This window comes from Gallinula chloropus (assembly GCF_964237585.1).
Source record: "Gallinula chloropus genome assembly, chromosome: 2".
Lineage (NCBI taxonomy): Eukaryota > Metazoa > Chordata > Aves > Gruiformes > Rallidae > Gallinula > Gallinula chloropus.
Genome location: NC_140086.1, coordinates 122,863,331 through 122,935,419, shown reverse-complemented (window position 1 = coordinate 122,935,419; position 72,089 = coordinate 122,863,331). Strand labels below are relative to the sequence as shown.

Below are 72,089 nucleotides of genomic sequence, written 5' to 3'. Positions count from 1 at the left end.
CTTCTTCACTTGAAAAAAACATTGTCCAGCCCTGACACTTGTCCAGATGAAAACCTGATATATGCCTTCATAATTGAAAAAAAAAAATAATTAAAAGAATGGAGTTTTATTGATATTTGGATCCTTTAGACAACTAGACTGATAGAAATTTTCTGTAAAGACTTGTATGACCCAGTAACTAAAATAATCCTTAAGACTTCCTCCAGAAAGCGGCTTGTAAATGGACTACTGATTGAGAAATCCTCCAAACTACTGCATTTTGGGAATTTTAGTTGCAGGCCACATCTGTTTTTCTAAATAGGATTTCTAAATCTTTTACTTTTTAACAGCTGTTGATGACATAAATACTAATTGCACCACTGAACAATAGTTGTCTCTATTGAACCGCTGGGTAGATAATGGAAATAGACTGCAGATACAAGAATGAGCATCTTCAAGTTCTGTTCTGCTAAGCATCTCAATTCAAAAGGTTTATCCTTTACTGATGCTAATGTACTCTTTTTATTATAATAAGTGAGCATTACTTCACAATTACTTCAAAAGCAGTAATTATGTTTTAGAAACAATGCCTGATTCCTACTTAGATCTGTTTACCTTTGTCTGGAGCCATTTTCATTAAGGAAATGGCATTGTCAGCCTGCTGGCAGACCTCTCAAATAAAATAAGGCTCATTTCTGCTACTATCAACTTCCATTTCACTTCCAGGTGCTTCACCCTCTCCAGCAGCACGTTGTGGAAATCCTTCAAGGAAAAAAGGTAGAATGTAATTAACAGCAACATTTTAAGGTCAGCAAACAATATCTAGCACATTGGGCTCTTTCTCTTTTCCAATCAGAAAAACAAGTGTGCTCTATAGAATTTTCAAATGTAAATACAGGGTAAGAAAAGGTACTTACCCAGAACTCAGAATCATGGACTCATAGAAGGGTTTGGGTCAGAAGGATCCTTTAAAGATCATCTAGTTCAATCCCTTGCCATGGACAGGGACATCTTTCAAATGGGAAAAGCCTTTTAGGGGTTGAGAATGGAAACCGCAGTCACACTATGTATATTTACATTTGTATATGTATGCTATGCATGCATAGCCACCCCTTGGAAGATTCAGTAATTTTCTTGTTTCCTCAGCTCAAAAATCACTGGCTCTGTCTGCATAGCTTTTACAGTGCTGAAAGCCTGATATTTTATTTATTTAACTTATTCTTGAGTTACACTGAAAAGTTGGGATTTGCTTCCCTTCTGTCGAATACGTTGCTGTGAGAACACACTTCATTATCCAGTGTAAAGATCCCTTTTGGAGATATGAGATGATACCAGAAAGAGTCACGCTCTCTTAGACTTCAAGATGAAAAATTATGAGCAAATTAGATAATTAGAGCCTGTGTTTTAGTTCATTATGTCACAGAAAGCCAAATCAGCATTTTAGTTTCTCGTTATTTCCCTCCCCACCCCCCACCCCCCCCTTTCTGTTGCCCTGCTCATTCTTTGCTCCTACAAACATCTACTTACCTCCTTCCAAACAAACCAAAAAGCCTCCAAGTCTCCACAAACTTGGGGGGTGGTAGAGGGGAGAAGAAGGATGGGGGGAGGGCTTTACTGAATGATACGGAACAAGTGCTCAACACAGTATTGTTTTCATGATGCTGTACAATTATCTTCATCCTAACACCCCACAAACTTTCCACTCTTTTTTACCCCAGGAGTTAGACATGTCCCTGTGTACAATAGGCACCAACACCTTTACGTGCCCCCTTGCAAACAGCTCCCTGTAAAATCACCTGGTCGATTAATAATTCAGTTAGACTAAGCTTTCCAGTTTTTCCAGCCAGGCAGCAGCTGGTCTAACCAAAATACTACTTTTCCCTATAAGCCTTGCCTCACTCATGGGGAACACATTTTGCATTTGGCCAAGTAGCAATTAGTGGTTTCTAGCACTGCTGATAAGGTCTTTCAGCCATTCGTCAGCCATTTCCTTGACACAAATACACAGACTATGATCAAATGAACTGTGTGTGATTGCTTTCTTCTGGGCTATCCCAAGCCAGTCCTACTTACTCTTTCCCCTCCCATAGTATATTTCTCAAGAAAAAATAATTTCTCATTACTATTTTCTTACTTCTGGCATTAATGGTACTGACAAGCTGTTACCTAATCGTGTTCATTTCTAGATTACTCACATATTAAAACATTTCTATTTGTTACTCTCTTAGCTAATCTGCAAGCTGCCTCCTCTGTGTTACTTGGCACTTTTGTAATGAATCTTCCCAAGCAGTGATAGCTCAAGCAACTCTACCACGAGGAGATTAATGGTTTTCTCTATGGAGATGATGCTATGTTGTGTCTGGGTTAGTTTATTGTGGGTAGGTGTATTCATACAGCAAGAGCCTTACAGTGACCAGAGTCAGTGGAGAATTAAAAGTAATTCTCCACATCAAACAACCTTGACTCAGGTTCGACCTCACTTTACTAAGTCACATGGGTAGTTACATCATACAGTGACATCATACACAAGGAAATGGAGCTGTGATTCTGGAGGCATTCCACACTTTTCAGGGTTCAAATCTGATGCTACCTGCTGTTATCCAACATGGGCTGCTAGAGGTCTAAGTAAAGTATTTTTAAGTCAGAGAGTTGCTTTTCCCATCCAAGCAAGAAATGGGAATCATCCTATGTCGTGTGTGTTAGCTGCTTTGGTTGCTTCCATGATCAAAGTCTTCAAATAAATGGAATTACAACATTTCTGTTGTGAAATAAATTGGTAATACACTCCTTGGTAGAAAATTATTTAAAGATTTCTGCTAATTTCAGTAACAGGAGAAACTTAAATGGCTTTGTCAGGTCAAATGATTAGGCCCACTGTGTTTGGTTTTGTCAGCTCATTTTTGGTGATGCCATGGATCACGTAGGGAATGACCAGTGCAGAAGGGCCACCATGCATGGGTGATTCACAGCAAGCTTTTGTTGATGCAGGCAGTGGGGTATCCTCCAGAAACTCTGGACAGATCCCCTACCCATGACTTGAGCTGCCTCATGCCCTGTGCCAACAGCAACGATGTTCTCAAAAACCATCAGCGTAGCTCAGCTTGGACAGGATTGTACATGATCCATATGCCATCATCATCAAAGCAAGAGGTTGGTGCAAAACTGTGATGGTGGATGCAAGAAGGTGCAGACTGCAAGGACAGAGGGGAAAAAAGGAAAATAAACCGAGCTTTTTTCTGGATTTTTTTTCTTTTCATGGCTTTTCTGGCAGTGAAACGCTTCAGCGGAGTCGCATCTGAACCAGCACCAGCACGGTGAAAGGGAAGCAGCATGAATTACTTTAATGTGAGACAACATGGCTCATTAAGGTAAAAGGCATATGCTCTAAGTCATCATAGCTACACTAATTGTATCGCTGTCTTCTTGATGTACAGATTTAGTCTAAAACATTTTCAGTTATTCAGCAGATTAGTGTAAATAAGTAAGCAAAACATGAATAAACACTTTGATCTCTTTATGGGATAATTCCAGAGAAGATAATATATACTGGGGTTATTATATAGGTCAGATACAGTTGTCTCTTCTGCTACAGACACAATTTATTATTAATACTTTGATTAATCCTGGTCTAAGGTCAGAAAAAATCCAGAACTCCAAAAGTGATATCCTAATCCCATGGCACTGTTAGAAAAATGCATATGCCAATTAGAAACATTGATATTGTTAGTAGCAAAACAATAACATGTATAATGGCAGTATATATGATGAGCAAAGAGTGAAACCGAATCCAGTGCAATGTGTATTAGCACTTCACTTTTCTGAGCTCCTCCACTCTTCATCCACCTCATTTATGAAGCCCCTTGCTTCCTCCATTACACAGCAGTGCTAAAACACACACAGCCAGAAGGAAGCAAACACAAAATTCCCAGTACCTTCAGCTCAAAGCATGCCTCCAGCACTCCCCACACACATGCATGCAGAAAGGTACACACACGTGTACGTGTGCATGCACAGCCCCCCTCCCCACACACTCATACACTACCTGCCATGGCTGAATCAAGACTTCGGTAAGTAAATGGCAAAAGACTTGTATTATTATTCTCCTCCTTACCCCCAGTACCTGTTGAACAGGATGTTAATGATCTTTTTTTTTTCTTTATAGCATTTACAAAATACTTTTGTAATTTATTTTTATTTTTAAAGATTAAGAATTTATGTGGCTGCCTGCTAATTATTGCCCATTCTTCCTGCTAATCAACTGCCTCCAAGTAGAATGGTATTATAATGAGACAAAAATGTCTCTGATCCATGCAGTGGATGTCGACAATGGTGACACCTGGTGTGACAGGATGCCACCCACCTGTGGGTAACACAGAGTATCCTAGTGTAGAGCTGCTGTTGTAATTCCCTCCACAACTATGGCATGCACAGATGGGCATTAAGCTGCACCAGGGCAGGTTCAGATTAGATGTTAGGAAAAAATTTTTCACTGAAAGAGTTGTCAGGGTCTGGAACAGGCTGCCCAGGGAGGTGGTTGAGTCACCATCCCTGGATGTGTTTAAAAAAAGGGTAGATGAGGTACTTGGGGATATGGTTTAGCATAGGACAGGAACGGTTGGACTTGATGATCTTCAAAGGTCTTTTCCAACCTTGTGGTTCTGTGATTCTGTGATCTGAGAGCTTAATACTAACCATATAAGGAACACGTGCAGAAACCTGGATGCTGGTGGAGGATAGCTTAACACACTCAAGGACAGGAACATCAGCAGCAGTGTTCTGTCTGCACACTGGCATCATATGAGGAAAAAAACCCCTCAGTCCTGCTGTTCTAGCTTTTCTCTCAAAAACAGTTAGGTAGGACAGGTATGAGAGCATCCTGCTTCATGGCTGCATGTCAGGAAGCTTCCCCACTCCATCTGCACCTTCTGACCCATGTTCTTTCACCCCTTTACATGATACAAACCACATCGTGTGGTCATTCCTACATCCTCCCCAGATCTCCCGTCACATTTCCAGAGGTACCTCACCCAGCAGCTGGAAGCCTGTGGGAAGCAGTTTGTTTTTCCACAGCCTTTCATCCTGCCACAACGTGTTCCCTAGGTGTTAGAGTGAAATAGCCTAAGGGGCACAGATTGCCACAGTGGGAAGGTCTCCAGCGACATTCTGGTGGCACTGGCTTCTTGCGGTACCCGGTGCCAGATTTGCATGACCTTCGCGGCGGGTGTAGACCAGCAATCACAACAACTGTCACTTGGTGGAGCCAGACTACTCTGCATACGGAAGGTGCCTCACGGGTGGCCTCTGAAAAGCGCTCTTCCAAGCCAGGATTTGTTAACAGCGCACTGGAAAAATAAAGTTGGGACTCAGAGGGGCTTGTATCTTTTGGGAAACAAGGATTCTTTACAGTTTAGGAGAAGTAAAGGTCTTGTCAGCCGAGGGAACAGCTATTGCCTTTCGTTGGCATAGAAGTGCTCCAGAAATGCTTGTGGTAGTTAATGTGATAATGTGTGAGACCAGCAAAAGGCTGTCACTTTCTGGCCCTGCAGTTTCAAGAAGGTCAGACTGCTGATGCTAAACCATGCACATGATGATGTGGTTTTTAAATGCAGCTGCCATTTTTGTTGGTTTCCATTTTTCTCTTAAAACAAATGAGAAAGGGCCCAATGTATTTACAGCGTAAAACAAAACATTCCCCATTCTAGGAGGGAAACACCACAGGGTGCCAAACCATAAACACCTTCTCTATACTGTGCTGAGATTAGCAGCTCTTTCCTCACAGCTTGTTTCTCTCTGTTCCTGTCCATATGCATGGGATACTTTAATTAAGGAAGTGTTAATAGTAGAAGCTCCTCTGGCTTCTGATTCTGTGTTATAGTTACTGTGACTGCTGTAACAGCACTCAGGGGACTCACCTTGCTCCACGCCCGCCATCTTGAACTTCAGTGATCAGGAGTTGTTACTGAGAGGAGGACGTGCGCTCTCGGCCATGTTTGTGTCTTCTCATCACACAGGGGCTGGTTTGGGGGTTTTTTTGGATTGAATTGCTGCAAACCAGTGAGACAGTGTCTCTTAATGCTAGAAGATGGAGTAGGGGGCGGGCAGAAAGTCAAGCATTGGTCCTGCAGAACTGGAGCACCCGGACGAAGGCCCTGTGAAGGCCCTGGCTGGGTGGGAATGTACGTTTTTCAACCAGCGAGTTGGTGGTTTTGCTCCCGCTCATGTTTGGCTGGAGCTGGGGACAAAGTTGGGATTTGTGCCCAGGATGGGAGGAAGAGCCCCAAGATTGACCATGGAGATCACAGGGAGGCTCACGGAGTTGCAGTTCAGGCTGGAGAGGTCTCCTATTTGCCCTGGGTCAGTTTGGGCTCCCCCATATTTTTTGGGATGGTGTTTGTATTTTGGTGGCAATTTCAGACTTATGTTTGGTAAAGGAGGAGTTGATGAACTGTTTCTGTGTGACCCCATGGAGCTGAGCATACCAGGAACCCTAAACTGTCTGTATCTCCCCTAGGTGCAGCAGTGGGATGGTGTCAGCGGTGTCAGGCTGTGCAGCGTGTTGAGCTCGGGCTTCAAACGGGCTCATCAAAGGGCAGAAGAGCCCAGAAATAGTTTTGTGCCTCAGCTTTCAATCTGACTTTGAAAGTTTCCAAAACCAAAGAATAAATGGAGTGTGACAGCCGCTCCCTTCCCCAATCCCCCTGCTGCTCCTGCCCACACCAGTCATCTTGACCCTAGGCTTTGGGCCAAGAGCAAATCTTGCTGGCCCCAGGGGTAGATGAGGGTGCTCCTCCCAGTCAGTGCAATGCAGATCGTTGCCTCCAGGCTGTGCACGACTTTCGCAGGAGCCTCTGCTCCTGAAAACCAGAGCCCTCACCCCAACCCCATGATCAGCCTCATGCTGAGCAGCAAGGTAGACACTCGGTCTGAGGCTGAAAGCAGAGTTCGCTGTGGCCCACCAGAAACAACAGCCCTCAACTTAGCCCAGAGGGACGTCCAGAGAGGAGACAGAAAAGACCGTGGCTGCAACAGGTATCTGAGATCTGGTCTCATCTCTGGAGGGACTGTCTGGTACTTAGAAGAAAGTAAATGGTCATTTTCTGGACTTCATAGCATGGCTTCACCATCCCATTTCAAACTTCAGAGGCCATAAAAAGCCTAGCATTCAATGGAGTTCCTCAGCCTGGGAAGGTGTAAACACTTATACTAGGGGTTTTGTGTAGTCACAGAATTTCAGACTTCCCACCCTGAAGGGCAAAACAGAATTTTTTAGCTGGACCTTGTGTGCTTTTTTCTGAACATCTATCATTCTTACTGCCCTCAAGTCAATATTTAGAGGTTTTCAGTCAGTGAATCCTCTTTAAACTGATTCAGGATTTCTGTGGTGCAGAAGTTTCCTGTTTTTCACTTTAAGCTCTCCAGTACTTTTTGCGCCTGGTTTGAGCAAAGCTCTTCTACTCTAACTGCAACCTCCCTACCAAAACCTGGGAAATCAAACAACTGCACAGAGGAGGCAAAAGGCTAAATCTAAGTGGGCAGTTTCTAAATCCATTTCATCACCTTGGCTGGCAAGCTCCTTGTCCTGGGGTTTGCTGTAGTTCAGATTAGCTGGACTGTAATTCTTGCTGTGACTTCTGCAGTTACAGAAAAGCCATTTGGGAAACAAGGCAGTGGAAAGAAAAGCTTTCACTTGCTCTGACTCTGATAGTTATCTTATCAGGAAGGTCAGAGATCCTTTCTAGCAGCATGTGCTGTACGTCCCTATTCTCCTGCACAGGCTTGGGGTCGCTGGAGCTTGGAGCTCCTCGACAGTTTCTGGCGTTGTGCAAAGGGGCCGGATGCTAAGGACCTAGAGAGGCAGTCTGGCTCGGGAGGTAATTAGCCAGCTTCAGGTGATCCTGTGGCTGTATTTCCAAAACCAGTCTTTGGGTTGTTCCAGCTGAAGGTGTTTGTTTCCCAGTTATCATGCTCATGCTACAGTCCCAGATTAAACTGCGGTGTATCTGCAGAAGAATGCCTGGGTTGCTGAATCAAGAAAGTTGCTGGAAAGAGCAATTCTTTTACAAAACATCTGATTTGGTTGGAAGCCCAGCTTGCTCTCTAACCCACTTTGCAACATAAGCTTCCAACCAGCCCAAAGCACAGCCACAAATGAAGATCCAAAGGATGTGTGACATGGAGGAGTGAAGGCTGAAAGGTCAGTGCAGACAAATGTTCCTCTTACTGATCAACCTCTCTGCTTAAAAATACACTGGCCAGGGGGAGAGCTTCATCTGCAGCAGACACCAAGCATCAAGAACTGACAGCATCACTTGGCTTTGCAGAAGTCTAACACCTTGACTGAGGAAGTCAAACATCTCCTAAGCCTCTCCGGAAACTCAGAAAAAGGAAAATCTTACTTATTCCTTGATGAAAAATGAAAATATGACTGGGATCAGCCTCCTGCAGCTGTGGAGGGACGCCAGTGCAGCAGCACAGATTGTGAAAGGGATTCATAAACCTGGCTTATCAGCCCGGCCTCTTGCCCTGTCCCAAACACCTCCCTTGATTACCAGGTACCTTCCCACAGCAAAAAAAGAAATGGACATTGTGAGCTTTGTTCTGAAGTTTAAAGACTGTCAGCTCCCCCAGATCAGGAAAAGTCATGTGTGTGGGGGGGAAAAAAAAGCATGTAGGTGCATTCAGCTGTCTGCAGCCAAGGCTAGAGGCAAATCAGATCACATCAGCACAGCTAGAAAGGTGGCAAGGTATAATTAACACTGGATGATTACTTAATTTCATTTTTAAAACTTCAAGTAAAGACGAAATTAAGACGACTCCCACACCTCGCGCCCCGAGTGGTCTCTGTGTGCCCTTTCCGCTCTGAGCTCAGGCCCCTGCCAAGCCCCCCCCCGGGTCCCAGTGTGGGAGCACGTCTCTGGCAGTGCCAGGCTCCCTGGGCTACATGCCCGTGGCTGCTGGAGGTGTGTGGTGACCTCCCCACGGATATTCCCAGCCTGACACATTCCTGTGCCCTTGGTGCAGGGCAGCCCGGGATGGGACGTTGTCCTTGGCTCCCCACATGAAGAGTCAGCCCCAGAAAAGCTTTGGTTTAAGGGGCAATCAGCACCTGTTTTTCAGCATACGTTTTTGGGGATACAGCCTGGAAATGGGGCAGCACAGTTTGGGGTCTTAGCCCTGTGCTGAGTGTTATGTTGTGCAACACACCGTCTGTGGGGAGCTCTTCTTCTGGCCAGGACAGCTTCTCCTGGAGACTCCCATTTCTCCTTTGGGTCCTGGCAACAGTATTCGCAGCTTGCAAACTCTGTTGACAAGACACTTCTGAGGAGCACAGACAAGTGAATGCTGGGTTTTTATAACAACCACGTGCCCATTTTAATACTACAGGCTCCTGACAAATAATACTTTGCTCCTGAGTTTGGCTTCAGGCAGCAAATCAGTTGTTGCTGTCATATTTCCTCCGGGTAGACTTTTGTGACTGTCTCTCCAGCTCTTCAGCTCTTGGTGAGTAGGAAGCCTGTTGTGGTGCCCCTCATCCCATCTCTGGTATCAGCAGGACTTCCAGGGAATTCTCATGCCTCTGCAGTACATTGAAATGCATGACTGATGTTAGGACTTCCCTTCACAGGGCATTTATGGGAGCTGAGGGCCTGTTTGTCCTCCCACATGGCAAAGGGGTACAGGAAGGGCAGGGTGTGTTGGGCAGAGGAAAGCATTCCTCTGAGAGGTGCAGGCTGCCATGTCTCCTGCAAAGTGTCAGACAGAGCCTGGCACTGCCACATGCACCAGCTTGGTGGGCTCTTCAGGGCTACCTGGGTGCTTCTGGTCAGAAGGTCTCTCACTGTGCTGTGGAATGGGCACTGACCCAGCAGTGGCAGAGAAACCCTCCCCTCCTTACATGATTTAAATCTACACGAGAGCAGCGTTCAGTGCTGAGATGACTGGCACATGATAGATAAAGCAGCCACTGACGGGATAGAAAAGCACCTTGTTCACTTTCTAGGCAGTCATGAGGACGGACTTCCCCACTGAGGGGCCTGGCTGTGCCAGGGCAGAGCCTACTCACTTGCTCAGTTCTACAGGGGGGCCTCAGGGCCAGACCCAGGAGTGTGGACACAGAGCAAAGAGCTTACTTTAGGAGGAAGGAGAGGCCAGCAGCCTTGGTGGGTCCTCAGGGACTCAAGCCCAAACGATCCTTCTTGCCTCACCACTGAGGCTTGTTAGTCCAGTACTGAGACCTAAGTCAGACCGACTGAGGTCAGCTTGAAGTGCTTAACCACAAATTGTAGCTCTCAGCACCCTGGCAAAGCCCATTGCTCCTTCTGCTCAGTCTCTTCTGAAACATTTGAGGCACCAGCTACTCCTCCCCTCTCAGCTATCTAGAAAGAGGGTGTCTTTAAATTTTGTCACTCTTAGAAACTCTCTTGGAGCTGGTGGCCCATTCCCTCTTCCTGTTCCTCCAGCATCAGGAGCTTGGACCCCTCTGTTCAGCCCCTCCTGCTGCAGCTTGGGATCTCAGCCTTCATGCCCAGCTGGGAATTACTTAGCCAGTGTCCATTTCCACTTTTAATTGTTTCATTTCCATTTTAAACATTCCTTCCATCAGGCAGTGAAGCTTTCTGTCTCTGTAATTATTCCAGCAAAGACAGCTCCTTACCCTTTTTGCTCCTAGCTCTGAGCAGGGACATGTTGGAGACCTTGCAGCTAAATATAATACATACTTTTTTCCCTTCAAATACCACTTTTGTTTGGGTTTTGCAAAACTGCTTTTATGTCTCACAACTAGAGAATACCTGAGACGCTGCTTAAAGCTACCCCAGCCCCACTCAGCCTCTTCCAAATCCCAGCCCCAGCAGCCAATGACTCCGTCCTGCTTTTGCTTTTGATTTGCTGATGCCTTTTTCTACTTTTTTTTCATACTCTGTTTTCCAAACAGGATCCAGTACAGATTGTCATGTTTTCCCTGTAGAAAGCTACCCTGGTTTTTCACAGCAAGGGCCTGAACTTGTACTGCTTTTCCCAGTTTGTGATTTTCCAAGGTGCCACAAGGTCAGGATGATGTAGGAGCTGTTTTTCCCTCCCTTTGGGACCTCTGACTCAGGGCTCCCACAAATCTTTTTCTTCCCTGACCTCAGAAGTCTCAAAACTCTCATAAATGATTCAAAAGGGGGGTTCCCTCACGTTGCTGGCTTGTTTTTTTTTTTTCTCCCTTCTTCAACTCTGCTCCTTGGCCCCAGCAAACGGTGATCTGTTCCCTGGCACATCTTCTGTGCCTGCCAAGGCCACCTGAGTCAGTGCCTGCAGGGTCAGGAGTGCCTGCACAGGCACGAGAGAGGAGAGAGACGCTCTGTGATGCAGCCTTCCCCACCTCACAAACTGTCAATGAGTAGCCCTGTACAACAAACACAGCAGGGGGGCTTCACCTCTTAAATGAACAAGCTTGGTGTGGGATGCTGTTGGGAATAGGGCACAGCACACGTGACCACGGCTGTACGGCGCAGGCGGCTGTTGAACGTCACCCATAAGTTCACACCCAGGAGGCACGAGGCCCCTCACAGCACACTGAGGACACGCTGCAGCTGCCAGGGGGAGGGTGTAACTGACCATCTTTTATGTCCTTCTCTGTGAGGATAGACACACAGTGAAGCAAAGAGCTGTAGCTGCCAGGATGCTGCTCCTCTCCATGGCTCTCGGTGCTACTTTTGGGAGTCCTGCACAGACTCTGCCACTCCAAACACCGCAGCTTGAAAACGCCGCAGCCAGCGCGCTGGGGGCTGTGGGAAGGGAATTATTTCTTCACATCCAGTAAGCAAGTGGTTTCACAGTGGATCAGTTTCTCGCTCCAGAGCTGGTCCTGGAGGGCCTGAGCAGCCCACATCACTGCTAATTCAATGCCACCCCACTGGAGGCTCCAGCAAGGCTTCTTCCCCCAGGTGCCCACGCTGGGAAGGGACTGAACTTCGGGAGAGCAGGAAATCTGTGCTCTCCCTGAGGCTTTTTGGAGAGCATGGATTTCACCCTCTCCCTGAGGCTCTTCTGATGGAGCTCCTGCCACTGTAGGTGGGCCCTACACCTGTTGCCAGTGGGAACCAACCCTCAAGGTATCGGCACAGTGCTCCCCTGGGACACTAAGGCTGGTGTGGGGAAGGCCAGCATACCAGGCAGAGGTTGATCAGGGAGCTCAGCATCTGTGTGAAGGCTCCCAGTGCCTCAGGTGGAAGGGGACTGGGAAGAGGAGCTGGCACTCAGCTGGTAAATGCCTGTGGAAACCACCATGAAGCAAGAGCCTTAAATAGGTTTCCCATCTGGGGCAGGCTGAGAAACGATTCTGGCTCCAGGCTCAAGGTCTTGCCTTGCTTCCTGAGGGGAATGAAAAATTGGAGGGGAATCAAATCTGAACATCTGAACAAGGAGACTTTCTCCAACAGGTAGGAGACGGAGGTATGGGAAGCGTGAGGAGATGAGAAGCCTGTCACACCATCCCTGTCTAGACAGGGATCGGAGAAGGGAAGAAAGGGAGTTGCCATAAAAATGTAATTGAGACATAAATCAAGTCAGTTGACTGGAGGGAATTAGTTTGGCTGATATGAACAGCAGCGAAGTGAAAACCTTTGGCTGGGTGCCCAAGGGAGGGGAGGGGAGGAGGCAAGGGATGAGGTAGGTGATGAAAGGGATGCAGGAGGTTAGAGGGGTGAACAGGTTAGAGCCCATACAGCATGAAGCTCTGGCTCCTACTTTTTCCCACCTCAGCAGCTTGGAAGTGCTGGACACAGCTGAGAAAAGAGCCTGCAACAAAGAGAAGGAGACACCAGGACCACTTGTCAGTTATAAGCTTTTTCTTTTTTAGAATTCAAGCTTACACAGTTATCTATGCCCACTATATTCATAATTACATTTTAATATCTGCATACAAAAGCTATGTAAAAATTATTTTCTTCCCCCAAATATACAAATTTTCTCTTTAGATAGTTTAAAACATTTGTGATCACAGATTTTTTTTTTTTAATATATTTTAGGCTGAAAAAATATTACCAATCTAGCATAACTCTTAACACTGTTTGCAAAAAAATACATCATCCAAGGTACTTTGCTCTTTACCGCAGGGTGTAATGTTTGCCTTACCCTCAGGGCACGAAACTGATATAAAAAAATAAAAATAAACCAAATAAGCAAAACCCACAAACCTTACAGGCAAAGTAAGAAGTCCTCCCAACCAACTTCACAGAAACAAATAAACAAGGGAAACCACCCTTCTCTTAAGAAAAAAAAAAAAGAGGAAAAAAAGACTAATTTGATGTATTTATGAGCAAACTAAACCTGAAGAGTGCTAAGGAAGTAGGAAAAGAGAAAAAAGAATTACAGTATGTCAGCTAGTTCATGCCCTGATCCTATCTTTTACCAACATTAAATGTGTAATTAAATAAAGTGTCTTTTAATGTTTTACATTGTGCTCAGTAATTTACATAAATTTAATCTACACCCGGGTGCTGATGTAGATTTACATTTGATTGTCTTGTGCATAAACAAGGTTAGCTTTGAAAGAAGGTAAACTGTGCCATGGACAGTCACAAACAACTTATTACCTGCACAATATTGCTTTTTTGAAGGCGACATCAGTCAATGTGGATACACACACACAGGATGCATACTCTTAGCGTTTGCTAACATCTATACGACACGCTAGAACTTAGTGATAAGGCCAAACCTTTTTTTTTTTTTGAGGTTTTTTTTTGTTTGTTTGTTTTTAATTTTAAAGCAAAAATATACCATAGTAAAAAAATGTGCTCACCACCTTTTTTTTTTTGTTTGTTTTTGAGCCTTTTTAAGTGGAAAATAAATCTCTATCACACGCTAGAATAAAGTTCTCTCTATAAAATTCAAATGCGGATCACTTCATTGCTGTATCAAAAGGAAACGCCTGGCAATCATTTCCAGATGATCACGGTAACAAGACACACCAAGAGGTCCTGTTTGCCTCTTCCTTTGCGAGAAGACAGACGCTGAACACTTCCCGTTGCTCTCACAGCAGAGGGGAACACCTTCCTTGCCTGTGGATTTTGTTTCTGTCAGTGAAAAAGGTTTAGCCTTAGGAATGCTGGCTACATCTCAAGACTGATTTTTATAATCTATGATTCATGCAGCAAGAAGTCAATATGACACATACAGGTTAGAGTTCCATAGCATAAAAATACATCACTAGCAACGACATGCTCCGCTTGTGATCAACAGCCCTGTCTTGGCAGATTTCGGATGTAAATGGTCTCTCTGGAGAGTGTTTTCCTCTTTCCCATGCCTGCCTCTGAAGAAGCAAGCAGTCTGCTCAAGGATGGTTTTGGACCTCGGAGGTCTAACTCTAACGCCTACATTTTGGCAGAACGTAAACAGACATCGTTACCGTGTGTGTACCTATGAATGTCATCATGAATATCAGAACTCAGACTACAGGTGAAGTGAGTCTCTAAATGCACAGCCTGGGGCAAAACCCTGAACCGTGACACTCGGGTTTGACAGGAAGAACCTTGGATGTCAGACCCACACGCAGACCACAGAGCGAACGTGAGAGTTACGTGGCACCATCGGACGCGCTGCCAAGTGCACGTGCGCTACCTCATCCCGAAGGCCAGGGGCTGCAAAGGGTGCTGACTGCAGTACTGATGCCTGACACTCAGGTGGGTCAGCCCAGTGGCTCAGTCCCACAAAGGCTTGAGACCACCATGGATACCGAAGAGCAAGTACGTCCTTTGCAGGACTAAGGTCGGTACCCACTGGCAGGAGCCCGCGAAGGCGTCCCTCCTGTGTTCCAGCTTTGCTCTCACGGTCACAGAATTCAGGAGTCCTACTGAGGGAGTCAATGAAGTCACACAGAGTAAGTCTGGTAGGAGATCAGAGGCCATTAGATGTCAGTGCATCAAACCTGTCAAACTAAGGGCTCGGTCTTAGTTTTCAATTGAGGAAAACTACTAATCCCCCCCTGTTAATCACTGCCAGGCTCCAACTTATCCAAGAAGCTAGAAGAGCGTGTTGACATACGTCCTTTCTCCTGAAAGCACTACTGAACCTGTCAAAGCTAACTGCCTGATCTTTTTAGCACTTGAGTCCATCTGCAGTCACCTAAGGAAGGAGACCTGATTCTTCTGAACCCTCGTCAACTGCAACTCCAAATTACATCAGCGTTTGGGAAGCCAGGCTGGGGTTGCCTCCACGCAGCTTAGTGCCTGGATTCAGACATCCATTTTTGCTGGCTGCGCTGGAAAACCTTGCAACCTGCCACTGCAGCCCTGGGGGGACAAACTGCTGTACCAGCGATGATACTTACAGCAGATCAGAGCATTAAGTCTCTCAGCGCTGCCTCAAGCCACAGCTCTGCCCAGGGAGCCCCAGGTTCTTTCACCTCTTGCTGCTTCCCCAAGCCAATCCAGTAACTTTTTTTTTTTTTCTTTTTTAACCTCTGATCTTTATTTATTCTTTGATTAACACAGCCCTGACAACCCCAAGTGCTCAAAAGACAGCTATGAGGTCCCGGTAGGTATGAGCTAAGCCACTGTCGGGTAGTAGCTCCCCACCTAAATAATTAACACTTAGGCTACTGGTTTTCTTTACAGCCCAAACGGTAAGAATTGTTGACCTTAATGACAGACTGAAACTCTGAAGCAGCAGCAGCAGAACTCCAGGAACTGAAGGTCTGAAAAATACGGGGAGCATCATGGACCTTGTAGTGAGATCACTGTGAATGTTACTGCAAGAAATGTGGATGGCTTTTCTCATCTGCAGCACACTCAAAAGCTTGTACACAGCTCAAGCTCACATTTAGCAACCAGGTGAGATACTTGTGCTGGCTTCAGGAGGAACTCCATGCCCAGATCCATAGTGGAACAGAACTCCCAAAGACATGGGCATTTCTTTTCTCTTGCAAGCCACTGTGGGTAGAGATGCAAGTAATAGGTTTGCTGGGGTTCTTTTTCTTTTGCTTTCCCTATATGCTGTCAGTTCCCTACCAAGCCACTGCTGAACCAGGTATCTAGCTACACTTTACTGACTATGGATGATCATCACATTGTCTGGCCTCTCCTCTAAAAAGCAAGGAATTTTCTAACTCCCTCTCCCCAAGACATGGTGCTCTACAAGGAATCTGGATACAGACTGATGCTGTTAACACATAAACTTTGAGATGGAGCAAACACACCCCACAAGGGATGGTCTTCAACAAACATTTAAGAACAGATTTCCAACGGTCTGTCTCCCTAAAAACCCCTAAACACCCACCCTATTGTGGTTTACATTCCCACAACATTACGGGTGCAACCCCCTAAGTGGTAACATCAGCGCTAACAACTCATCACAGGTGCATCAAAAAACAGGGAGTACAAGATTCCACAACCCTGAAAACACAGCCAATAAGACTCCAAATGTTTTATCAATGACGTAGGGAAAGAGGGGTGAAAATAATTTCACCCCTGGCGCACACATACTGTGTTCTGCCTACAAGAGAAGTTTTCCTGAGTATCGTGTTTTCATGAGGGGATAAACACATAACATGTGGGTTTAGATATGGGCCACGAGCTTTGAAAGTCAACACATCCACCCTAACAATGCCCACTGACTTGCCAGGCAAATGTATCAATAAATAGCAGAGAAAGAAACTGGTACAAATGGATGCACGACACAGAAGAACGCGGGGTATGAGGAAATGTGAAATAGGTGAATGAAGCCTCTGGTTCCCAGGAAGAACAGAAGGATGCTTTTGATGTATCATACAAACTCAGAGTAACAGTTTAATATCAAGTTTATAAAACCCAGGGACAGCACCCCTGAATGGAGATGGATGACAGAAAGGAACCTATAATGCCCTCATCACCGACCTCCAAACATTCCAGCATGGTGAGTGCGGGCTTGCAGGTTTTGGCAGCAGGACATCCTGTCATTGCTCAGTTTGGTTCCTGCTAGTGCAGTTAGAGGAAATAAATTAAAGGAATCAAGAGAGAATCCAGCCAAATGAAACATGTACAGAGACCAAAGTGGGAGAACCCAGCTGTTCCACAGAGAGAAACGCAGACGTGTGCACAGGAGACAGCGAGAGGAATACAGAGACATGTTTAAGACACCTGCTGAAGATTTGTTGTTATATATATATAAAATTATATATATATGTGCATATAAACTTTATATATATATATATATATGTATATATATATAAAACAAAAGATAAGTGCCAAGCAACACTATTTGCATTACTGGGATAAAGCTGTACAGTCTTGAGTGTTGTGAATAACACAGTCGGCTTCTGTCCCATCTGAAGGGGACTCTGTCGTTTCACTCTCCTTGTCCTCCCTCTGTGACCGCTCACATCCCTGAATAGCTGTGAGGAAAGCCCCCTATCCTGACAGAGAGCCTTCCCCTGCAGCGTGATCAATTTCCCCTGCCCCTCGGGAAAAGCAGACCTCTCCACGCTCAGGAAAAGCACCTCAGAGGATCTAATTCCCTTCCTTACTCCAAACAGATCCTCCAGTGAAGCTACCTGGAGTTCAGATGCAGTAAGAACAGAAGGATCTTACTTTCTGATACACATGGGAAAAAAAAAAACCAACAAGGAGTCAGTCCCTTAACACTGCATTATTTTAAGTACTTGATTTAGGGGGCACAGTTAAACTCTATCTGCTGCACCAATCCTCAGATACGAGGGGATTGTGGTGATGATGATGGAGATCCTGGATCACAATGGTGATTGTTACGATAGAAACGACCACGAAGACCAGAAATTTCACCTCACAAATGGGTCACTTGTGCCCTGCAAAATGAGGTAACACCAGCCAGAATCGCCAGGGTGAAATTAAAAGTGGCTCTTTGAACTTGGAGGCCAATTTGTTTTCTGCCGCTTCAGTTTCTCTCCCCTGTTTCCCAAGCAGTGATGTGTGTGAGCTGGTGACCACGCAAGTGCTGGTGAATGGGAGTGGTCTGGTTGTATTTTCACTGTTAAGCTGTCAAAGCATTCACACCAAAGGACCGAAGAACAAACTGCAATAGTCACAAGTACCCGCATTAAAGGGATGTTTTCATCCATGTGTATACAGCTGCCCCCCACCCCCAGCAACCCCAAATGAAGAAAACCCAAAGGAAAACCCAACCCTGCCTCAAGAAACAGAAGAGAACGACAGGAGAACGGAACAGAGGTGAGAAGAGCCGGGACACAGGATGAAATGACAGCCAGTAGTGCGACGGGGGCGTGCGGAGAACCGCTCCAGTCTCTCTAATCCTCAAACACTTCCAGGAACAACGGGGGGAAGAGTTCTGTGGGGCACTCCACCTTCATGTGCAGGAAGCGGCTGGCATGGCAGGCGCCGATCATTCGCAGGTCTGTCACTTTCATCAGCAGTTTTGGCCAAAAGTGTGCAACATGGTGTTTTCTGTAGTTAATGTAGTGTTCGAACGCCAGCAGGAAGCCCTCCTGACACTTCTCTATCCTCTCCACGCAGACAAGGCCCGGGCGATCTGTACGTGCAAAGATGCAGAATGACGGTTATTACTGACCTGTCTCCCGATCGCAGATGGGGAAAAACAGGACAATTCCATCCTTAGGAAGGAAAGGATGGAGACCAAGGCCATCTGGCTCTGCCACAAACAACTTCTTTGACCCTGGACACCTCACTTATCAGTACTGTCCCTGTTAAAACAAAGAGATCTTCCTTCCTTCCTTTCTTCATCCCCTGCTTTGCCCATTTAGGATACAGTTGTTTCTTTACAGTGACCAGAGCAACTGGAAGCTAAGGCTTCTACCTATACCTTTCTGTTAAGAAAACTAATAAAGAACAACAAAAAATGTCCTTGTCAGTTATCTAAATTACAGTTCTTTCCTATCTGTTTCTCTACAGTCTAAGCAATGCTTCCATCAAGCTTTTATGGAGCATCAAGGAACAATAAAGGCCAAAAGTTTGGCTGACTCAGTGCTCAGATGGTGCTGGGAAAGCTTCTTTCACGCTTCGGGAGACGCTTCTGGAAAAGCAGATCCTCTGAACCGCCTTTTGAAACCCCTATTCAAGTATTGCTGTGTAGGGAACCAAAAAGGAATCAAAATGTTTTGCTTGGGAAGGTCAAATGCTGTGTTGTGATTAATGTGGAAACCTTTCTGCCTCAGACGCAGTTCGTGCTTGTAAATCTGTGTCTGCGTATTGTTATTCAGTGCCCAATCTTCAAAGTGGTCTTCCAACAAAACCTTGCCAAATCTGCCGCTGCCCAAGAATGGAATTTCCTCTTTGGGCTGGCACAGTCAATGGAAGCATATTTGAAAACATGCTCCATCTGAGAAGGGAAGAAACTCTTTGGAAATCATGTGGTCTGTGCTGTTTCTGTATCACTCCACCAAGAGACCAGTGGCAAATGATCCCAGCATGGGGAAACAGCACAGCTCCCAGATAAATGCCCATAAGCAAGCAGTGCTGCTGTTACACTGCAATACCAGAAGGCAGGTCCAACTACGCTCTGAGATGGGTGGAATGTGTATGAACTTCACTTCCCTCCCAGTGCATGACAGCCCCCAGAGGAAAGGGGAGCTTGTTGTGAAGAAAACTGTGGTGAAACTACCAGTTTTCCAGTCAAGGCATGTGGGCTCAGAACCAGATCTTTTTGATTTCTTTCTGATGATCACTGCTGCCTCCTCCCAGAGTGCCAAACTGAGCAAGGTGTGTTACCAAAGCCACTTTTATGCCCATGTCTCTTGATACCCCAATTTTTTTTTAACTAGCACACACTAAACTCATTCTAAGCTGCTGTGGGATTGTGAGAGAGAATTTCACCCACGTTACTCCAGTCAGCAGTACAAGATCTGCCATAACCCATTTCTTTTATAAAGAGGCTCGTGACAAAGACTAAAGAGTTTCAAAATGGTTGAGGTCCCAACACATTTCTGTTCTCACCTGATGACATGAGCAGAACAGCCTGAAGGAGGGCAACCTCGGTGTCGTCCAGGTTAAATGAAGAAAGGGACATGCCCAGGTCAAAAATGGCATCAGACACTACTCCAAGACCCCCGTTTTTCAGCTGGCCCCTTGTCACCGCCATCTCCCCGTTTAGCGTTAAAGTCTCACTCTCGGGGTCATAGCGAACTGCTGCTCGGAGGGACATTATCTCCATACAGCAGCCTTTCAGAAGGATGATCTGGTCTTCACATGGCAGCTGCAGAAATTATAAACAGTAAAGACAAAGAAGTATTTTTCAAACTGAGATTGTTTTACATCTACAGTGAATCCATGAGCGTGACGTTGCAGCGCGCACCCCGGGACGCCACCTCTCACAGCGTGGGTACCCTCCAAACACGCTGCTGACCAACTAATTCCAGTGCACAGCACAAGCCTCCAAGACTCGCATCCTTGCTTCCAGAAGCTGCCAGCAGGTTAACATGTCCCTTAGGGATAACCCCTCAGGTTAGCACCCTTAGCAAACCTAGTGATGACACAGCTGTAGGGAGGTGACCCAACCTCCAGATACGCTGCTCTTCATGGGACCACTTAAGTTTGTGGGAGCATTACTAAATTAAGTCCAATAAACCTTAAGAACGTGGCTTTCCATTCTTCAGAACATTTCAAAATGTGGGAAGGGTGAAGCAGATCTGCCAGGTGCTAGGCTGGTGGTAACATACCCTGTTGGCTTTGCCTCCTATCAGTGATGGATCAAGCTGAGATGGCTGAAGTGGTCACTGCTCTCAGCTATCTACCCTTCTCTCTTCTACTCCTGAGCTCTCTCAGCTTACACCTTAGCATAACAGAATAAACTATAATTGGGGTTGGTACAGACCTTAAACTCACTGCTAGCAGCCATGCTTCTTTCTTACCTGACTGGGAGGACAAGACACACATTTGGAAGGGTCCGTAAGGCTCAACTGCTTTTTAGATAAAAGGAATACTAAACTATTTTTTTCTCTCTAGAGGAGACACCTCAATGAGTGGGGCATGTGCTCTTAATTCTCACTGCCCAGTAATTAAACAACAGAGAACTTAAGCTCTATTTCACCTACTAATGCTGATCTCTAGACTCCCTACATAAACTCTGGACAGACAGAACTTCTGTGGCACAGCTCCAGCCTTCAGGCTGGTGGGTACACCGTGATCTTCAGGGCATGTGGCCAGGCTTGTCTTTTCCCCAGCATTAACAAAGGTGAGCTGGCCAAACTGGTGGAGGGACGTTCTGTATTTATAAAGTGTCACCAGGATGCTGACTCATGAGGAGAATCTGTTCCATAGAGCACATCTTTGTGCTTCCACAGGCAATTCAGTGATAGCAAACCCAACCAAGAGTATTTTGAGACTGTCACTAAATAAACAGCAAAGGGTCACGTACATGAAAAAGCTCCTTGTTTCTACTTGGACTGAAAGGAGGCACAAATCCCTCCCCTTCTGACTCATATAAAGTTACTATATTTACCCAACTCACAATCCAAAAAGAGGAAAGAACCCCACCAGCTACAGGTTTACGTGGCCATTCGCAAGGCGAGGACACTGGTCTGGTGTAACGTGCTGCAGAGCAGATGCCAGACAGTCACCTAACGCAAGTGGAAAGCAGCTGCCTCTTAGAGAAGAGGTTTAAGCACAAAGCCAGCCCCAGTCAGAAGAAGGGAGTTAAATCATGCAGCTATTTTTCCTGCAATGCCAGCTTCAGGTGTGAAGTGTTTGATACACAAGAAAAATGACTCATCCTGTTCAGGGCAAATCACTTTCTCTGCGGATCACACTCAGCTCAGCAGCAGTGTGGGCAAGGCTGCCCAGGCACAGTGCCAGTCATGCTACCCAACGACAATGCCACTGTCTGGCTGCTGAGACTGAAGTTGGGAAAGAAAAAAGGAAAGAAAGAGGGAGAGGGAGAAGGAGAGGTAAAATAAAAAAACCAAACCAAAATAAAATAAAATATAATGCCTAAGAGCAACCGTGAAGAGATACTGCAACAGGTAACTGCAGAGAGAAAAGGGATGTGAATGAAAGGATGGGAGAAGGGAGAAGAAAGGAGAAATAAAGAAAAAAAAAAGAGTAAGGAGAAGGAAGAACAGTAGGAGAGAAACAGGTAACAGCAGGGAAGACATTTCTTGACTCTTCAGCTGTTTTATTAGTGGACCATTACACCACTGAGAACTGCTCTTCCTACTTGAAACATCTTAAAACTTCTTCATTGCAGTGGTGATCTGATCTTTCACGTGCTTTCCTAATTCTGAAGGACACATGGGACACCTGTCTCCTTGATGCCAACCCTCAGGTCTTATCTGCCAGTAGCAACAGTCACCAAAGACAAGGAGGCTTGAACATCAGTCCTGCTCCCTGCTACACAGGTTTCAATACTACATTAATCACTGGAGGATTGCTACCAGTGCACCTTCCAGGAGCACTGTCAACAGATGTGACTGACACCTGCCACACCTTGTTCTTTCCTCCTCTCTCTGCAAGGAGAAAAAGCAAAAGGCAGGAGGAAGCTGAGGTGCTGAGCTCGGCAGGACCGCGCAGCCACCACGTATCTAATGTAGCACCGTGCAGCTGAGCTGAGCTACGTAGAAAGGTACTTACCAGCCTTACCCAACATGCAGCTGCTGATGCCTGTGACACCTAAACTCACATGTGCCTGGGTGCTCCCCACTCTTCATTTTCGAACCATAAGGAGATGCAAGAAGGAAGCAATGGCAGAAATGCTGAATGAATGAGCTTTTCCTCACTCTTCAGGGATAAGATTCTTGCTTTGAGGCACAGGCCAGTGGATACACACTCCCACTGCTTTGCTGGCTTGTGCATGTGACCAGTGAAGAGAGAATGAAGGAAAAGGGGCTCTGGATACATAAGAGGCCCTGCTCCTTTGCAGAGATTTACTACACTCTCAGTCTGAGCCTCTGTGGAAATTAAGAATGGGGATAATGTTCAAAGTGCTGTGGAAGAAAGGAGGGCTTCTCCCCATAAACAAACCACAGCCCACACACAGTATTGCTTCCAAGAAGAAGATACGGGTTAAAAACCCTAAGTGAAACAAAGGTAACAGGATGGTGCCCCTTCAGGAAGGAAGCAACACTTCTAACTTTCCTTATGCTGCAGCAGGAGCTACAGGACAGCTGGGAGGGGAGCTGTGCTATTCCTCTGCATCCAGGAGAAGCCCCTGGCTCTGCCGTCAGACCTGGCTGCACACAGGTGTCAAGGTTTACACAGCTGTACACAAAGCATGTCCTGTGTGAGCTGCAGTAACCTAGAGAGGTCACCCCCAGTGACACCTTGACTTCTTCACCCACATTTCCTGCCTGACTCTGACACAGGCGGGCCCACGGTAGCCAGGAGGGGTCGGAGATGTCGGGCGGGCACCGCAGTCTGTGTGTGACTGGCAAAGCTTTCTACATTCCAAAGACTGACTTGGGATGTCACTGCAACTTCCCACCAACACATGCCAGATCAGAGGAGACAGACTCCCTCAAACACTGAATGCTGCAGGGGCCTCTTGATCTACAGGCACATTCCTTGTATTTTAAAATCTTCATGCTTGGCTACTATTTCATGCCTTCTTGGCTGATGGAGCCAATGCTGAAGTTAGCCAGGGAGAGCTATTTACACTATGCCAACTACTGATATTTACCTCTTCTTGTTCTGTAGGTGCCAGGGGACATAAATAGCTCTCCTTGACTGACCTTAAAGAAAAGCTGCCAGCCACGGAAGAGTAAAATGCTATGGCTGCCTTAAACTTCCTTCCTGAGTGATGTTTAGTTATTGGGAAGAAACACTGTTCCCAAGTTAGGGAACTCATTGACCACGGTCACTCCCATTTTGAATGTCATTCACTTGGCATTTCATCAGCAGAGTCCAGTGTGGCTCTGTAGCGTGGGTGAGCTGGCAGGCATCCTTCCATGACTGGACTGAGGGTATTTCCACACTAAAAATCCCATAGTTGTGGGCACTAAAGGACTCACAAGACTTGAATTTATTAAAATTATTATAATTCCTAAGCTTATCAAGACTGGGACATTATTTCAGGCTGTGGTTCTGATAATATTTTTTAAGCTAGGGGAAAAAAAAAATATCATCAGATGTTGCATTTGGTGCTTCAGTAAAGATGATGGCTCAGTGGAAATGAGCTCAGCCTAGGGCACCTGCATTCCTTCTGTGCACCAAGTCTATTTGAGTCCATTTACCCTGTCCTTTACATGTGAATATCTACCTGGAATGACAACCCGCTACTTTTACAGATCTTTTATGCACAGCCTTGTCACTGAGGAAAGCATGCCTGGGGAACAGAGTGAGGCAAGTGCCATTCCTGGGTAGGCATCCTTCCCTGAGTGTGCACAGTGTGTTACTGCTCAAACCCAACTCTGCAATACCGTACCCGCCAAGGAGCCAGAAAGCACAGGGGGAACTGTGTCCTGGAAGACCTGATTAAATGCATCCAAGATGCTTCTAGACAGTCTCTTTTTGCTATTTGCTTTGTGCAAGGCCACCTCTAAAGATACATTTGGGTCCCTAATGAGCCATGATGAGTTCTAAGTGGACAAAATCAGGACTCCAGTAATCACTGGAAAAAGAAAACTCATACAAATCCAGGAGATGCAAGTTCCATCTATTTGGAGTCTCTTTAGTTTTTCTGATTTTTAACCATGGTGAGTTTTTTAGTTCCATGCCAGGAGTATCTTCAATAGTTTATAGCAAGAAGTGTGTAAAAGAGGAGAGCAAGGGAATTTTCTTACCTCACAAAACATAGGCAACTTTTTGGCAAAATCCACCACTCTTGTTATCGCTGGTGTGATGATTTTTGTAAACTGGCTGAAGGCTTCTAAATCCACTTTCCCACCTTCTGGGGCATTAACTATTGGTGCCTGTCCAATGTCTTCTGGCTGAGGATATAAAGAAAGACATTTAAAGGAACGATCTATCCTAGAGGAAGTGTTTTACAATCTAAAAAGCCCTGCTTGGTGACGGCAGGTATGGTAAAACGAAAAGTAACACTCTTTGCTTTATAAGTTACAACCATTATCCCACAAAACGTGAACTTGCTTTGTAAGGCCTTTGTGAAAGAGGTGACTGCACAGAGAAGTGGGTGACTGGCATGCCACTACCCATCCTGTGTGGGCAGCTGCATTTTTGGGCACATGCAGTTTCTTCCTTGTGCCTGTGTCTCAGTATTTTGTGAATGTAGCTTATGCATTTTTTGCTTTAAAAATACAGGGCTGTTTCTGTTTCATACAGGTGCTGCAAAGTCTCAAGTTTCTGTACAAGTGAAGGGAGCTGAGGTGACTTGTTTTCCCTGAGATGTTCAGAGCTTTGCAGAATCAGGCTCTTTCACCTACTCAAAAGTTCTGAAATTCTCCCTGGAACAGATTGCCTGGTAGCACAAGAGCTCCAGGCAACTGCCAAGGCCTGTTTCCAAAACTAGGTTAAAACAACTAATGGGCTAACACGATGCTAGTCTGGATGAAGCAACTACAATTTGATCTCATCTAGGTAAAATTTTGGTTGAAAATCACCTTATGCATGACTTCAGCCCAAAGCTTCTCCAAATAAGAAAAAACAAATCATGTTTTGAGGATTTCAATAGGGATATACAATGAAAAGGATGCAAGCAGAATCTGCAATGAATGGGGTTTTTTTATTCCAACTGCACTTCAACTTGGTTCACCTGATCTTATGATAGCTTGTCAATGTTACTGTGCATTTTAAAAACAGGCACAGCAGAGCTGTTCTGTTCCCTGAGTGTGGCCTTGTGGATGCAAAAGACCTGCCAACCACCGTGCAGAGGTTCCATTTTGTTCAGATTAGAGAGACAAAAACTGGATAAAACCCAGAGAAGGTGCCCTTTAAGACTGATGGACCTAGTGACATTTAGATAAGGGCACTTAAGACTAGGGAGGTGCTACAAGTGCTGTCTATAATAAAAACTCATATTTGGCAGTTTTTTAAAGCAACATTTCATAAAAGATCCTTCCACAACTCTGTCACCAATCTGAAACAAAATCTTAACTTCTTTCAAGAAAAAAAACTCAGCAACACGTTAATAAAGCAAGCACCAATTGTAAAGGAACAATGAAGAAGACTGGACTCAATTATCTGACAGTTCCTACTAAAAACCTCAAAAAAAAAATCCCAGTTTTAGTCTCCCTTACCCCTGAATCTTGGGAAACTATACCCATTGTCTGTGTGGTCATGATAAACAACCTTCACCACTTCCAAGGAAGAAGTCCAAATGCTTGAAACCATGCACAACGTTGTTAGGGAGAAAGAGAGAGAACACAGTGTTTTCTTGGGAAAGCCAAAAGAAGTCAGGATCACTAGTTAAATCTAACACACTCCAGAAGAGTGTGCAAGCAGACACCCCTTGCCACCTAGCTCACCTCAACAGGAAAAGATGCCCAGACCTCAAAGGAGCTCCAGCTCCTCCATCGACCTTGGCTACCTAGGGACTGACCCGCAAGTCTTGAGATGTGCAGTCAGTTCCTCTTGCTCTTCATCAGCTTGTGGCAGGGGCTTTCAAAGCCCTCCACCTGGGGCTGGCAGGTCATCCAGGACCTTCCTTTCTGTGTTCCTCACAACGTCAGTGAACCCTCCACGCCTGACTCGAAACCATGGGGCTTCAGCATGTCAGCACTGCGAAGAGCCAGGAGGCCCTGCAGCAAGGGTTACACTGAGAGCAGTTTGGTCTGGCCTAGGAATCAGCTGTAGAAGTCACAGCTGATTTCTGAACTCCCTGCTACTGCTGCCCCCCTGCCTCTGCCCCACTCCTCCCCTCTCCCTACAGCCCTGTCATTACATCACCTCATGCCCTGCCTTTGGGGACCCTTTGCTGGAGGCTTCCCTTACGCTGTGACTGTCTCCAGAGCCTCAAGTCCCTCAGTGACCACGTTTTACATGGCCCAGTGTCCTCATTCCCAGCCCCAATCTCAAGCTGCCCCATGCTTTTATATCCCAAACCAGCTGATACCCCAAGAGCAACAGCCCTGTCTACATAACAGAACACGTTATGGCTGCTGCTCCTCAGTCTGCTAAAACCAGCAGCACAAACCTTGCTGTGCAACACCACTGGGAAGTGCTCTGCTGCTTCTTGCCAGGGATCCTGGCTCTGGTTTCCCAACTGCACGTGGCTATGAGCATTCATATAGAAATTCAGACAGTGCCACTGGAACGAACAGAACGCTACAAAAGGGACCAGCTGCTCTGAATGTATAGTTTCTCCTAGTAATTTAACAGTGGGTCGAAATTCCCATGGTGAAAAAGGCAGCAGGAGCCTAGGCTTGCAAAAAATGAATATTCCCTACCTGATTTAGTACACACAGACTACTAAAGACCCCTGTGTATTCCTGAAACACAGTCTATAATCCCCTCTTCTGTGCTGTATAAGCATTTTGCATTCTGCACTTTCCTTAAGAAATCAATTTAGAAAAATCAAATAAATCCTTTTCTAAGGCTGAGCATCACAAATCACAGTTTATTTTCTGATCCTTAGTTATAGGCTGCAACCTAAGTCACCCCATAGTTTGCAATCCCAATGCTACAGTGTATGTATCATCCTGGTTTCACTGAAATTCATCTTTCTTTGCCAAATTTATTTTAATTCGTGTGTTGACTTTGATACAAGGAAGCAAAAACATGAGTTGCTGATCAAAAGTATCAGCTTTAACCTAAAATTTACATTGTTTTAACCCTTATATTGTATGCTAGTCCCTAATAAAAAAAAACCCAAACTATTCCTAGATATAACATATAAAAAAGTAAAAGCTAGGGATGCATTATAGACTGCAATTATTGTTAATCAGGAGTGAGACAATTTTTCTGCTTTCTCTTATCAAAGTGCATGTTAAATATCCAGCTGGGGAAGCCTTAACTTAGCAACATGCTGTGTATCGCTGGAAATACATGGTCTGATCAAACACTGAGCTCCAGGCAAGAATAAGCAAGTAGTCACTACAGAAATTGTTTTTCACAAATGTCAACACACGGGCAAGACAGACCCTCTCTGTGGTTCCAGTGCTGGGAAGGGACTTCAGAAGACTGAAAGGAACCTGGATCCAGTGTCAAAGGCTACCGTCCTTACCAGAAATTTCCTTTTCTGCTTCCAGTGGCTCCCTTGTGCATTGGTGGCCACATGTGCTTCAGTAACGATTTTGATGAGCTCCCACTCCTCATCCGTGGGCTCTGGTTTGTGCCCAATGGTTTTCTGCAGCTCCTCCCGGCGTCTCTTCTCTCGATTTTCTTCTATCAGCTTCCTCTTCGCCAACCGCTTGCTGTCATCCAGCACCACTAGCAGGGGAAACAGCACACAGACATGGCAGGAAGCTCTGAAGGCTCTCCAAACTTTAGTCTGTTCTATGCCTCAGGTACTAGTTGATTACATACAGAGATACTCACAAGGTTGGAAAAGACCTTTAAGACCATCAAGTCCAACTGTTCTGGTCCTAAGCTAAACCATATCCCTGAGTACCTCATCTACCCTTTTTAAAACAGATTCAGGGAAGGTGACTCAACCCCTCCCTGGGCAGCCTGTTCCAGGCCCTGACAACTCTTTCAGTAATATTTTTTTTCCTAGTATCTAATCTGAACCTGCCCTGGCCCAGCTTCGTGCCATTTCCCCTTGTCCCACCTCCTGTTAATACACACACCTCCACTGATCAGTAAAGAAATACTTTGGTAAGACCCACAGTTGACACGGTTCTCTTATTCCTCCTGCCAAACTTCCATTTTCTCAGAAGCCTGGATTGCAAAGAACAACTTACCCTCCTTTTGGCAACATTTTCTATATTGCCATTGCCTTCAGTAGCTTATTCCACCACTAACACTAACATGTGAGCACTCTGTGAGGACTCCTGTAACATACATATATACAAAACTCCTATAAGCACTCCTCTAACAGACTTGGGAGTAACTCACATTGGGGAAGATGCACTTTTGTGCCTACTTCTGGTCCTGTTTTCCTGTCAGTTCTTCCACAGGGGACTATCCCACAAGAACCCTTACTGCCCAGGGGGATTTACATGACTTCCTCCCATTTGCACTGACTGAAGTGATCGGTGTAAACCCCCCTGCAACAGCAGGAAAGGACCACCACAAAGGGTTAATCTTACAGACATATTTTCTAGTTCTTTAGAATGAGAGTCAAATTCTTTGCAGTAGATAACTTCTTCAGGGCTAAAAATAAAACAAACAACTGCAGGATGACTCATACAACGACATTCAATTTCACATCCTCCAGAATTTTCTAAACAAGATGTTTTTTTCTCAAGCAAAGTGTCCATCCAGATGCATTTCTCCCTCCTCTCCTCTGAAGAGTGAACATTCCTGCTGTTACTCAGCCCGGTAAGGCCAGGAGAAGGTGCAGTCTGGTGAAGGATAAACAAAAATTACAGCCCTAGGAAAGTGGTTTGATGAAAGGAGCATAATTCCCTGGTACAAGTTATTAAAAACAAAAAAGTGCTGGCAGTTCCCCTCTACTTTGACAATCTTCATTATCAATATACTTTAAGTAAGCAGACATATTAAAAAAAAAAAAGGGGAGAGAGAAAAAGAGAAAAGAAAAAACCCATAAAAATATACTTACAATCTGTTGCCATGCCAACAAAGATACATTTTTTGAAGCGACATTCCTGGCACTGATTTCTTGTTACTTTGTCTATCACACATTTTCCTTCATATTTACAGGAATAGGTTGGATGGAGGTTTTTCTGAATGGTTCTTCTAAAAAAACCCTAAGTGCAATAAATAAATACGTTGGAAGGCATTAGTGTTGTGCAGTTTTTTCAAACTGGGAGCCACTTTGCTTTGGTAGGAATGTACCAAGTATGCAACGTAAGATCCTTCATTCCATGAAACTCTCCAAGAGGAAAGGAACAAACTGGTTTTATAGTGTATGGCATTTCTTCTCTGACTTTCATGAAACACTTCCTCCCTAAAAATTTTTAAAAATATAGGCATCTTAGGTAAGTAAAGGCATAAGCAATGCTGTTTTGAGGAACAATCAATGTCTATGTGTCTTCTTGAAGCCTTCTGTTTCTGTGTGTTAAACTTTTTTGGGTATTTGAACTAGAGGGTTTATTTTCATCCCCTTTCTAAGTTACATAATCATTTTGAGGATATTAAGCGGCATATACACACTTTTAATTAGAAGAGCAGCTTCTGCAAATAGTAAGAATTGTCATGTGCAATGTGCTACTAAAGGACTGGAAGCAAACAGTCCTACTCCTTTCTTTCCATCAGCCAAACAACAAACCAACCAAATCCAGGCAAGGCTTTTGTAAACACAATCTGCATCTTTCAGAAGAGGAATTAATTTGTATTTACCACAGACCTCTGTATTCAAAATAAACATCACAAATAATGATCCCTCTAGATCTGTTGTATGTATGTATGTATGTATCTATCTATCTATCTATCTATCAATCATAACATACATCTATATTGCCAGTTGCAACATAGATATGAGGTGAGATACTCAGCTGACATGAACTAATGTAGCTCCACCGAATCCACTGACCTACACACTCCACAGAGCCTGACTTTACGTAAAGAAATCACATACAAATTATCTCTGAACATTATGGACATAGTCCTGGTACTAATCTCAACATGACTTTTCTCACTGACTTGCACAAGAGCTGCATAAACTTCCCATGTCTGCAAGATACAGACAAGATCGGCTGCACAGCAAGAAACTTAGACCACTTTGATTTCACATTTCCCTGTTTCTTGAGACCATCTACATTCAGTAGTGCATCTTGGGACTACCTTGATATAGAGAATGGGCTGGGACCCTGGTCCTGTTCAACTGAGGCCACTGGGAATGGCTTTGGTTTCAGTGAAAATAATGGCAAAATTCAAGTGACTTTTTTCCTAATGAATAGCCTCTTCAGCTGGGATTTTATTTAATGAATAGTCTCTTCACATCACCAGGTGAAAGGTCTGTTTTTAATCCCATTAAATAACACCTGGTAAAATCTTACAGCAGTGTGTAATGTCTCTTAACACAGAATGTTAAATTAAGATGTACAGAAGTCTGCATTTCAGCCTGAGCTCCTAACTCCAGTGGAGACAATAAAGAGCCTTGTCCTCATTAGAGGTTTATCTTACAAGATCTAGCTTGAGCTAAGAGTACAACTCTTTCTTGATAACAACCTGAAATCTCAATTAAATTGAGTTGCACAAAGCATGTGTGTGAGCCTTTGCAAGACTGGGACCTTTTGGGTTCAGCCAAAAACCAGGAAATCAAAGGCAAGATGTCCTGATGCAGGGTTTGGATCAGGTCTCAAACTCTCATCTACACAACTGGATTTGGATCCACTCTCTACCCTGTGACAAGTTCCTAGAGACATAGCCTGTCCCTCTCCTCCCTGAAGATCAAGAGTGTCTTTGGATAACCAGGGATACAGGGTAATCTCTGGTCACAGCAAGGGATGGAAAAATCTCTGAGGAATCGCAGGAAGTGGTACTGAGCCTGTTTTCCAAACCTTGCATGGGACACAATGTTGATCCAGCTGTACAGTGGCAAGGCTCTTCACCACCTGTGTTGGGACCTGCACAGTTCACTGTTTCTTTGCATTTCTTAAAGCCTTTTTGTTTCACCTCCAGATACAATGTGATAAGGAAGCCACTCTCTGTCCCAACACTTCATCACAGAAGTGTTACTTTCAGCAACAAAACAAGGCAACTCCTCTTTTCCTAAATCCCTTCACTATGCACCTATATAGCAACAGATGTAACGGGTACAGTAATGGAAACACATTTCAGTGACATCAGAACTCACTGTTGGGTTATTTGTGTTTAAATGCCTTACAATTTACTCTTTGGAAATCACGTGTGAGGATGCTTTATTCATGAAAGCACTTGCCAGAGCAAATTTTTGGCTGTCAGCCCTGATTGATGTTGTTACAAAATTGAAGTTATTTTGAGTGGAAGCAACAAGTAAATGTCAAATTCATTGAAAACTGATTACATCTAACTTTGTTGATAAGTCATACAACTTGAAGTGTGCCTGCAGATCCTCCTAAGCACGGGCTGAAACTGTCCATCACAAAAAAAAGCCCCATCTTGTAGAATTAATATGTTTGCAAGAACAACAAATCAAAACAAAACAAAACAAAACAGTCTGTTTGTAAACCAACTACAAGCAGGAGAAAGAAATTAATTACTTTTGGCAATTTGTTAGCTGAGTTCCTTGTGCACATAACAATTATTTTAAATTTTACATCAGACAGAAGAACTGTATTGGAAGATAAAATTAGATTTTATATGCTGGTAGGCATAAAGAGCTGGAGTAACAAAAACCTTAGTAGGAAAGTTGGTGAGTGATATAGCTGTTCAGCTGGGAGTAAAAGATACTTTATGATGCCACAGTGTTGCTTCATCAGAATGAAGTCATATTCATACATTTTACATATTGTTATCACTTGGTACATGGGATGCAAATGTGTAAGATTCACGTGCTCAGTTCCAGATGTTTTTCAGTTTTTTTTCATACTTAGGTATGCATGTGTATAACCCCCTTATGAATATTACCACAAATCTGCTACACAAAGGATATTTTGGTCTTTGTGCATTTCATAAATGTAACTTAGGGCAACGCTCTACAACTGAAGGAACTACTTCAACACCAGAGTTACTGTGATGTGGGGCTCTAAAACCAATGCAAACCCCAGAATCTCTGATCTAAATATTCCAGACTTCAGGGATGAACAGAATCTGGCTTTTGTGGTTTAGTCCCATGACATTAATCCATGACATGTGTGGTCCCATTTGTTTAGAAAAACAGTAATTTTTTTTTATTTTCTGGAGGAAAGAATAGCTTTCTTACAGGATCTCAAGCTATTCAAGCAAATTTATGACAGTGAAGTCATGTAAGATGTGCCTGATTGTGTTACTCATTTATTTATTTATTTACTTGCCCCAAGCAATCTCTTTTTTCATTTTGCACACAGCTTTGGAGGCACAATTTAGGGCTGAAAGGCCATTTCAATATGCTTAAGTTAAAGAAGTTGAAGCCTTTTAAAAATGGTTTTAACTGGGTGTCAATGCTTCCCAAAGTGATGGATGTTACTGTTGTACGAGCATTTTGATTTCTGCTTCTTCACAGTGACGATGAGAGGCATTGGAACCCTGTTAATCGCTACAGACTCTTCATGGCCACAAGCAGAACCTCAGCTATTGCATAAATAGCTCTGCTAGAGCTGCTGGGAGTATACTGGTGTGGACTGGCTGAGAACGCGGCCAAAGACACGTTAAAAACTGGAAACGCAGAAGCTGACAGTTGAAGAGCAACAACAAAAATCTCAGCTTCTCATTTTCTTTTCAGAAGCAAACACTGCAAAAATCAGCTATATTCCTTATGCATATGAAGAGCAGCGGCGTAGCCAGCGACGGCTTATCGGCAGTACTGGATGTTCTTACTCGCCTCTAATCTCTCTTTGTTTTATTTGACAGCACAGTTCAGGAAGTCTGTATAATGGAGGAGCTGGAGAGCTATTTCTGATTCCCACTTTCCCACTGAGCCATTTACCTTGCAACCTTCGCAAGTGATGCAGCGATAATGATATCCGGTGGCTTTGTCCCCACACACTACACATAGCTCATCCTTGTCTAAGTAACTGGGTATGTACCCTGTAAAGGAAAAGAAGATATGGCATGTAAACTCAGTGTAAAACGATGCATTTGATATAAGACTATTATGTTAAATTCACTGCAGATCTTGTCTGCCAGTCCCAAGGTTCTGAACTCACTGAATTTCCTGAATAAAAAGCTCATACTGTGTTACAGACTTATTTGAACACATTCTGTATCTTCTACTTTTCAGACTGTTTCAGCAGCTGCTGGTCAAGATGGAGAAGTTGCAACATGACTGCTCTCTCTTGAGAAAAATAATTATTTTTACCTCAAAGGCTTTGATGTGAACACATAAAATAACAGTGAGACATACAATACATTTCTCTCTTCTGGTCCACAACAAACCTGACACACTTGTATATGGAAGACGAGATCCCAGGCTGCAGAGTGACTCGGGGACCTGGTAGTAAGAAGTATGTACTGAGAGGTAGCTTGTTTCAAAACAGGTCCAAAGGCATGGTTGGAGAAGCACCATAAACAGAGAGCCTGAGCTGTACTGATCATACCTGACCTGGGCATGCTCTGCAAGAACGTTGAATATAGCCTGAATTTAGGGCAAAATACATGGGCATCCAAATATGCTTCTGGGTCTACATGCATGTGTTACAAGGACGTTTTCTCTACTGCAGCAGTTTACCAGACACCCAACAAGCGAAAGCAAGTATTATTGCTATGAGAAACATCAGCAATGCTTGGTTCTTTTCCTACAATGACATTTGTTTTGATAACATAAACATATTTTCCACTTGAGAAAAAACCCCAAAACAGTTCTGACGGCAACGAAAAAGTAATTCTGAAGTAAAGAGAACTTCGAAACATGGTAAAATAGAAACCTTTCAAAATAAGTGTTCCCATGACTCAGAATTAATGCAGTTAACGTACGTAACTTTTCCTTCTGAAAAACCTGTCTGTAAAAACATAACATGGAGATCTCAGATTCGCTTTGAGAGGAGAGAGGAAAGTGCAGCTATTTGTGTTACCGTGTAAGATTACTGACGTGTAGTAAATATTTCACAGTCTCCCAGAATGGCTGAGGTTGGAAGGCACCTCTGTAGGACATCCGGTCCAACTCCCCTGCTCAAGCTGGGCCACCTACAGCTGGTTGCCCAGGATCAGGTGTTTATACACACTGGTAAGACATGCCCCCTGCCCCACCTCAAGCCTTCTCTGCTCCAGGCTGCACAGTCCCAGCTCTCTCAGTCTCTCCTTGTAGAATAGATGAGGATCCTCATAGCATAGATGCTTCAATCCTCATAGCATAGATGCTCCAATCCCTTCATCATGTTTGTCGCCCTTTGCCATACTTGCTCCAGTATGTCCATGTCCTCCTTGTATTGGTGAGTCCAGAACTCAAAGCAGCACTGTAGATGTGTTTCACCAGAGCTGCAGAGGTGGGAAGGATCACCTTCCTCAACCTGCTGGAGATCATCTTCCCAATGCAGACCAGTATGCTGAAGACCTTACTTGCTTCAAGGACACACTCCTGGCTTGCCTTCAACTGGCTGCCCACCAGCAACCCGCAAGAACTTCACCGCAAAGCACTTTCCAGCCAGCCTGGGACTTGACCTGTACTGCTGTATTTATTATTCCCCCCCACCCCCCCCCCCCCAGTGCTGGATTGGGAAATTTGGCATTTCCCTTTGATGAACTTCAAGAAATTCCTCTCATCCCATTTCTCCAGCCTGCCTATGTTGCTCTGAATGGCAGAACACCCATCTGGTATACCAGCCACTGCTCTCAGTTCTGCATCATCTGCCAACTGGCTGAGTGCAATTTATGAGTGCAGTGGAGTCCTCTGGAAGTGGCTGCCTGTAACATCATCCCCTGCCACTGGTTTGCTGAGCCCACCTGAGGCACTACACACCAAGCCTGCTGTCTTTATGCAGCCCTCACACCAGTATAGCTCAGTACAGCTCAGGGACTTGGCGCATGGAGGGAAACCAGGAACAAGACAGGGCAGCAGAAGGCTGCTGGGGGATGCTGCAAGAGGGGTGGCCGTCACCTTCCTGTGACTAACATGCCAGAGGGTCAGCTCAGCAACAGCTTAAATGAAAGCACCTTCCAAAGGCTACATTTGCCTGAGGTTCTCCAGAAAGGAAAGCCCAAATCAGAGAGAAAATACTTGAAATTAACTGAGCTTAAAATACTTGAGCTTTCTGAGCTTTCTGGGGGCCAGTGAGCGGATTTGGAGAAAGTAAAGAAAGGAGAAGGCAGAAAGTATTGTACTTCATATGCCTAGTTTAAGCATAATTAAGAGAACCTCAAATTTTAAAGGAACACAAATCCCTCTTCTGTAATGCTGGGAAGCATGAGCACTCTGAGGCCATGCCCAGGTACCAGCATCTCAGGTCTGCCAATACTACTGGCACCTGAAAGATGAGCGTAGGAATGAGCTGAGATATTGCTGATACCACACCAGTCTACAGCAAAAGATCAGGTTTACATGCAGGTTACATTTCTCCATGATGAACAAGTTACCCTTGGATGAAGTCTGGTGGGCACGCGGAGCTGGTTCTGTGACCTTGAGGGAAGACAGACAGCAGGGTTTCCACTCTAATTTACATCACTGACTCCTAATGGACATTATGCCAGTGGGGGATTAGCAGAGGCTATTATCTCTGTGCTGCCCCCCTTTTGCTCACACCTGCCTCTGCACATGCAACACACAACATGGAGCTGACACAGGAGCCAGCAGAGTCAGCACAGGGATGCAGACTCTCCCACTAAACTTCTCGTGAAGATGAGTGGCTTCTACCGATTGCTGCTGATGGCCATTCATGAACTGCAGAGTTAATGCAGCACAGACTATGTCCTCTAAAATTCATTGTTCTTGTTTTTCTTCCTCAAGAATGACTTCTGAATTAAATGCCTAGGTATGTCTTTAAGTGTATCATCTGGTTAGCACTGCTTATGTAGTGGCAGCTTTGGTCTACTGGAGGAGCAGGAGACCACTTGTCTGAACTGCTTCCTTAAATATATACAGTAGCCTGCACATGCAGCCACTGGTGTCCATCTCCTTCTTCAAGTTTTTTTAAAGACTTTATCCAACTGAGGAAAGAGTTTCCAATCTGTCAGAAAAGACAAATCTCATACAGGCATTCCTAGCCAGAAATAAAACCAGCAGCCTTACATCCAACCACATTCCCAATTGTGCTGCATGGGATGTGTTAAATGCCAGCTATATCAGCTACTTCAATGTTCTCCAAGATTGTGCCCATGTCACAAGGTAAGCACATACTCTGAACTCCTTCAACAGGAAGAAATCCCAAGAAATCACTGACAATTAAAGTGTGTAATAAATCTTTTTTCTGTGACAAATCTGAAAGTGATAGCCACACTTTAATGTATTTTTAACTCTTCTTCCAACAGCTAATGAGGTCAGAAACTAAGAAACCTGGACCTTCAGCAGTGTTTTAAAAAGATATAATTCAGACAAACAGACACCATGCCAAGAGGAATAAAGGGACTTACACTGACTTCTTACAAACCACAGCATCCACTGTAAATGATTTCTAGTAGCTGCAAATACCCAGTGTGACCTTGGTATAAATTCAATGCAATTTCATTTGTAAGATGTGCAGATAAGCTGCCTCAGTGCATCTGTGTGGCTCATCAGAGTTAGAAACAGTATCAGCAGGAAGAAATGTCTTCCAAAACTTGCTACCAGCATGGAAGCTATGAACAGTGCAATGGAGATTCTTGGGGAAGTTGTGCATGGCAGCAGAGTTATGTGTTGGATGGTTCAAGGAAGAAACAGGGAGCAACAGACTTCTCTCACTCCTTGAAGCACATGGGAAAAACAAAAGAGGGGCAGACTAATAGGGACTAGTCTCTCACATCAGCAAGTACTCTGGCCTTGTACATGTTTAACAACTCTGAACCAAAAATCAAAAACTCCTATGTCTAAGGAGATATTATCTGGACAGAGTAACTTAGGTGCCCTCTTAGGAGAGAAGATGACGACAATCTCATGGGAATGTTTGGTAGGTTCCTACTTCTGCTGTTCTTATTCCATCCTGCATTTCCTGATGAAAGCCTACCAAGCAACTAGCTAAGAACCATACAAAGTCAACACTGATCTCACTGAACTGTACAATAATAACCAATACTGTTCCTTGGTCTTTCAGGCCTGTGGTGCATTCTAGCACCCCTATGGACTATCATTTGCTGCATCCCATACGGAGTAGCAGTATTAAACACCAGCTGAGCAAGATGGCAGCAAAGTCTTGTGGCCATTTGTTTGTTTGTTTGCTTTTGTTTTTAAACCAGTAGGAAGCAGCAGCCCTGAGGTACTGACAGGCTGACTCCTGTTCTTACCTGCGCCGTCAGAGCGGTCCCAAACAATGTTTATCGGCACTGTGACAGGCGCTTTATATATATAAATATATATATATAAAGTTAACTACACATCGAGTATGACAGTTCATTCCAATATCCACCTTGGATCTTTGTTTTGAGTGGAGAACACCAATGACTGACCTTGGCCACGTCCGGTTTTTCCCCTGCAGCCTAAAGTAACTCCCCTGCTCCCCAGACTCCCACCTGCCAGTCCTCCTAATCTTGCTGTCTTGGCAAGGCTAAGTGCTCAGCAGGACCAGTTGACTCTGTCAAGAGGAACATGTTGTAGAATCCATTAGAACCAATCTTGATGGTGATTTACAAATACCTTTTAAACCACAACTGCAGCCTGCAAACCCCTTTGTAGAGGCATGGCAAAAAAGCTGTTCCCTTGGACAGGAAAAGGCACACTGAGTTTGTCCCAGCAGCCGTAAGGACAGAGCGAGACCTGCTAACCTATGCAGTCACCTGAGGTACTCGGCCTCATTAATACTGTATGCCTGCACTCTCAAATTACCCTTTGCAGGAATGACACCTTACAGCCGTGTATGTGACCCTGCACGGTGTAACGGATTGGGAAGACACACATAAAGACACTCAGCGGCTATTCCTGCCCCCACCACCTCGCAACAAGGCAAAGAGAAGCTCTTTAAATGAAAACAACGCCTGAAAAACGATACTGGTTTTTCCCTCTGTACCTGTCCCACCTCAGAAAAAAAGTGTATTTTGAGAAAGGGAAAGAACTGATTTCAGTTTTGTTAAAAAGTATCTTTGCACTGAGTTGCTATCTCCAAGTCCCTGTCTGTACAGAAGATGTAACGTTGGCTTGGGGAATAAATCACACCTTAAAAAAATATAAATCTAGGACCCAAACCATATTTGACTACCAAGCAGGAGTATGAGACCAGCACAAACAAGTGATGTCGCTATACCAGATGTTCCTTATTAGCTTGTTCCTGATCCACAACAGGCTTATGCCTTGCAAGCAGAAAATGCTACCTTTGCTACTGCACAATGACACTTGCATTTTAAGACCGTTATTCAGTGTTTTGATTTTCACTGTAAACTGGAAGAGAGTCATCTATTAAATATATTCCCTGAAATCTTTCTTTCCCACATCCAGTATGGTTTGCGTGACTAGAGACCACTCACTGAAATGAGGAGTTTAGGACTTATTAGTTAAGCTCATATTCACTTACTAGACACTGCAGTGTGGAAATCAAAAAGAAGAAATTAATTACTACCTTGAGAATCCCCAACTGTATTAGAAACTGAAAAGAAAATTCATGCTGCTGTTCTACCAATTTCACAGTCACATTGTAACTCCTCACAAATTATAACAAAAAAATATTACAAGAACCATCCAGACACCATCCTTGATACCCTTGTGTAGAATAAGCTTAAACAGATTGTTTATTGGAGAAAGCATAAAGCTGAGTGAGAAAAGGCATACTCCATTCCTGTTTCTGCTATTATCGGTATTGATCGGCCAGGCTGGGCTCATAACACCGATCCTTGTTTCCCTCTTTCTTTAAATTACTCCCACTGAGAAAAAACCTGCTTATTTCTCCATAAAGCTTGGAAGCACTGAGAAAGCTGCTAAACAGATTCACGCATTTCTTGTTAGTTAACTGGCTTGCTTGTCCACAACTCTGATCGTTGCTGACATTCTTTGATTTCTGGCATTACTGAAATTGGCAAGAGATCCTGCAAAGATAGAGTTTGGAACATATTTTTAATAGTTTCATTTCCCTCAGTGACTTTTCTATGTATTAAGCCTGTTCTTTGGGCTGTGTCTGAAACCTTCTCAACAGTGGTGCTGAAAACATTTTGGCCTGAACTGTGTTATCACTTAAGCTGCCATGATCAGTACTGTATTGACTACAGGTACAAAATGTACTACCCTAAGCGTCAGAACATGCTGGTTTTTCCCCCCCAAAATTACTTAGAAGTTTTTAGAGACCATAATTTAATACAACAAGTAACTTATTTAATCATCTAAGCCTCACTGAACAACAGTTTTACTACTGATGCAAAAGCGTGACTTAGCTCACTTTCCCATCCTTCATTTGGCTGGGGAAAGGTTACACAGTAAAGGAGCTGAAAAGTCTTTCCATTGACATTTTTATATGTATAAAAAAAGGGTGTAACCCCAAATGCATAACAGCCTGCTGAATAAGACAGATTTTTCTGAGAAGTGCTATCTCCTTAGATGAGTGGTCAAGAGCAAAATTCATTATTTTTACACCCAAAATAATTGTTAACATACTCTGCTGCAAAGGCCAAAGATGACAGATGCTCAGTGTTTCTGTAAATTGATTATTTGCACACATACTCCCTGCACTGAGAAGACGACATTTTGACATAACCTCCATGTTGTATTTTCTTAGCTATTCAGAAAGTACCCTAATGTTTTCACACTGCTGAGAGCTGGGTTTGGGCTAATTCAGTCGCATACTCCAGCAGTCACACAGTATGCATTCTCAGCTGCATGTAAATTGCCTGAGAAAATATAAAGGGAAATAATAATGACAATTACAGTTATAATAATAACAACAATAATAACTTTCAAAGCCCCATTCTCCCACCTTACCAAGAGCCCTTAAAAAGATGGCATTAACCTCACCTGGTATCTGGGAAGCAAGGTGAGATGCAGGGCTGAGAAGCCCGTAGCACAACAGCCTGACTCAAGAAATCCTGCCTGCAAACCCCTGGGTTTTGGGGTAGCCTCTGATTACTCCTAGTCCACCCCCACAGAACCTGGAGTTAAAGCCTAACTTCACAGGCACCGGCAGGCATCTTTGTTATCTTTGTCTATGAAATAAATGACTGAGCAAAGGGAAGTGAAAACGAACCCTCAGCCTGTTTTTAACTTTCCAGACCTACTTCCCACGTTGTCCCAATGGCTAAAACGTGGTGCACACACCAAACGTGGGGAAACTGAGGTTTCCAGAGCTCTGAACATTTTTTGTTTGTACTTTCCTGACTGTACCACTTCTACCCTGTCACTGGGTACTCCTCCTCACTGTATGGGTGGTGTGAAGGGATCCAGGGACACTTCTGCCTTGGTGCTCAGCCTGTGCGCAAGGGTAGGGTGGTGATGCTCCAGGGGGTCCAGCATCACCAGTATGTGTGGTGTTCCAAGCTCACCACCGCCAGTGGCACCCTTAGAGTGGAAAAATATTCCAGTTTAACCTGTCTGGGACAGAAGTGGGAATAGCACCTCGCTCCCATGACGGTGAGCCCTGTTCTGTACATCAGATTTCACAGCCTCATGCAGAAAGCAAAGTGTATCTGTCTGTCCTCCTGTCCCCTACGGTAGGATCAGATCCAAAGGGCTTCCTTACTACAGCAGTACGGTCTCGTGTCAGTATTGTGCTGCTACCTCTGAACAAAGGAGATACCACAAACCAGAAGGTAACGGAGCAACAAGCAGCTGCAAAGCTGAAACCACACCTCCACCTCTTGATTTTCTGAAGCATGGTTTTTTCCCTTTTAAACTTCGAGTCTTTCATCAGAATTTGTGACAGATAACCAGGAAATAATAGTTTTTAATGTACTGTAATAACAGGAGCAGCTTAAGTGCTTTCTGGTATTTTAGAGCAACTGGAATGACTGGCTATATTTTCAAAACACTTTTTTTCTTTAATGACACATTGATGAGGTCTTTGCTTCTTGTTTTTTAAGTTATTTTCAGAATTCTTTTAAAGCGTCATAAAGGTAGAGAAGTAATTAAACTCCCCTTCATAAATGATTATTTTTCCAGCATGTAAGATGTTGATGTTTTTTCCTTTCCAGAGGGAAAGGAGACTTTAACTGTTTAATAAGCAAAAAGTTTTGATGTGAAAAGGCTCCAAGTGCTAATGTAAAGTACAATCTGATTTAAACAGCGTATTACTGAGATCACTGCAAATTTCAGAGGACTAATAGAAATACCAACTGCAACAATCATGCTTCCTCATGAACACCTGCTTAGGGACTTAATTTTGCTTTAATGGGCTATTACCAAGGCTTCTCTAACAAACCCCCTCGTCCCCCCCTAAAATCAATTCTGGATCAATACAGACACACATGCCCTATGCAGAGCCTTCTGTTCTTAGGACAGGATTAAAAGATTCGTTAATTTTAAGATAGCTTGGTTAAAAGATAGAAATTAAAAAAAAAAAAAGGAAAAAAATAAAAGGATGCACATGTCCCTCAGTTTAGATCTCTTCCGCTTAACAAACTTGGCATTTGTAAAGGTTTGACAGAAGGGAGGCAACTTTTTATTGATTATCACAGTAATAAGGCTCTACAGAATCCCAAAGCATGTTGCTCAGCCTCCGTGAATGATCAATTAAAAGGCTGCTTGAGAGCCGGCTCCCACCAAAATTCACTGCCATTTCTTAGTGAAACCAAGGTAGTAGAAAACAAAGGCAGACAAGCAGTTTTTAAAAACAACTCTGTATTCTTTTCACCAAACAACTACAAAAACTTTAAACAGAGCAGATGTCAGCTGTCTAAGTGCTATGCTAACTTCCTTAAAGCTCTGATCTTGGAATATCAATTATTATTTTTAACCTGTAATGTTATGAAAAACATATTCCTTCACTGACTTTGCAATAGTAAGACTTTATTTTCTCCAAGATATCCTGAGTACTACTTTTTTAACATAAATATATATAAGACATATAATAAATATAAATATATATATAATCAGACATGGGGCAAAGTCAATGAAAAGTTATGCACGAAGTACTTAAAACCCAATAGAAGATAAACAGCCTTAAAAAGCATCTAGTATGTTTCACAATACAGAACCAAGCATTATCCACAACTACATTTTGTCTACAGCTTCCTAGCACAGGATTTAACAAATACAAATACAATGCTGTTCAAGGTATAAAGTTAAAGACATTTTTCTACTGAACATATAGATTTACGGCACCAAGTGCTAATAAATACTGCCTGCACAAAGGAAAACATTGCAGTTTTACATGTGGTTAATAAGACTGAAGAGTCTACTTTTTACTACAAAGCCACTTTAAAACTATCTCCTTACTTATATCAGATTTATCTGGGTTTTGGGTAACGGCGTAAAGGAAACGTGGTCCTAATAGGACAGACACTATGTTGGTACAACAGACTCTGCATTTTTACTCTCCAGTAATGTGATTTTAAAGAAACACGGAGAACACACACTCGGCATGTGTCAGTTTGCTCGTCCGAGTGCAGAACAAATAATACCCAAAACATTTCCAAGTGTTTGCTGTGATTTGGGGCTCTCTTTGAATCTGCTGCGCTTAAACTTGAAAGCAAAAGAATAAATTCTAAAAGCCAGGCAACGATTTAACCCTGAGGGACCCAATATTGTACTTGGATTACCTCTCACAAACATATTGATTAGATCAACTTTTTGGATGCAGAATAGTCTTTCTTGCACAGATACATTCCTGAATTCTCAGTCTTTTGTGCTCTGCATAATCGGAAACTGCGTGGTTCTCACTTAAAAGACAGTAACTCTACTAACTGTCTTCCCATACATATTTACAGTTATATTTGCAAAATATTTTGCCCGAGGTGCTGAGTAAACAGAGTTCATGTTTACTGATAAGGAGGACTCACACAAATTGTTTGCACGTAACCAAGAACACAGCTTTAAGATACGGAATATATAATGACGACATTTCAGAAGAGAAACTTTCTTATGCAGCTCACTGGTGAACAGCAAATGGAACTTACTAGCCCCAGAAAGCAGAAAACAAGCAATATATTTGCAGATGTCTTTTATAGATTAAGAAAAAGTGCCTGGAAATCCTCACCGCTCACAGAAAACCTTACAATCACCTAGCAACCTATGTTACTGCTGCTTTCAATTTTGAACAGGCAGCCTTCACATTCAAAGATGTATCTGAGCCAACTGATGCAACTGTAAGTTTAAAGCAAAACAAAAACAATCCCGGAATTACTATTTGTATTATTAGTATTATTATTTTTTTTGTTATTTAAATAAATTGCCCCTACCTTTCTTCTGAGAGTACGATGGCGACTGCACTTGAGAAAAAGTAGGTTTTTCTTCGGTGAAATATTCAGGTTGGTTGTACTGATTCAGGGCCATGTCCATGTCAGAGTACTCGCTTTTAAACACGTTTCCAGGGTAACTACAGGTATAAGGCTGATTCACCGCCCAGGCCTGTTCCATATATATGTTGTTACTGTGCAGGACCTGAGCATCACAACTGCTGTAACCCTGATTATCTTCGATATATGTGCAATAATCAGTGGACTGCATGTAGCAATTGCTGCCGGCAGCTGGGTGCACTTCGTATATTTCTTGCATACAGTAGTTCATTTTGTTACCCTATCTCAGCTTCTACTTTGCGTACACACACACATGCATACACAGGCAGGCATGCATACACATGGGCCGGGAGAGGAGCAATGAATATACACCAACAAAGTCGACTGCAAAACAGCCCGTTTTACTTTGGAGCAGCACCTGATGTGCTAAAATCCTATTTATATTGGGACGGCTTGTGAACTCCCCTGCCAGTCAAACATATTGGGAAGCAGATTTATGACAGTCAAAGGTCTTAATCTGTGACTGTAAGTTAATTCCAAGGGAAGATGGCAGGCAGGTAGCAATGGCCACCAGACAAAGAAGCGACGTCCCGGCAACCCTCCTGTTCCCCCGTTTGTCTGGAATAATCATTTTATAAACCATTTCCAGCCTTTTCCAATATGATTAGAAAATGATTACCAAGGCGAGGACACAGTTATGTCACTGTAGCTGTCAACTTAAGTGTGAAGCATTATAAAGACTGCTTAAGAACTCCCAGAGGGGATACGCTGAAAATCCTAAAATCAATAATCCTGTTTTTCAGCATTAAACCATAGAAAATCCAATAGCCCTGTGCTGATGACCCAAACGGTAGTCTAGTTTTACAAAATTTAGCAACTTAATCTGTCATCAGCTTTATTGATTTTGTTTTAGAGAATTACATGCATGAATCTCCCCAGCCTTCCACGCGTACACAACCCTCCCCGCTGCTGGCAACACGTTTACGGGAGAGCAGCTTTTCCGAACTTCAGTGACTCGGGGAGGTAATTTCTATTGAGTTCAACAGGTGGGAAACTTCAAAATGACATAATCAGCAAAAAGAACACCGCTTAAATATTACCAATAAGCTAATTGCTTTGCTATTCAGCTTTGTTATCTTTTATGTTTCAGTAATGAAGCACTTTTAGAAGCGTATCTTTTTTGACAATAGGCTGAGCAGAGCAAGGAGGGGGTTTTGCTGGTTTTGGCTCACCTTTGAGCTGTGGACACAACAATGCCACTACAACAATAATTATATGATCTCCTAATTGCTTAATGCACCCCAAACCTCAATACGGTTAATATACCTTGTTTAAACATCTCTTTTCTTTTTCATCGTAAAGGAATTATTTGATTTCTAACTTCTATTAGCTAATTGTTTTTTACTAGGCAAAACTTGTCTTTTCTTCACAGCACAGCTAAAATATGGTAACATGTGTGAAGTCAGTAACAAGATGGTACGCCTCTTTAATGTCTGTTCTTTTTAGTAGGAAGCAGAATTATTACTGATTTGATAAAGAGGTCTTCAGATAAAGAGGTCTTAATTTTCTTATTTCACTCACATTAGCCAATCTACAGGACTGCCAAAATTACCACGTAGTTCGACCCTTTTTTATCTAGGATCCTCTGCATACATCTAACAACCGTGACACACACGCACCTAAATGGTCCTCAAAGGTAAGAAACAGGTAAGAACGGGGCATGACGTGCACATACTGCTCCTTCCCCGATATTGTTTAATGTTTCAGTATAATGCAAAGAGCTGATGGAGGGATGTTCTCCCTTCCAACATACAACCGTAACTAAGCTATCTACATAAGAAGCATGGCCAATTAGTATATAATATGCAGACTAATAGAATTCAGGGTAAGTGGTTCTGAGAACCAGAGTAGATAAAATTCATGCTTGGATATTTTATATCCACCCCCACCCCATATGCACTATAAAAGAAGCATCTTTAACACGTTTCCCATTAACTTGCTCTGAAAACAATAATACATTTATTAAGTCAAATTGAACTCTCTGTAAATCAATTCTGCTGAATTCAATGAAGTTGCTTCCAAATGGAACTTATTCTGCTAAAACTCTGATAGTTTAAACCAACATCCTTCTTCACTAAGAGCACTGACAGAAATCCCCGAAGTAAAACACAAATGAACCTTCGCTCTCCGTGCTGTTTTTACCAAGGATCTCAACCAAACTCAACACCAGCACTGTGAAAAAGCATGCCATAAATGTTAATTCTCATTTTAGCTCAGGCCCGTGATGTAGATTTTACAAACAGTGATTTTGTCTGTGATAAAACACGCGTCTTGGGCAACTCCTGGTGTTTCAAGAATGGATGTTCAGCGCTTCATAAAAACATGCCCACGTTTCCTCAGAAAGTCTGGAGTAGTTGTTTACACAGAACCCCTCAAACCATGCCCATTTATGCAACGGTTGGTAATACTGTAGTAGGTACGAATGTGACACACACTCTCCAGAAAGAAAACACTCCACACGTGCCACACGTGGGTTGTTCATTTACCACCAAACAATCAACAGGAATTTACGTGAGAGCTCACACAGAGGTGAGGCTGTATTTTTATAGGTTAGCAGAGCAAAGTACCTAGATACTTTTACACCACCCAGAACAGCTCTGGAGAGCTAGGCTTTAACTTCCTAGTAGGAATTTTTCCCCACGTGGATTTTTGTTTTCCAGATGAGTCAGAATTTCTACAATTTTTCTCTCCTCTGATTCTTTTGCCCTGATTTGATTTAGGTTTGTTACAGAATTGAGATGGTGTGTAGACAGAGCCATCACAGTCAGGACGGCACCTGAGGATGTGGTATCTCACTGTGGCACAGCCTGTGCCTTACTCCCTGTTCCAAAATAAATCCCTCAAACACTTGTTATTTTCTATTGCTATGTCAATAATGCTTAGAAACGTGTCATATGCACTACTTCTATCAGAATGACTGTAACACTGCAGGGAAATTAAATTACATGAAACTGTGAGGAATGAGGAGAGAAAGAAAAATGGATGAGAGCTTTCTCTGAAAAAAAAAAAAAAAAGAATGATAAACACTGCCAGGGAATGAGGGCTCCTTACCTTCAATGTGCTAACATTAAAGAGGTTTATAGCACTGCGGATTGTTGTTCCCTTGGAAACAAATCAGTTCAAAAACCACGGCAAAGATTTAACATCCCTATTAAAACTGAAATATTCCTAAAATATTTTCATTTTAATCTCTTAGGGTCCAATCCTGGAGGTCCCTTCAATGTATCACTTCAATTTAAGTCACCTGATGCAACACAGTCAGAGGGGGTCTCTTTATCAAAAGTCTGAGAGTGGAGTAGAAAACAATATTAACAGCTTTTGTCTTGCATCTGATTTGAATATTAGAACCTTTAAATCATGTCATGTTTCACTGCCTTCAGCAATGTAGTATTACACTTGGAATTTCATTAGTTCACAAGTGTTCAATAAGGTGAACACCGGGAAATTAATCACTTGCAGAATAAAACCTCCAGTGACAGCAAACAGGCCAGCAACTGAACAGAATGATACTGATACTGTGGCAGAAGAGGATCCAAAGTTTGAACCCTTTGCAGTCTGAGGTGTCATGTCACCATATTTAAAAAGGATGAAATTACTTGATGAATGTGAGTCGTGGACACCCCAAAGGTTTTGAAATATTCACTGTGGTGTACGTCAGCACTAAGTGTAGCAGAGCCAGTGATGTTACACTGAGTGGGCAGAAGTCAGGCTGAGAACACCTGAAAGGAGGTGTCTGCAGGAGAGAGTGCCTTATACTAGACCATGCAGCTTTTCACCGACTCCTGGCTTAAAAATTCTGACCACAACTTTTAAATGCCAACAACCAAATGCCCCACCGAGCTGCACTTCTCCTGAGACTTAACTTAGTTACAAACCCCCCCGAAATGAACCCAAAGAAACCTTCAGGCAAGACAGTATTCCTGAGGATGATCATCATGAAGGTCCACCTCAACCAACCCAGACCCTCAACACAAAAATCAGAGGCGTGATTGAACGCCATCCACTCCTGCTGTCTACCTGTGCTACCTGGGTGGCTGTGCAGGTGGCGTATTACCCGCAGGAGCCTCCTTCTGCTGACTAGTTCCAACCTGAGCACCCCTGGCCTAGAGCCCTGGGTATCTCGGTGTTGCAGCCGGGGCCCCTACACACCCCTGCTGAAAGATTCAGCACTCTCAGTACTGGGAAGGTGCTACAGAGCTTTCCAATTAGTCAGGGCAGAGTGCTGCTTCTGAAGAACCACATGGAAGGATCTTAACGCTGGGTGTCGTCAGGCTTTATGCATACAGATGAGTAAAAAGGCAGTATTTGGTCAAAATGTTCGCACATTTGAACACGTAGTAGCAAGAACTAAACACCTTTCTAGACTCCTAACAGTCATGTATGCTTGTATTATCAGCCCTAGCTTTACAATACATACTTCCTATTGCTAGATTTTTTTCACTCCCTGTGTTCTCCCAGCCACTTCTGATAAAGGTTATGGGGAAAAAAACCCCCAGATCACTGCTCTTTAATGAGAACACAAATCTGCCCTTTCAAAACTCAAACCATATAACACAGGATGCATCCCAGACAGTCCCTATCTTTTCGGGTCATGAAGGCAATGTACTGAAAATTGGAACAGCTTTTGAGCAGGAGCACCAATGTGGCCTTTGCAAGGCATGCTGTGTGCCAAATACAGCTATCTCCATGCCCACATGATGAGCTACCACCTCTTTGATGTATGCATTTGCACTCCCTTATTCACTCACTTTATGCACAGAGACTCAAAATGGTGCCTTCAAAAATATGACTCTGCAAATACATCGTTTGAGGAATCTACGTATCAGATTATTTTATCAGTTCCAACCCTCATGGACAGTAGTACAAGAGACTAAACTAAGAAAGAAAACCTCACGCATCAGAATCCAAAATAATACTGAGCACGCACAAGAACAGCAGATGACCTCTATGTAGTACTGCTCTTGCTTTGAAACCTGTGACTAAATCACAAAATATATACAATTATGGAATTCTAGCACTGTAAAGTTACAGTAGTGTTTGACGGTTCCTGGAGTATGTCTCAGTGAAATCAAAGACATTAAAATTGTCATTCTGTCTACACTATATTTATTATAGTAAGTGATAGAGCTGAGAGAAAAAGAACTAAAGCTTTCTGGCATAAAATAATTTCTTTGGGCTTGCAATAGACACAGCAAGCTTCACTCCAGCTGCCCCTGGTTTAAACTGGAGGAAGAGCTTATTTACACAACAGCACACCTCTTTTCTCAACATGTGTCAAGTTAGCTCTTTCCCTACAACGGGTTGTCTTACAAAACCTGCTGTACCCCGGTTACAACACGCCACTAAAATTCTATGTGACTCATAAAATGCTAGTGTGATGTGCCTTTTATTGAAACACTTCAGGCTCATTAGTCTGTTTGGGTAACAAAGAATGTCATAGTTTATATTTAAATGTTCACTACTGATCCAGCTCTCCCTGAAAATATTTGCCACCTTGAATAAACTTGGTTAAAAGAGAACAGTTTTCTCTTTCACAATCAAGAATCTTCCTGGGTTTGTTCCTGCTTTTTCCCACATGATTTCCTTGCACGGTGTATGACACAGGTAGGTAGCACATGGCCGTGTCAGAAAGCATTTGCTCCTCGAGAGGTTTGCCAGCAAAGTGGCTAACAAAATTCTTGAATAGTGTTTGACAACTTTTAAGATGGTCTCTGAGCAAATATTGCTAAGAGTAATTATAGACCTGTGACCCAGACAGCCCAATTTGTTAAGTCTTCCCATATCTCATAATTGGAAGACCCTGCTAGCAGACATCAGTTAATTACACAGCTTATCTCTTGAGAAAGTAACCGCCAATATTTAAAACGTGTACCTCTTCTGAGTCATTCCCTCCCTCAACTCTACATGAAAACTTTAAGGAGAAAAAGTTCCATTTGTTCAAAAATAAACCCGAGCAGAGAGCTAGCTAATACAGCTCGACACAACATAATTAACAGACTTGGGTGGGACTGTCTGGGTTTGGCAGCCTCCTGACAGCCCTGAGTAAGACGTTAAAGCGATCAACACCTGACATCTGTTAGCAAAGAGGCACTCTGAGGTAAAGAGCAACTAAATCTAAAGAAATCAGGTACTTAGACCAGTTTAACTTTTTCATGAGGTGATATCCTGCCTGACACTGTAATCTTTCTTCCTGGAGTGACACAAGACTTAAGTAAAGGAAAACAACTTGCCATCCCTCCCTCCCAATATGCAGCAATTATTTTTTAGGCAAAGAACAATGAAGAACTATGTATCCCACTTTAAAAAGGAATAAAAATAACTTAAGCACTAAATTTGTGCTAATACCTAAGCAACGGCAATTCTTAATTCTTAAAAGGGATGCCTTCAATGCTGCACTGATGTGAACCTGCTGCCTGCAAGAAAATGGTTAATTCTCCTGACTACGGAGGCAAAGAACATTCCTAACAAGAAGTTCTACTCATTTGCCTTCTGCGTGTGCACTTTCTGAGGCTTTGGGGATGGTTAATAGTAAGAAAGAAGAAAAGGCAAAGAACAGAGTCACAGGTGAGAGATAAACACCCTGAAAGCAGTAAAAGAATGCCTTCATTTGCCTTTGTGTTTTTAATCTATCAAGGACAGGCTTTATTTTTAAAAGCCAGGTTCAGAAATGATTTTTCATCAGCTCTATCAAGACCATAAAGAGAAACAAATACATTTTTAAAGGGCTAAAGGAACATATAGTATTTTCTGTTAAGGATCAAACAGAAAACCCCCAGCAAGTACTCAGTGCAATGCCATCGGGGCTCTTCACGAATCTATTAAATTGAATGAAAAGGAATAATAAAAATCACAATTCTCCCTGATGAAATAAATAATCAAAATTAAAAAGCTGGTAACAAGAAAACACTCTCCCACATAGAAACGCTTTTATCAACGGCCAAACCCCTGACCCTAAACAAAGACATAACAACCTGAGTTTTCATTTTGCTTGTTTGGCTTTTTTTTTAATACAGCATTTGCTGTGCTCTGCATAATAATGCCAGTTACCTTTACACTTTTTTTCTTCTTTTTGGTATTCCCGGGCACTTGACATGACTTGACAATTTGCCTTTGTATGGCCTGGCTGTAAAACTGTGCTGCTCCAAGCTGAAGCATGCCGGCACTGCGAAAACTGCTGTCCATTCCTCTGGATACCATAATTTTTGGAGTGTCTTTTCCTACACCAACGATTTTCTGCTGTGCCCACTACATTCCACTTCTGATTTCTGTCAGGAAGGCGAATCAGTCTGTCCCATGACAAGAGGCCACATCTTGGATGTTTGGCAAACACCGCAGGGCTGCGGACTGTTGGCATTGCCAAAATCTTGCTCAGGTGTGGAGCTTTGGAAAGCAAGCGGTTCCCCAGCTCTGCTGATGCCGTGGTATTCCTGTGCATCTCCACTCGACCGCAGCGATACGACGCAGAGCCCTTCAGCCATGCCCATTCAGCCACCATAGTTCCCTTCGGTACAAGTAAATATAATATTTCCCCGTCTGTGAAGCCTGAACGAGTAGGCAGATCTGTGTGGACAGACTAACGCTAGATGTAACTTTCACAACACCACAACTACAACATGGGCCTCGGGGCACGTTACCACCAATTTATTGCCTTGCTCATATGATCATTTGAGGTCTTGTAGGTCGAGGCTGGTCGTGAACAATTTTCAGATACTTAAAACACAAAACATCAAGGATTCAGCCTTGTTTGACTTTGCTCTTATCGTAGGCTGACCTGAGGGACACTCTGTTACCTAAGTGTGACACTCTTATGTGGGCATGCTTAGCAATTCCGCTTTTGCTACCTACTGCCTTTCTCTGGTTGTGGCCGCAGCGGAGTATCAGAGACACTAATTTTATCACAGGAGTTGGGACACTTGGGTCCAGCGCAGATAACGAACAATACTGAAGCTGCACGAGTTGATCTAATTGGTCATAATGATTAGGCAAATTTATTTCTTCTTTGATCTAGAAGAAACTGAGCTAGTTGATAAATTTGTAAAACTAAATATAGCCCCTTTTCTATTTTTGGCTAGCAAAACTAAATGCTGTAGGAATGACACACCAGAGATGATATTCTGCATTTTTAAACATTTTATATATGTATCAAGACTCAAACATAAAATACCTTTCTAACTTGCATATAGAAAACAGCAAATTCCAGACACTCGATGTGTGACACCCACTGTGGTTTTAATTACAGTAAGATTCTGCTATCTTAATGGACCTAAAGGGTAACTTCACATGCATTTCACTTGGCAAAGTAATTCATACACATGTTAGTAATTAAGTGCATGCTAAGTCAGTAATTTCCTGATAAAAATGATTAAAAATAACTTTGGGTTTCAGTTACCAGATCTATCATGCTACTGCTGTTTCTGAAAGTTTTGTCTTCAGTGAAACATTGCTAAAAGAATTGCTTTGGTTAGTAATAAATAATGTTGTGTAAATCTGTGACAACATATATTGTTTTCCTCAATATCTTATTAATTTTAAATGTAAATATTTACTTTTTTTTTTCTTCTGCTGGGAATGTAAGCTCACTTGATATTACAAGTTAAAAGTCCATTCCCTTTACTCACTGTATCTCAGCTGGACATCAATAACATGAATTCTCATAAGAAACAGGCATCACAGGCTTCAATGCACTGGAGAGGTGAGTTAACTACAGAATTTGCACTTACCTACTTGCATCTGGCTTTATATGCCTGCTCTTAGTTCAGATTTGGTTTTCTTAGTAAAATTAAAAACTAACTCTAAATGGAGGTAATATGGCAAGAGCATATAATTTGTAGGAGGATTTTCAGATTTAAAATAGAATAGTGAAAGTACCCCAGAAAATACTAGGCAATTTAAAAGAATTAAAAGAACATAATATAAAATGTGGGGTGTTTTTTTTTTTCTTCTTCCATAATTTGAACACTTTATAAATCTTCTAGACTTGACATGAAATCTAAGCTCAGAGGGAGAGACTGGATTGTGCTGGCAAGACTCTCTGGGCTGCACAGACCTTCCTTGTAATATCTGAACGGAACTTGGCTACTTAATTAAATCTTGGCACCGTGACAAACTGTGCGCTCCAACCCACCCTTGCACCAGGCTCTGTGTAAGCTCTGGTAACGTACCCTTCAGCACAAAGGTGCTCTCCTCTTCCTCGTCTTCCTTCACGTTCTAGTTATCCCCCTTCACAGGTAATACTGCATCTTTATATAAATATACCAGTGAGGCATATGCAATATACATATTAAAAATACAGGCATTTCTGTAATTCTTTAATAAATAGATACTTCTGTGGTTTGTTGATTGAGCAGACTACTGACCCCACAGTAATTCTCAAACTTGTTTTAAAGAAGTCAGTTATATCCCCCTCAGTTACTCACTTCTTGCTCTCAGACCTGGAAATGAGATCAGTGAGTCCTAATTCAGGCTATCCAACCTTGCTAGGCAATAATTACTATATCTTTTTCCTAAATTTATCTTTGATATTAAAGGCCACCTTTGCTGTCTTTTCGCTTTTATTATGTGGATTTGCTTTACCAATGATTTTAATTCAAAACCAGGCACTCACCACAGTGCTAAGACTTTTGTTCTGCATGGATTCAGATGACATCAAACAATGCTTAGAGATTTTTAACTTCATCAAGGAAATCTAAAACCTTCTTTAACTTAAAAAAAATAAAATCAAAACATATCATCCAACTTCTGTGTTTGCAAAGCATTTGTGGGATTTTAAAATACGATTCTGGACACATTTAAACCATGAGACAAAACAGATTGTATTACAGCTTCCATCATTTAGAATTTGCCCAGGCAGAGTTTACAAAGGCTAACCCAACATTAAGCAGCTTTATTCTCTTTTTTCCTTCTAGTTTTCTCCAAAATCTGTCCCACTATTTTGACTCCTCTGCTAGACTCCTACAGTCTATTTAATTTTACAGGCTTCCAACTTTATTTCCCAGATTCCCTTCAGTCACCAGGAACATTTTTACATTTAAGTTTTGCTAGACAGGGGTTAAGTTCTAAGGAGCTACCACTGAGAGGGGTCTTGTTTTCGTTTCCTTTTCTTATACTTCTAATACTGTGCTGCAGCAGACACCTATGTCCTAAGTTACCATTCATCTTATTAAAATGTTAAATCACAGTTTCACTACAGTACTACATTATTCTACTTCTTTTGTTTTAATGTATTTTGCCTGAATTTCTCAAAAGTTTTTAGTTGGTTTTGGTTTGTTTTTTTTTTTAATCAGAGAATGTAGTTTAAATGTCCTATTTCTTCTCTTGGCTTTGTCAAACCAAACCCCTTGATAAAGGATGATAATGTAATTTTGTCTGAGTTCCCTAATTGTAAGAAAAGCATCTCTCTCTCCCTCTAGCTACTGCTAAAATGGCAATAATCAAGGCAGAAAGCGGTACAGCCTACTGGGATGAATCACGACTAAAACCACAGGCCCTATTTCAGAGTAAAGAGGGACTAATAAGAAGGGCCTAGAGCTCTTCTTGTCAACATAGGTAAAGGAATCATCAAGTAATTTCAGAGATACAAAAACAGCACATTGCAGCAACAGCTGGCATCTGAGCAGTCAAGGGTTCAGTAGACTTTCCCAAGTTCCCATCACAGTGTCTTTAAAGGTAAGTTTGTTTTATAGAAGCAGGAAAGTTTGAGTAGATGAAATGCCCGTTGAGCTAAACTAAAAGGACAGGCGAGGAGAATCGCTTGGAAAAAAATTTATTACAGGTCAAGACTCCTAATAGCTGACTGTAAAGGTCACTATGCAAGTGTTATCTGCATATCAGCGTATAAAAGACTACAAAAACAACAGACCAATTAATTTGTTTTCATCTCAGTTATATGCTTTCTTTCCTACTTGCCTCCTAGTATCTGCCAACAGCAGTAAAAGAAAGAGATAAACAAAGCCTCTCCCTTCTTTAGTACATCTCAAGAAAAGGGAGTCATAACTTTTTTCTTCCAGAAGGATGAGAGGTGGTATCCATCTGACAGCCAAGGCAGTATTTCTTGTTGGAATGAGCTGGGTACTTATCTTGAACTTCAACTCTGACAAAAACTCAGGGTGCACAGCATCGGACCAGAAAGTACACTGAAAAGAGTGCCTGCTCCCTGTGCCCACCACAACCCTTGAGGCATCCCATTCGATCCTCCCTGCTAAACCCAGAGAGCTACACCCATTTTTCCTAGCTCAGGATCTGCCCTGTTCCACCCAAGGCTGGCATTTGTGTTACCATTATTATTATTATTATTGCTCTATACCACAGTAGCTCTGGTTGACAGCTAGATCTGCTGGTGATGAGAGCTGCTGTGTGACCCTGCTCCTCAGAGGCTACATTGCTTGCATTTTTTGAAGGACCACAAACACTTCTTTTTCACCCTCAGAAACAGGCAATCACTTAGTTTCAAGGCAAAAAGCAAATCAACAGTTCTGGGATGTCAGAGAATCACTATTTCTACAGTTACACAGACACTTCCTCACACAACAAAGTTATTTACGCTCCCAAACTGCTCACAGCCTGTGAGAATTTCAACTTGTAGCTGATCAAAATAGCAGCAGTAGGTGAATATATTAGGAGTCTCAGAATTGTCATTAACTTGAATGCCAAACAAAAGATTGACAAAAGCAATTCTCATTTAAAGTCTTGCCTTTTCTTGTATTTAAAATTTACTGAAAACAGAGCAGCGAGGGCAACAGCACTTTACTGTTTTGTTTTTTTTTTTTAAACACTGAAGTATGCAAGCATCTGAGGACACTCAAGTGGGTTGGCTTCAGAGAGATCAACTATGTAATCAGGATTAGAACTGAGGGGTGCATAGGAGGTAGATCAAGCAGCTAGCTTTGTGCAGACCCAGTCCAAGAACACTCGATGAGTTTCTACCTAGGGACTCAGAAAAAACCCAAACCAAGCAAACTACAATCAAAGGGTATCTATCTCCCCAGCAACATTAGGACCTGATTCATGTTTTGTACAAGCATTTTAAAGCATGCAGAGTAACTGTAAGTAAACACATGCAAAGCTTTCATGGCTGTTTGTGCTGGGAATGATGAAACTATCCGTGCCAAAGCTAAGGTTTCCTTTTTTTTCCATCAATGCTGCAGTCAGTTCACAGCATTTCATTTCCTTTATTTTGCTTCCCCATTCCTCCCCTCCTTTCCCCTTTCCCTTCCTTTTCTCCCAACTAACACCACAGCATTTTCTTCTTACTCTTCTTTACCAAATATGGAAACACTTCACCATGGAGTTTCCCAACTTTTAAAGTAGGTTTGTGTGATCCTTGAGCAAGCAGAAAGATGGAGCACAGCTAATACAGACTAGCCAGATTCTTCTTTATTAGTACACAAACTGGGCTTTCATACAGTGTGCTAACTGAAACCTTTGAGAACATGTAAATTTTTTTCCTAAATTTTAAAATGTAAAAATGACAGCAACTGTAACAAGAAAGTGTACAATAAGAGAAAGGGCCTGTACTAAGCAGGTGGAACTAGTGAAGTCTAGTGAAACAGTGCACTAAGTGTTTTCCAGTGTTTCACAAACCACCTAATGTTTATGTGCATCCTTATGGAAGCAAATGGTGCCAGGATTATTTAGTCCAGGACTGTTGCACCGTTACTCACTTTAACAGTGGCAACATTACATTTAACTTTCGTGATTCTGAATACAGCTTTCAGTATAAATTAAATTTCAGTATTTTCAAACAATCTTTTGGACAAACATTACACCACCATAAACGAAAAGTCTGCAGATACTACAATAAACTTTGTAACAAGTTTTTGATGTGTAAGAAAAGGTACCATTAACTGGCAATACACAGTGTATTAGCTTTATCCTTGTTCTTGCTGACAGATACCTGAACGAGCTCCTCCCTGGAAACCAGTGTAATCACTTTTTAAAACTACACTGAATTTCTATTAACTACTCAAGTAGTACTAGACGTATACTTATCTCATCAAGAACCTGAGCTTGGCATTATGCTCAAATTTCCAAATCTAAGAAAACAATTAATCAGAGGAAAAGAATATCCGGGAGAACACGACAGATCATCTGTAAGACAACCAGAGGCAGGTTCTGAGCACAGAGAAGTAAGTGGTTTGGGGCTTTGGTATGTGAAGAGCTATCTGAGAACTTCTAAGAGAAATGAACAGGAGTTAGGTTCCCAAGTATGGACTCTTGTGATGGCTACAGACACCATAAAAATACTCAAAGAAAAGAATGACCAAAGTTATATGGGGAAAAAGCAGTATGATGCTAGACACAACGAAACTGGAACCGTGATGTTAACCAATGCAGCCACATAGATGCTAGGTGCAGAACCCTTTCATAGTTCTGCACAACACATGGAGAGAGTTTTCTGGACAACAAGGAATGCCTCAGCTCAGCAGCTTTGCTTAAATCACAGGGCTTGCCCGGTTACTGTTCTCCAACTAGAGCTGTAAGTGGATACCCAGGGAAGAGCCCAGTCTCCTCTTGCATATGTTTCTTACGCACCCAACACCCCTTGGCAAGGAGTTTTGGTGTCTGTCTCTCTCTTATGTGTAGAACCACCACCCTCTGTCTTAAACCAAGATTAATTTGATGCTCAGCAGACAGCAATCCAACTCTCCAGGACTCATTTTCTTGACAACTGCTTGCACGAACACTGGAATGTTAATGGATTTTTTACTCTCCATATTCTGTTAGGTAATGCTTTTATTGCCTGGGAATCTACTAAAAGGAAAGTGAGAAGCCAAAATATCACTTCTATGGATCAGAATGCCATAAACCAGAATCTTTAAAAATGTGTAAATTCTAGCGAAACCATTTGGGAAATCACTCCAATCATTTCCACAAATCACGACCATCATTTTTGATTGAGTACCACTTTTTCCATGAGTTTTCAGACCAATTCACATGGTCTTTCCTTAATCCTGTGTTAGGCCTCCCACCCCTCCCCACTGAGGAATGGTCAGTATGCTTGGTCACTGTTTACTAACAGCACATCCTGGGGATATGTGCACATAATTGAAGCTCTTTGTTTTTTCAAGATGATGAAACAGTTCAAGCCATTGTAGTTCTAGAATTGCTTACAGAGAGATCCTGCACCTTGAAGTAACATTGCCTGTTCAAGGACCGAGGTTTAAGCAATGGCCACATAAAAAAAGATGTACTAAAATCAGCAGTCTGGACAAATACATAATTTTTGAATGACAAAAACCAACAAGTAAACAAAGTTTGCCCCAACAGCATAGTCAAAGCCTTCTTAAGAAAGCAAGACAAACCGGGATGGGAAGAGAGAGGTCTTTAAAAATAAACTGAAGCTTGTTACTGGCTTATATAGTTTTCAGACACATGATCACATTGAGGTGGTTTTTACTCAGGTACAGCTAATTCTCTTCATGGTAGCTGGTATGGGGCTCTGCTTTGCATTTGTGCTGCAAGCGGTGTTGATCAAGGGATGTTTTTGCTGTTGCTGAGCGGTGCCCACACAGAGCCAAGGCCTCTTCTGCTGCTCACACCACCCCACCATTGCGTAGGCTGGGGGTGCACAAGTTCAGAGGGGACACAGCTGGGACAGTTGACCCCAACTGACCAACTGGATATTCCATACCACAAGATGTCATGCCCAGCATATAACGCTGGGGGAAGAAGAAAGGAAGGGGAATGAATTTCTTGGGTTGCTTTGTTTGTGTGCACAGCTTTTGCTTTACCTAATTAACTGTCTTCATCTCAATGCACGAGCTTTCTCACTTTCATCCTTCTGGTTCTCTCTCCCATCCCATGGGGGGAGTGAGCGGGTGGCTGTGCTGGGCTCAGTTGCCTGCTGAGGTTAAAACCACAACACACATTCATAACAAAACAGATCTGGAAGTCTGGCCTTCGTGTTTTACAACCTTTAAATATTACCTCAGACATTTGTGGCCTTTTATGACAAATGCAGCAGCAAATCCGATGCTTTTAAGCAACACAATCATAAATGCATTCAGGGAATGCATAAGGTATTTTTCTTTTATATGGAAATTACTAGAAAATGCCTGATTAGGTAGTAGCTTTCCTATAGTTGCCAACAGTTTTACATTTGGCACAAAAAATTACAGTCCTCTCTACATAGAGAGCTGCAGACCAAGTTCATTGCGCTCACGTACAGTCAATCAGAAGAACCAAGCAGCAGCCTGTGGCCAGGCTGATGACCGTAGAATGGCAGGCTGCAACTCCTGCAGCAAGTACAGCAAATCAAAGTGTTTATTTTACAGAGTAGTGGAGAAAATTTAGGAAACAAGGGCATTTTGTTTGTTTTTTTCATTATTTTAAAAGGGTTTGGCTTGTGAAATTAACCAATACTCTTTGTATTGAGGACACTACACACTCCTTACCGATGGTACCAGAGAAACATTGTGCTACACAGCATTAAGAACGATACTCAAGATTCCAAATACAACAGTCTGCTCCCATCAGAAACACATTTCAGGAAGATGAGTTAACAAAAAGAAGCACCTCTGGTTTAAATAAAGTTACCACAGACAGGGACTAAGCATACTGATGGATTATAGAAAAAAAAAAAAAGAAGAGGAAAAAATATCATCACTTTCATAATGAAACATACTTAAGAAAATAGCTAGCAGATGTTTCAAAGCTAAAAAAAAATACAGTTTTGTTTTCTTTGTTCTTTGTGAAATGTAACCAGATCCAAAATTTTTTTAAAATGTGTGCATTTTATCTAGAAAATACAACAGGTCTTCATGAGTCGGATAACTTAATCACCTTTAGAAACACGTAAGCATAAGATCTTCATGTATCTCCTAAAGAAAAAACTTTTTCCCCCCATGATGGGAAGGAAAACCCCAATACAGTGTTAAAGAACGTACAAAAAAATCTGAAGCATTACAGAATACTACACAGACTACTTGCCTTTTGAAACTTTTGTATTTATAGAGCACTTTTAAAAACATTAAAGTTTGAAACGAAAAAGTTAAAATTAAACCAGAATGTCTGTAACCTAGAACTTACCAAGTGTGATATTTTTAACTGCATATTCAAAAATACGCTTCTAAGTAATAAGAGCCATCATGAAGTGATTCATAGCTTCATGCAAAAACATCCCACAATATAAATCTTGTTAACCTTTTGAAAATCCCCAAAAGCTCATTACAAAGCTGCTGAATCCTGGCGTAACAAACCCTTATATTAAAGTATTTACTGTCCTTCTAAAAAGTCCATTACTTAAAAGAAATAATACACTTGAGTTAGTCGGATTTTATCATGGTCTGGCAGACAAGAAGTGTCAGACAGTGATGTCAAATTAAATTACCCCAGGAAAATCATTATAGAAATTCAGGAGAAATACTTTCTCAGCTGATGCTACACAGCAAACTATCCTCCCTCTGAATTAACAGCAAGTTTACAGGTTAATGAACATTAGAGTGAAAATACTCAGGAAGAAAAGTTGGTATCTTTCCTACCCTATTCCTTTTCCCAGTTCTTGGAAACAACATGCAACACCCTGGGAGACACTGGTTTCAAATGGATTGGTTGCACAATAGCTTCTCCAAATGAGTGACCCCTTACAAGAAATGCTGCATATTAAATTCTGCTTACTGAAAATATGCATTTATGACATTTCAATTATATTCCCTAAGGTAAGCACTCAATTTCATTGTAATTCCTATCTCGATCTAACTTTGCAGTCATTACCAGAGAGACCAGTGTGAAGGTCTGAGAGTAGAAGCACAATGCCTGAGTCGATTATGAAACTCCAAGTAAAATCAGAGTAAATTCAGTAAAATCCTGGCCTTACTGAAGTCAGAGAAAGACCTGCTCCAGACTTCATTGACAGTGCTACTACATTCTTTAAATTCTCTCTTCACCTGACATGAAGGTGAAACTAATCAGACCTATGCAGATACTACTTTCTGGTTTTTAGAGCCCGTTCTTGAATTCCTGCTGTAGTTCTCACTCCAGTAAATGAAGTAAGATGAAGATCTGTCTATGGCTTGTGCTGCATTTTGGGAACAAACATACAGAAGGAAGCCTTCAGTGACAGATTACTGCCAGTGAATAATGACTATTGCCAGTGAATACTGATGCTAAAGCCAGAATAGAATACTAGAGTATTTAAACAACAGTATTTAAACAACAGTATTTAAACTAGAATAGAATACTAGAGTATTTAAACTAGAATAGAATACTAGAGTATTTAAACAAGATTTTTTTTTATGAACTATGTTACATATTTATTTGAAAATATCATTGTCTTAATGAGAAAATACTACCTTATAATGTGTTAACTTTTTAAATCTATTGTTAAAATGTGTGCAAGAAAGAGTTATTGCTTAGATAGTGTTAATTTTTTTTCTTTCCCGAGGTATTACTCCATGGACAGTAATTGTTGATGCCAATTGTAAAGCTGCCAGTGAACCATGGGGGCATCCAATTAGTCACTTTCTACTTATTTCTATTAAAAAAAAAAAAACCCAAACCAACACACACATACTTTACTTAACATTTCCTAAATGCATTTTTGATGATGTTCTTTAAGGCATCAGATCTGCTGATGCTGCATTTACCATAAAAGAGAACAAACATTTTAAAAAAATTAGTTTTCAAAACAGGAAAGCTAAACTTTCAGGTTTGCTTTGTTACATTTACACACGTGATCCCTCATCTAAAAGCTATTTATTTTAGGGATGTACCAAGCTTCAGTTTATGAGAACAGATTGTTCCTGTCTCTGACTTAATACGTGTTTCAGTTGAGCATTATGTCCAGCTCTCCCCTCCAGAAGCATCCCCTTATCTCAGTGTTTGGTCACCATCTGAGTCACCAGCACATAAAGCTGGTCAGGCAAGTTTTGACACTTAGAACTGGCACAGCTGCAATAGTATACTGACAGCACTGAGTTCACCAAACCTGCAGGTCCCACTTTTCAGAAAGAGCAGTCTGGACCTCGTTAACTCAACATCTGCCTTTGTCTTTGTGCATGCAAAAAATTATACCTGGTGCATTCATCTGGCTTTTTATTTTTCATTTTATTAAGTATGGGCTTCTACACTTCTCAAATCCTTCCATGTTACTCATGACTTTGGAAAAGTCAAACTCTTTTTTAAAAGCTATAAGCATGTACAATTAGAGATGTGTGCCATAAAAATAATCACACCACTATGTGTTTTTAAAGCTGAGATGACAAAACATTCGAAATATTTTTCCTATGGCAACTGCAAAAATGTAGTAAAGCCTGGCTTTACTACCAAAAGCCAAATTCTACAATCTTCTGTCACAAAAAGGTCTCTAGAAATTCTCTTAGCAGTAGAAACTGTAGGCTTTTGGACAGTGCCTATGAGAAGAAAAGTCTTAGTGCAGTAAAAACGTAACATATGGGCAGAAAAATTATATATCAAAAAATCAGAATAATACAGCCTATTATTTTAGGCAACTGGTTAGGTTTTGGATTAGATTCTGCTCTTGTATTCCAGTGACTCAGTAACAAAACGTACACTTTCATTTTTGTTCATTAGGAAAGGAGTCCTGTCTGGCTCTGGATGGTGGCATTTATGCAGTTTTTATAGAGTTTGAAAGATTTTTATTTTATCCATGCTTCTTTTCACATTCACACTCATGTAGGGAATTTCATTCCTATAATGAGAAACAGAAAGTATAAACTGTTCATAATGAAAAGTGCTGGACATCTACAGCTGTACCAACAGTCAACTTCTGCAATTAACTTTTTTTTTTTTGCCTGGCAATTATTTTCTTTGTACATATTTGATCTGCCTACTTCTTTCAAGAGAAATGCAGAAAATGTCAGTCCTTCCAATGAGGAGGCTTTGTGTTTCACTGGGCTTAGTAGAGTTGCCCCTGCTGGGGGTAAGTCCAGGGAGACAGGTCTGGTTAGAGTGCTAGAGGGAATTCTCCGTAAACAATATCCCCCCCAACCCAGCCACCCCCAGCCCCTTCCATCGAAGCTGCACCCCAAACAGATAAAGTGAAGATAAAGCAGGGACACTGCATTTCCTTCCCCATCTCTTGCCATCACATAGCACAAGCCACTCATGGCTCCCTCCAGAATCACAGCCCAGTAATGGAAAATGCAGTTACAACATGAGACTTACATAAGCGAGCACATCAGAGAGCTGGAGAGACTGAGCTACAAATCAATGCTTTAAAATTCTTCCAAACCCAAGCATTTGCTAAATCAAACTAGCATGCCTAGAACGCCAGCAGAAGAATGCAGAAACACTCCTTGCCAATGTAGCCTAAGGATACCAATTCCTTCCCCATCCTCAGATGGAGGAGATGCTAATCCAGAGCCTGACACTCCAATCAAAAGGGTCAGGTAACTTTATTCTACAAAGAGCTTTGATACCCCCAGCCTCCACCTACATCTACCTGTGCCTCTGAACCTCTGCTTCAACAAAAACACCCATAAAAACACACGTCAAATGAGACATTTTTGCATATCACCAAATAATACATTTTAGTATGAAGCAGGTGCTAAAATACTCCTGTTTCCTGCCATGAATTTTACTCTGCACCTCATATCCAGGACCGTGAAGTTAAAAGACCAACTTTACTGGTGAGGCAGCTCTTACCCCTTGCTGGCCAATGCAGAAGGACTGGAGCATTGTATGGGAACAACAGATACTCAATCTGCCCAGTCAGTGAAAATAAACTGTCCCTTGAGCACAACACCTGGAATTCAGTCTTGTTTGTTATGACTTTCCCTATGTAACACAGGCTTCACTTTACAAACAGGCTTTTAAAAGGTCCCATTTATGGCATTTGGCTCTTGAAATATGCATTGACAAGCAGTATCAGCATAACATTTTCTTTTCTTATGCAGTCCTGATGAACACTAAAACAAATTATGGAAGCCTGACATTCTCCAGCTTTCTGTATGTTCTCCACATAGTAACGTCTTTTTAGACACCCTGATCTGGGATTTGAATATATGGGAAGGGTTTTTTTGACACAGCTCATTTATGTGCAGTTTTCAAATGCTCTGCAACTGGTAGAGATGTGATAATTAAGAGGACTTGAAGTATTTCATGGTCATTTCAACTCTGGATCTTTAGTTCACCAGCAGATCTAGTCAACTATCATCTGAAGATTACGTGGTCATTTATGTAAGATGAATTTGACTGTCTCTCTTCGAACCTCAAGGGATATGTCCGTTATGAAAGAACTCAGGCCAACACACTCAGCAGAAACAGTCACTGTACTAGCAGTTTCAGCAGAATCATTGCACTTAGATTCTGCTTTCAGAACAAAATATAACTTTGTTTCTGAAGGAAAACCAAGGGGGATGAGAGTTTCAGCAGAAAAATGTTGGGGAAGATTACTATGTGTCCCACATCTCCATGTTCTGGGTAGAGGAAAAATTTCAATTCCCAGCACCAATGCACACGGAACTTAAAGCAGCATTCAGTAGTAAATACTGAGTAATAATCACTCCAGCAAAGCAAGAAATGTTGCATAGATGTTCTTGGGACATATGATTACCTGACATACTGCTGGGAGTTATGGATATGTAATCATTCTCATTCTTCTTCCGTCACCAATGTCACCTGCCAAAAAAAAAAAGAAAAAGACACCATGTAATACATCAATAAATGCAAATCTGCAGAATACCATTAACATTTAAACAGGATAGAACATTTTGGATCTTAAATACCACGGTCCACATGTGATGGTGGACATTAAATTCAGCACACCTTGCTGAACAGCATAAGGTAACAAACGCAAGTCAGGTCCAAAATCTGGTGGACTGGAAGAGCTGTGGATTTCAGGGATTTGGAAGGAAGGTCAAAAAGCTGGCAGCTACTGATGCAGAAAAACAAACGTGCTTCTGCTCACTTCATGGAACATGAAGTTCCATTAGGTCTAATATGCAACTTTAGGAGCTGGCTTTCACTTTACAGTTTCTAATGGTATATGACCGTTACTCTCAGGTTCTGTAAGAATAGAGGATTCAAAGGAATGAGAAATTCTGTCTACAGTTAGACCAGTTCTTCAATAACTGAAATGCAGAACTCTATCAACTTTTTCACAATTTGGAGACGTAATTATACTAATTTGGTAGAAAACTAATTTGCATATACTTATTAATTTTTGAACAATTGCATCTTCTGTTTTATTAAGGCAGCAACTGCATTAGTCATTGTTCAAGAACAGGATTTGGCATCCCAAAGTCACTTTTTTAATATTTAGATTGTCTCCCATATTTACAGGTACGTACATAGACACTGACATATTAAATAGGTTTGGTACCAAAGGCCAATGCCCTGCAAGCTAGTTTTGTGTGAAGAAAGAAAAATACTGCATCCTCCTTCAGCAGTTCCTGTAATTATACTGGCCATAATGCTTTTCAGAGCAAAGCACCGTGCCCTTGCTGTTCAGCCGCCACAGTCTAAAACACAGTGCCCAGCTGGATGATCCCAGCTCGTTTCCTAGATTAAGCACCTACAACCCAACCCAAGCAGAGACAATCCTAAAGGCATTACTCCAGAATAGCGACAAGATCTCATTAGAATGTTTAAATAAGAAATCCCAGGCCTACAACTGACCCCGCTAATGCCAGTGGTAAACCAGACAAGGATCAGAGTCACGCTCTCTTCACCACCAGGGAACACGTATCTTTCAATGTCTGCACCCAAGTGACACTCTATGGGGAAAGAAGAACCTCTCTTAAATTATCTTGATTAACATTTTACATTAATGATCTGTCCTTCAGTCTTTATTTTGTTTACAAACTTCTAGGTTTTATGTCTGGCCATATATTCAACAACACGGACCTGCCTGCATCTCCCCCCCGCCGCTACCTCTTCACAAGGGGAGAATTTCTCTTCCACGGCCTTGAAATACAACACCCTTTGCTAGCAGCAGCAAGCTGAAAGGACACGGAGTGCGTTTGCTTTATGCAGGCGCAGAGTACAACGCTAGAATGAGAAAGCAGGTGAACTGCAGCAATCACATGTACCGTGTAATTAATGTATCTAGGACGCCGCCTCACAGTTTCACCTAAGCTCATCAACCTCCACGCAGCGCTTCCCCATCCCCCCCCCCGCCCCTTTCCGAGCGTGGAACAATCGAGGGCTGGAAAAAAAACCCCTCCCGGGAGTTCCGACACCTGCGGCTTCGCAGGCACCCTGCAAAGGCTCCACAAGATGGCGGCGGGACGGACCCGCCGCGCTCTGCGGACCCTGTATCCCGCAGCCCCTCGCTCCGGGCGGTACTTCACGTCCCGCTACTCGAGACGAGGTGGAAACCTGCGCTTTTTCCCCGACGCTCAAGAAAGATCGGCTGACCCCTTCCTCCCCCGTGAAGCGCAGGCAACACCCGCAACCGCCCCTCGCTCAAGCCGGGCGGACGCGGCGCTGCCCCGCTCCGCGCTCCTACTGGCAAACACCCGCGGCCCCGCCGCGCCGCGCGGGGCAGTGCGGTGCTGCGGCGCCCCCTGGCGGCCGCGCGGGAGCAGCCCGGTGGGAAGCGGGAGAGCCCACCCACGGCGGCGCGGGCAGCTCGGCCGGGCCCACGCGGGGGCGGGGGAAGGAGGCGCCGGGGGGCTGAGGGGGGGGGCGGTCCGCCATGCACAGCTCGACCTCCCGAACTGACAGCTCCATTCTCCTCTCCGTAATGGACTTCACCATCTACTTCATCTTTTCGTACCTCATTACGTTACCCGAGCGCATGTAATGAATCTTTAATTGCTACTCCAAGATTCAGAATGGCGTCAGAATCCAGGAAAACAAAACACTACCCCCCCACCCCCCCCCAATACCCCAAACAAACAAACAAACAAGCAAAAGAAAAAAAAAAGGAAATACAGAATTTGCAGAATTCACAGAATCACAGAATTGTAGGGGTTGGAAGGGGCCCCCAGAGATCATCGCGTCCAACCCCCCTGCCGAAGCAGGTTCCCTAGGACAGGCCGCACAGATAGGCCTCCAGACAGGTCTTGAGTATCTCCAGAGAAGGAGACTCCACCACCTCCCTGGGCAGCCTGTCCCAGGGCTAAATAACCACCCCGTGACGTTTACTGGTTTTGTAAAGTGAGAGCAAAGTAAAACCTACTCAAAGTTTTACAACAGGGACTGGTGAAGCACCCTCCGGCGCACATGTTAGGACATACTTTTATCTCCTTGTCTTTTCTCCCAAGCAAACTACCCCAGCCGCTGACTGGGCTCTTCCCCGAAAAGCCAGGATCACCTGAAGCTCCCAAGGGAAAAGCAAATACTCTGCTTGATATTGCCATGTACGCACAACACAACCAGAGGCGACAGAATCAGATCTTTCTTTTGCTACTGACATCTTGTGGAACTTTTTAATCCTTCACAGACTGTCGATCAAAAGATTAAAAGAGGATACAAATTTAGTTCAGGCCTCCGCGTAAAATCAGGCTCTGACCCACCCTGCCATGTCATGGGACCCCGTGAACCTCAACAATAAGACATTTCCCAGAAATTAATTGTGGTTTGGTGACTCAGTGACATACAAGTGCTCTTGAAGTAAACAATTGAGTGTTTTAAATAAAAAGTTCTGCCCCTCCTGTAAATAATTAGTTACTAATCCTGAAATTACTGGGTTTTGTGCCAATCTATTAAAATGGGGGGGAAGAAGAAATAACAAAGTTCTTCAATGAATTCTGTATAAAGAGAAAAATTTTAGCTATCCTGGGAGCTTTGCCATTTTCCCTGATGAGACCAGGACTTGGCACGAAGGCAGCCGTCACTTGTGTAAAAAAACTAATTATAAAATAACCGCAGGAAAAGACAGCCTTTTGTTTTAAGCATTATCCTAACGTATCTGGTTTGGCACAGTGTTCTTGTGTCCCACAGTTTCAAACGGAGCGCGTGCATCTTCCTTCTCCTCCTATCTGTGCTGAACCTGAGTTTATCGGCTCAGGTCTTGGTGTTGCTGTGTGAGCATACAGCATCTTACCCGCCGAGCATCTTCACTGGGTCGATTTAGCAGCTGGCAAAAGAAACACAGTCATTGAGCCCATTTGTACGACATGCTGGTGATTTTAATAATCTTTCAAATGTATCGGAAATGTTTTCAAAAGGATGCTTTTATCCTGTGCTTGATGTGCCAGAAGTAAGTTCCTATGTTTTTCTTCTGAGGCACATGGATGGAAATGCTGTGAAAGTGCTACAGGTCTATTTACCCACTCTGGCACCCAAAACGTTGACTGTCTGCTGAAGGCCCAGCATGGTTGCTACTCTACAACATCAAGAAGAGTAAGTGGTATCCACATTAATTATAGGAAGTTCCTCCTCAAGGCACAGATGCAGAAGGTGCTGTAGAAAATCAGATTCTTTTTCAGAGTCTACAACAGAGAAGTACGTGGATGGGCACAAATGGGAAGGATGCGGATGAGGCACAGGCGAGGCTCTACCACATCAGGCCAGTAATGTCTGGGAGCCTTCACAGGCATTGCAGAGTAAGTTTCTTTCTTGCCAAACGTGACACAATTTTTATGGTTAACCTTTGCTAACATGGCAGAGAGCAGGCTTCATTAGATTATCTTTTGTGTGAGCGCTCATTTGCCTGGAAAACGCTAGTGGAGGTCTCATGGCTCTGAGTCACAAGCCCGGAGCATGCAGCACTGACTTCAAAGGTTGCTATCTCCCATGCCACATGCCCATCCTGACAGAGAGCCAAGGCAGCTGACCAGGCAGTCTGGTCTTTCTCCATCACTCCAGTTCAACCCTACTTTTTAATTTTATTTTGTTTTTAACAAGGTAGCCCTCATATTCATACTGGTTACTTCAAATACAAGTAGAAAAATGCTCATTCCATCCTGATACCGAGTCGTGTTTCAGACCTACAGCCCTGCACCAAGAAAAGAATAGTCCTGTTTTACCCCAAATAAGAAAGTCACTTTTAGGATCTTTATCTCCTCTAGCCTGAAAAGGTGATATTTGGAATTAATTCTCAGGCTTTGGTTTCCAGTCTAGGAACACTGTCAAGCTGTATTGCCAATTACTGCCCTTACTTTCTTTTCCCATAATGAAAGGTGATTAACCAATTAACATTAATCAATGTGGTTAAGCATTCTCCCACTCTCACCCTGTGGCTTCACACAAGAGCATCGGATTAACCAGTGGGTATATGAAAGGACTACACCGCTCTGGGGAAGATGTTGCTTTTGACCTTACACTGCTGCTTCAGGGTAAGATGGTGGCTGCCAGTCTCCCCTCGGCCAAGGGCATGGTAATTTTGTGGTTTGAATCCTGGTGCCCATCCACATCATGAACCACACACTTCCCGGTGAGCATTGGGCAGAATTCCTTTCACCTTTGGCAAGCGGCTGCCACAGGGAGCATGGGGAACCAGCACTGCTGCCTCCGCTCTCAAGGCGGGAATGGGTGGGAAAAAGGACTCTGCACCTTTCAGAAGCACTGACAAGCCACCTGACTCCTTGCCATTCTCCACTCAGAGGGAGGGCCAAGGGGCGACCTGGTTCATCTGCCCAAGTCCCTCCTGTAACCCTACCCTCAACGCCTGATGCTTCAGCTCATCCCTGTCACCCTTACACAACACCCTTACACAACGCCTGCCGCCTGCCGGGAGCTGGGCTGCCTCCAGGGAGAGAAGCCATGTGCTGAGAGGAGGGGAGGGCTGCTGGCAGAGCCTGGGACGGGTCGGAACCTGTCCCAGTCCTGGGATGCAGCAAGTGAGGATGCAGAACAGGGTAACAGAGTTGCTGGTTTTGTAACGGGGTGCAGAGAAAAGCTCCAGCACGGTCAGGCCGAGCACCCCAGGATGCTGGTCCCTGATGTTCTGCTCTAGAAGAAGTTACAGCACTTTTGTTTTTCTTGGGGGTTATCTTGGCACAGGGGACTGAGTGAATTACAGGATGTGTCACCTGAACAGTTTGTTCTGTAAACTATCTCTGCGAAAGTTGCTCTCATACTTAAATTCCATGAACATATTTAGTGAAAGATCCAAAGAAGCACCTCCACATCAGGAAAAACGACCAGGCAGCCCACAGGCTGTACTGGTGCCTAACTGAACTTGGAAATTCATAACTGAACTTTATAATTTGTTTCAAAATTTAATGTTTCAGCATTCACCAGCAAAGCACAATTAGTCTTTTAGAGCAGAGTTACACAGAGGATTTCGTACTAAAGCACACTCAGTGAAAAACGTACTAGGCTATGACATGATACTTACATAACAGGCAAGCAGTGTTCTCTCCCTTGTAAAAGATACTAGTAACTGTGCATCGTAGGAGAAATAATATCCTATCTAGTTTTCCAGATAGGTTAATGAAAAGCCTCCATCACAACTGGCTTATAGGCACAAGCTCAGAAATGGACTTCAACTTGTGCTTTTTTATTGCCAGTCTAGTTCAACTCATCAACATGTGAAAACATGCAATAAAACATAAAATCAAAGCCATGGTGGTGCACTGTGTATAAACATTTGCAGACTACCCTAAAACACTTGATCAAAAAGCAAGGATGCCATGGGGGCAACAAGCAGAAAACCAAATATGTAATGCTCCCCTCAATCTGTGCTTACAGAAATGAATGTTATTCTCACTTACAGAGTATCTCAAATCACTTATTATCACAGTGTGGAGCTGTTGAATGGCCCTGAGATGTAAAGGCTCTAAGAAATCTGATTACATTCGTCTTGAAACTCTGTCAGCATAGTGGACTGTAGCCTTCTCTCTGCTTTACTTCATCCCCTTCTAGACGTGTCAGCTCTTTAGCACTTCGCTTTGGCCTACTACATGTGTACACAGGAGGGCATGAGAGAAGCACAGAACTGGAAGCAGCCCCGTTGAGCCACTATTTTGATAAGCAGCGTTTTATTCCCCCTAGGGGACTTCCTTAACACGAAGTGGTACAGTGCAAGCTAGCCAGATTCACCAAAGAGTAGCTGGTCTGTAGCTGAGAAGTAAGAGATGTTTTCTATCGTTAGAGATTTAGGCCTTAATTCAGAAAGACCCCTATCTACTTGCATTAAAGTACCCAGTTGAGCAAGGATCCTGGAGGGGCAAGGATGATAGAAAAGCAAAAGGGATACTATAAAAGACCTCATATTTAAGTGATTATTCCTTTGGGGTTTTTTCAAGATAATTCATGGTTTAAACGTTATTTCTCCAGCCCATGGGAGTTTCATTCAGACAACAGCTTAGAGGTAAAACTTTTCTTGTTTGCCTGTTTTGTTCTGTCAACTCAGGAAACATTAGCTCTCCCTGAAATTTCAATAAGGGACAGTTTATCTTTGATGCTAATTTCTCTTATTACTCACTGTGAAGCGTGTATTAGATGAAGGCTGTCTTGAACTACCTGGTAAATCTCTGCAACTAACAGGAGATAATCCCAAAGATACTAAATTTCAAAGACTCTTATTCAAACTGCTGATTTTCTACCATCATGATGAAAGGATTAAGAAACGGAGCGTTTTCTAAATGTCAGGAAGGGAGGTACCTGAATGCATTTTGTCAATGCATTTTATACATGCCGTGCCTAAAAATTCAGTGAAGCAGAAATGAGTATGTTCTAAACTACAAATGTCACTCTGAATAGGGGTAAGTACTACCCTAAAGACTGGTGCTGGCATTTGTTTGAGCTATTTTCAGGGATTTAGATATGAACAGCAGAATCAATCCACCTTTAGGCTTTCTGCTTTTCTTCACCAGAGCTTCAGAGAGTAACCACATAGTTTAAAAAATAAATTCTAAATACTGAAATATCATTGTCTGTATTGCAGACCTTGAGCAATAGTGTGCAAATATATAGAACTTTGCAGAACCCCCTGGAAAAGAACACAGAGATGCTGTTACAGCTGTGGATTTAGCCTCATGGGTTTTGCATATTGTGTGACTTGCTAAGTTTCCAAACTTGAATCCTCAAAACTGATAGCTATAATTGAAAAACCACTGCTGCATCCTGAAGTGTTCAATGCAGATTCCAGGCTTGCAATGTACAGCTTAAATTCTATTATCATTCAGGGAACACTTTGAAGAAGCTTATTTTCAACAAAACTAAGGAAATGGACCAGAACAAGAACTTACTTGTTTTCTGAAATCTGTATCCCTAGCTAGTAAAACC

At 42.8% G+C, this 72,089-nt stretch overlaps 1 protein-coding gene across 1 annotated transcript; it reads right to left on the bottom strand.

Annotated features, from left to right (window-relative positions):
- Positions 1-18,220: 18,220 nt before the first annotated feature.
- Positions 18,221-44,220, bottom strand: THRB (thyroid hormone receptor beta; the record flags this gene model as incomplete). The annotated part of the gene is made up of 7 exons (XM_084280403.1): positions 18,221-18,462; positions 19,884-20,142; positions 24,662-24,808; positions 28,000-28,205; positions 29,500-29,647; positions 33,448-33,548; positions 43,893-44,220. The coding sequence occupies 7 exons, from the start codon at positions 44,218-44,220 to the stop codon at positions 18,221-18,223; spliced, it is 1,431 nt and encodes a 476-aa protein (XP_084136529.1).
- Between the last annotated feature and the right edge of the window lie 27,869 nt (positions 44,221-72,089).